A 72,089-nucleotide genomic window follows, 5' to 3' on the forward strand; every position below is an offset into this window, starting at 1 on the left:
CCATATTACACTCCACTATAAGGCGTGCCTCATAATAAGATCGTGATTTTGGCACGCAAAACCCGATTAATTTTTTCGCACATCTACCTTGGCATGCAGGGCCATCTACCGGCGTCGCCGCGAGCTCCGCGCGTGTAGTTTGTTTGAATATGTACTCAGACAACGCTGGCTGGTTATACATGACGAGGGTTTGATTCCGCCCAGCACCGGAGAAATCGTACGTGGTTTATTGTTTTCATTGAAGAATGGCACATACGTAGTGACTCAAGTTGACGTCAAAGATGTTCGTTCAATAGCGTCACGTAAACGGTGGCACTTGCCCACTCACCCAATGTGACGCGAAAGAGGTGCATTTAAGTGTGGATCATAACCTGGGTCATATACTCGGTTGACTTACGTTGGTCCAACGGTGCCCTATTCACTAAAACATACTTGAGCAACCCAGGTAACCTCCCTGCCTTATCTATCTATCTATCTATCTATCTATCTATCTATCTATCTATCTATCTATCTATCTATCTATCTATCTATCTATCTATCTATCTATCTATCTATCTATCTATCTATCTATCTATCTATCTATCTATCTATCTATCTATCTACCTACCTATCTATCTATCTATCTATCTATCTATCTATCTATCTATCTATCTATCTATCTATCTATCTATCTATCTATCTATCTGAGCAACCCAGGGACCCAGGTTGGCATGTAAGAGGTTTGGCTCGCACAGACAAACTGTAAGACGTACCGCAAACTGGTCCAAGTTCCCAAAGAATGATAATCGCATTAAAAGAAGCAGCTTTAAGGAGAAGATTTGGGAAATGCAATCCTTTCGCCGCACAGTGTAGATTATTTTTCAAGCACGTGCAGCTGTTCGTTCTATACGTCATCAATGATTCTATACAAAACTGCGATCTGCGTTTGAAAGAAGTTTATCACAGGGCTATTCGCTTCAATATAGGCAACAAAATTATAAATTTTGAAATTCACTTTCTAAACACATAAGCCTTCACATAAGCAATGTGAAGGCCGATCCAAGATCGTCCTTCACACACTGTTAGGATCGGCCTGCAGGGGTACTGCTCGCAAAACCATCTCAACCCTCTGCAGGTGCTTCGATCGACCCGCGGTGGTGGTGCCCTTCAGAGAACCGGCAAGGACGACAGCGCTAACCGACCATGAACTTCCTTCGGAGAACTGGACTACGGCAGCGTTAATCCACCATGCGCCTCGTTCGGAGAATCGGCGACGGCAGCAGGGCTGGCTACGTTTGGCGCCCCGTGTATTGTTGGTTGATTTGCCGGGTCTTCATGGTCTCTCTGCAGCAAGAAGAGCTGCCCTGACAAAAGGGTGCTTTGCGGTACGTGGGCCCCAGGATTCGTCGCAGTCTGCTGACACTCGTGGCGACTACAGGAGAAAGGCAGCTCTGGAATTTAGAGGTGCCGGCTGGGGTCAGGCGTGACCACCTGGCTACGGGGACGCGCTCAACTCGGGTTCTGGGAATCCAAAGTGCGTACGTGTGTGTGTGAGCCCTTCTCCTCCAAGTCGGGTCGACTACGCCCCAACGACTATGGACAGTCCGATTGGACAGCCGTTTCCCTCACTTGGGGATTTAGGGAGAACGGAGTGTTTATAAGTGGCTGTTTGTCGGCTGCTAAGTGTGCTCGTCAGCGTGCTCGTCATCGTGCTCTGTGCTCGTCAGCGTTCTCGTCAGTGTGCTCTGTGCTCGTGAGCTGTGTGCTCGTGCTCAACAAGCAGTGAGTTTGGAGCTTCGTGCTCGTATGCTGTATGCTTCGTCTTGCGTGCTCCATTTGGGAGTCAAGCTAGACTGTCGAATGTATCGCTTGTTCTAATGTAAACATCTGTAAATAAATCCTGCTCGCCTAGTCCTGTCCTCCCAAGTTCCTCCCTACGACCTACAACCCTTACAAATGGTGGCAGCGGCGAGATCGTCCTACAATCCTCACAACAGTAAGCAGTCGTGCGATGGTGTACCGACTCAAATTTTTGTGTCTCATCCTGCATAATAAGGTTCATGTGGATTCTAACACCTATATTTCCTATAACACTTCGAAAGGAACCCGTCACAAGCATCACCTTATACTCCAAGATTATTCCTGCACTAACAATACATTTAGGTTTTCGTTCTTCCCACGCGCTGTTCGCGATCGGAATGCTTTAGCCCAGGCTGTAGTCGCACAGCGCACTGTTGACAAATTTGTTGAATTTGTTGGCCCAACAGTACTGTCACCCGCGACTTAATGATGTTATCAACATTGTCTTTATCATTGTATTAATTACCAAATGTTTTTTTGGAAATCTGTGATGTGAAATGATGGATGATGCTATCAATTGTATATCCCATATGCTTATCCTTCTTTTCTTCGTTTTTGTCTCTTTGCAAAACATCATATGTAATTGAAATAAGCTCTTGGTGCGTTATGTTTTTGCTATACTTATTGCTGTTAATATAGGTCCATGAACCTCTACACTTACTAAGTACCCTTTTGTATTCTTATGTAAATGCCTGTACTGCAATGTCTACAAACCCTTCTAACCCACTCCTGTAGAAATCCCCGATGGGATTGACAGTATCACAAAATAAAAATAAATAAAATAAAAAATCTCTGTGAGTGGGTATGCGCCAGACTCAATGGCATCATCATCATCATCATCTATTACACGCCTGGAAGTGGTAAGCATAAAAGATGGCAACGAAGTTTGAGTGCTCTGTTTCTCGGCCAACACTGTTAAGCTGCCGAAACTAAGTTATCCGAGGTATCCATATTTGAAATTTGAAACCTATATCGTTTACTCGCGTATCTAGAGACTTGTTGAAAGCAGGGTTCCGTCGCATTCCCTCCGCTCGACATCGAGGAGGAGGAGGAAGTGATTATTTGAAAATAACCGTGATAAGCGTCTCCTTCCACGATGGATACCTCAACCACGCAGCGCGAGAATGGAAGTGGAGATAAGAAAGCGACAGAAGACCAAAAGCCTCGATCGGTAAGTTTTCCCGCCTTTCAGCTTATTTCTCTTAAATCCACAAAGTGAAGCTTATTGATGTACTAATAACAACAGCACAGGTAACCGTAACCTGGAAAACCGTATACACTAATACTTATAGATAAAATAATCTATGTTTATATTTTCGAGCACTCGTACCGCCCCATCCCCCAGAGCGGTTTGCACCATTTTTTACCACCCAATAACCAACCAACCATCCTGTCGATGTTCATCCCTTGTTCGATAATATAACGAGCGTTTCGGCATTGCTTATATAGTTAGTATAAAAACGAGAGCTCGCACATATATAATCTATGTCTGAGTTAACGAACAAACGCGTACAAGCACACGAGAATTATAAGAAAAGGCTAAATCGAATGCTCCCGCTGTCCATGCAGTTCGCCCGGGCAATAACTATTTCAACTACTCGCTTCCTAAAGGAGGCTCCCATATTTGCACGTAAACACCATGACCACGAATATAATGAAATATAATCCCATCGGCGACAACTTATCTTTTCGTCTACTTACATTTCACTTGTATTCCTTATTTTCTACATTTCATTTTCAATTACAGCTAATTTGCCCGAAGCTTTCATTGGCCTCATAGTCGGTTGGCTTTATGGGGTCATAATTAACAAAAACGAGGCCCTCAGTTCCCCTTCTTCTCCCGTTTCTTCATAGCGGCGGTCTCGAATTTGGCAGCGTTGATGTCATTAGGTAGCATGCGAGGTTTTATATTAGCCACGTGCCTACTCACTTAAGATCACGTGTTACGTGGCACCAGCGGGACAAGAAAGTATGTTCCACATCCGCCCACCATGGTCATGAGTAGTGCTGGTTAACAGTCCTAGGGTTAGATATAGTAAAAAAAAAAAAAAACTCAGTGCCCTTTCACTTCGTGAAGAAGGATGACCAGCGAACCTGTGTATGTGGGTACCTTAATGGCGAACTGCACCACCGCCGCGGTAGGCTCGGCATTGCACTATCTCCGGGATCGGCCCACATGTGGGGAGTTTTTTTTTTTTTTTTGCTTGCCACGCCAACGACATGATAATTTCTTTTGACGGCAGAAGTATACAGCTTCGCTGTAAAACATAAATATCCAAGTTGGTGGACCGATTGATAGCCGTCACGATAGCACAACTGGTACTGCAGCGCGCGCGTAATGCGGAGGTTGTGGGTTCGGATCCCACCGGCGACAAGTTATGTTTTCGTCCACTTTCATTTCCCTTTTCTTCATTATTTTCCCATTTTAAGTTTAACGACAGCTAATTACCCCGATGCTTTGCTTCATTGTCTGTCGATTTTCTGTGATTATCATTAATAAAATCGAGCCCTCTCGGTTCACCTCTTCTCTCGTTCGTCTATATATATATATATATATATATATATATATATATATATATATATACATAGGAAGCCAGCAGGCATAGACGCCAAGGAAAACACAGGTGAAATTACTTGTAGGTTCTAGTTGAATTAGAGAAATTATAAATTAACGGAATTGGAAATGGATGATTAAACAACTTGCCGCAGGTGAGGAACGATGAGGTCAGGTGAGGAACGTGGGGTTGTTCCCTATCTGAAGTTGCAAACCCTGGCTAAAAGTGTGTAATCAAAGCATCAATTTGTACTTAAACGTTCTAACTACTTTTATTAGTTATTCTACTTTTTTTATTTTCATTTGCTGTAACTATTTCCTGTAAACTTTAGTGCATTCGGTCCTGAGAGCAAGAATGAATAAATAAATAAAAAATAAATAAATAAATGAATAGGAGGGCTTTCACCACACTGCTGATGTTCAGTAATACCTCAGAGAAATACAAATGTTATAACAGATAGAAACAATGCAGAGTATATGCTTAGCAATCAGCTTTACGTGTTGTTGAACCACTGCTGAACTATTCAATGAAATTTGACTCGCTCTATACTGAAAATTAATTTCGATGACCCGTAGTGAACACTGTGAACTTTACGAAAAAAAAAAATGATCGGTACCCGCTTCGCAATCTAGTATAGGTGTTGATTTTCGTATGCGTTCCGTGGCACTGAATTTCGTGGATATTTTTTATCCCGCTTTGGGTTTCGCATGTTCGTATGAGAAGTCGAATTTCAACCCGCACTGATTTCAGATGACATGTTTGCTCGTGAGGAGATATAGCCCGTAACAAAGACAAACTGGGACGCCGGTTAGGTTGGGATGCAAGCAAACGACGCCCTACCGGACGCTACCAGTGTGACACACGCAATGTCAAAGCCGACTTGCCCGCATTTAAGTTTTCCCTGCATGATACGGATTTGAAGTTTTCTGCTGCAGCACTATTACTGCAACGAAGGAAAGCCCGTTCAAATGTTTCACTCAGATATGTGAGTTAAATAGCAGTCTTATACGTCGTAGAAACTAGACCGCTCGGACGGCTCTGTTGCTAAAGTCTACAGTCACGAATTAAAATAAATTGTTTTTGAGGCATTAAACATTTACTACATTTTTTTTTTGAAACACAGCATGAACGTCGTCGAAAAGAAATGCAACCTTAGCATGAATATTTAAGTCACTTCAGGCTGTCTTCATATCTACAAGATGAAGTGATTACGGTTATTGATCTTTTAGAGGTGACGCAGCATATTGTGAAGATATTTCAGATATTTGTTACAGGTAGATGTGCCGGTTATTATGGAGTTGAGGGCTTCGTGATGCAAGAAAGAACACGAATTAACTGCAGTGGCACAGAACAGCTCGTCGAATTCTTCGTCATATCCAGTAGAGCAGCTCTTAGATTACCTTTGTCTGGCAGTATATCCAGTACTACCAATACTCATGGCGTTCTTTCTGGCTAACAGAACGATACGTTTACATTCAGCGCCACGTTCAACGTTTTTTTTTTTTTTTTTTGTCGTCCGTGCACTCATGGGGACATTCTAAAATAAGCCTCGATTTTCCATACGGATATTCCTCGAATGAAAAGATAAGTAGAATAAACGTACATATCTTCCGAGCTGGGATATATCAGCAACCAGCATTATCCTGATTCAAGGATAGACGCAGAGTATCGCACAAAGCTGCTACTCGTGTTAATGCGTCGTGATTGTCGCACCCGCCGTGGTGGCTTAGTGCCTATGGTGTTGGGCTGCTAAGCACGAAGTCGCGGGATCGAATCCCGGCCACGGCGGCCGCATTTTGATGTGGGCGAAATGTAAGAACACTCGTGTACATGTATTTAGGTGCACGTTAAAGAACCCCAGGTGGCGTAAATTTCCAGAGTCCCTGCCCACGGCGTGCCTCGTAATCAGAAAGTGGTTTTCGTATGTAAAATCCCATGATTTTTTTAGTATTTTCGCTAGGACTTGGAGAGAGCTTCCTTTTATTTGGGATGATAATTCTGTATGATGACGAGGTAAAAAGTATCTAGCAGAGGCACAATTACGCGCACTATTTTCACAATCATTTTTCCAAATGCATTGATTCATGGCGAACTGCTGGAGTCGTCGGCAGGCAGCCGATAATCCGATTCCGAAACGAGGCTACAGAGTCTGCCTGTCAGTCGGCCAGCTTCTCGAGAAATATGACTGAGAAGGTATGACTTCTCGAGGTATGACTGAGAAGTGAAAGTGACGATGTACGCTCATAGGGGGCTGATCATTGTAGCTTCGTAGACGTGAATCATCGTGACGTAGTGCACAGGAGACGCGGATACCGACTGCGGGGCACAACTTGTTCTTTAAATACGTGCACTGCCAAGTTATAACGCTATGCACGTATTTGTACAAGGCCGACTAATGTACCATTGTAATGGTGGCCGACTAATGTACCATTGTAATGTAATGGCCGGCTGATATCAGTAGGTATCGGAGGAAGCTGTTTCGTATTGCAGGCAGTTGTAGACATCGACCATGTAAGCTGGTCATTATCGGAATGTTATAGCCCCTATTGGCTATAACATCGCATAAGAGCAGATGCTGGACAATCACGATGTGGGGTATATTACTAACGAAGGCGGCCTGTTCATGGCGATTGGCACATACGAGCGAGCGAGCGAGTGAGAGAGAGAGAGAGAGGGAGGGAACATTTATTTGCAATGAGATTGGGCGAAATGCTTTGTTAATTCAGCCCCGAGGGCCGAATTCGCAAGGCAACCTGTAAGTCAAAAAAAGTTCACTAGCTACAAGCATGAAGAATAGCGCGCCAGGGGCCGCATTCAATAAGCTTTTAATTCGCAAGTCCTCTTTGCCATCGACCGGTCACTTTCGCAAATGATATGTCCTCTATTTTGTGGTAGTGTGGTCTTCACCTTTGCTTCCTGCGTGTGTTTCTGGCGCCACCCAAAGTGTGAATATCACTGCGTCACAACTTGCCCAGCTTTCAGTTCTTCAACGGTGTGATCGCTGCACAAAGGAATGTAGTAATCGGCGTCAGCACGTGTATTCGCACGGGGACAGAGGTACGCACCGAACCAGTCTTTTCAGAGAAGTCAGTGGAGTTGGCTGAGCCAAAATTTTATTGGGCTATTGGTTTACCTTTCTTTTTCCGCAAAGGGCAGTCTACACATATTCGTTTTCTTTTTCATCGTGTAAATTGTTCTCAGCACATGCATTAGCATGCGGAGAACAGACTTGGAGTATTAGCGCAAGCTCTTGGGCCAGTTGGTGCATGATGAATTTGAAAAAGGGGGTACCAGCGAAACACAAAGAGGACGCACGCACAAGGAAAAGGCGTTAGGCACGGACGGACGCTGGGCTTTCAACTGTACTTTACTGGAATTCACGTTGCCGCACATAACCTCCGACGTATGCACATCTTCAACTCCTCCCAATACATGTGCATAGATAACACTTCGACAGTACATTGCCGCGGGAAAACCGCCGACCCACGCGCAACTTCTACTACTTTCGTGATCAATGTCAGTTTTTTTTAATCATCTTTTACGTACCCGACAGGTAAGCACGTTCCTTGTTGGGTAAACGCGAAGATTTATCACTGGCACAGTTTTCTTTCTCATTTCCAATGTGAAACGCTTCTAAGATTTCGCGTTCGTATCTGGTCTTACGATTCCCTAAAATAGTCACACGACCAAACAATGACGCACTTTTTTTCCTCTTCTTGCAGCTGCGGTAATGAACTACCAAATTGCTTCCCTGGCTCCCGCTTAAGGATGCGTTACGTTCTTTCAGGCGCTTATTAACACACCTACCTGTCTGGCCCATGTATACTTTACCACAAACCAACGGAATGCGGTAATGAAACCCAGTCATGCACTCGATGTAGGGTGTCACGTGTTTAAATCCTACAAAGGAAACCAACAAAGGAAACCCCCGTAAGTTTCCTACAAAGGAAACCCGTATGAGTTTGCTTTGTAGCAATTGCTACAAATGGGTGGATGTCTGATTTTTTCTTTATTAATTACTTCTCTCCAGCTTGCGGGTTTCCGCAGGACTATTACGTCAAACTCTTGCCTTTGCTTCGTGTTGTTCACAAATGCGACTTCGCCCTGCCATCTGCTAGCCACCTGGTTAGCTCAGATGGTAGAGCGGCTGCCCCGGACAGGCGGTGGTCCCGGTTTCGAGTCCCGGACCAGGACGAATTTTTCTTCAACTGCGAGGCTTTCCTTTCGAGGATTCCATATGAGTTTCCTTTGTAGCAAGTGCTACGAACAGGTGGATGTCTGATTGTCCCTTTATAAATTGGTATTACTACTAGTTACTTTCTTCGCTATGACGTCGGCGACTTCTGGCCTGCTAGACCCTTCAAATTCCGCAATCCTGCTTCAGCAATATCCCTAATGACTGAGAGAGGCAAACCTACTGCAAGCAACATCTCAACCTGCTGTTTCAGGCTATACACTACGCGGTGGCAGCAGCTCTTCTGCACTGCGTCCAGATGTCCACACTACGTCCACATGTGCGGCAATGTGAATTCCAATAAAGTAGAGTTGAAAGTGCAGCGTCCGTCCGTGTCTAACACATTGGTACGTTGGCTTTTGGAAAAAAAAGGTGAGCCTACAGCCCATGATTTCTTCGGCTCACCTACGCCCAGCAGGTGCATTAGCATGAGGAGTGACGTATGCACGGAACCAATGGTTTCTAGAGGAACGAACTGACCTGGCTGTTCTGAAATTTTAGTAGGCTGTAGCTTCTCTTAGTTTTCTTCAATAAAGCAAATCTGCGCATATCCGTTTTTTTTTTCATTACGTGAATAGGTATCAGCAACACTGGAGTGACCTATGAGCCAATGCAACGCTTTCCAGATAAATGAGTGGACATGGCTGCGCCACATTTTTATTGGACTATAGGTTTACCTTTTTTGACCACGGGCGCTATACTGCGCATACCTTTCACTTCATCGCCTGAATCGGAGTCACACGTGCATTGCCTTTAGAAGTGGCGTATCCGCCGAACCAGCGCTATTCGGAGAACTGAGTGGAACTGGCTGCAGCGAAATTAAGTTAAGCGCTATGCTTACCATTTTTTTTCATGAAAACCAATGTACGCACATCCATGTTTTTCGTCGCGTCAAGCGGTATCAGTACGTGCTTTAGCATGGAGGGCTACGTATTCGTTGAATATATTCGCTACATATTCGCTTTCTTAAGTGACTTCACCTGCCTGCGCCGAAACGTTAATGGGATGTAGGCTTACCTTTTTTCCACAAGTTTCAGTTTACGCCCATCTCTATTTTTCATTTCGTGAATAAGTGCCAGCGCATCCATTACTATGGCGAATGCCATATGCACAGAAAGAACGCTTTCCAGGGAAATGAGGGGATTTGGCGGCGCCGAACCCATATTGGGATTTCGACTTACCTTGTTTTCCATAAAAACCAAGCTACACACATCGGTCCTGTCGTTGTCAGCACCTGCATAAGCATAGGGAGTGACGTACGCACAGTACGAACGCATTCCATAGAAATGAGTTGAATTGGCTGGGCCAAAAATTTTTGCCTCTTTTACACAAGTTCCAACTTGCTCTTGCCCATTTATTTCACCGCTGGAATCGGTGTCAGCACGTGTATTAGCGCTGATATTGACGTACGCCCGGAACCACCGCTTTCCAGATGTGTGCAGCTGGCAGCCCCAAAATTTATATAGCCTATACGCTCACCTTTTCTTTTTTCCGAAAGCCAATTTCGTCACATCTGTGTTCTGACCGCGTAAATCTGTGTTAACCTGTGCATTAACATGGTGAGTGGCATGTCCACAGAACCAACTCTTGAGAGAAAATTAGTTGACGAGGATGAGTGGACATGGTGATGGGCTATAGGCTTACCCTTTGTTCCCTCAAAAGCCAGTCTACGCAGATCCGTTTCTTCACTGCATGATTCGGTGTCAGCCCGTGTATTAGCATGGAGAGTGACGAACCAGCATTCAACCAGTACTTTTTAAAAAAGGTAGTGGACCTGGCTATGAGAAAATTTAATGGGCTATGGCACTACATTTTTCCAGCAAAACCCATTCCCGAAATTAATTTTCGCCAATTTTCGCAATCCATTTATTCATCGCGTAAGTAGGCGGAAACATTTCCAATAGGAAGGAGATTGATATGGGTGCCACGATCCGACGTTTTCCAGATAAGTTAGTGGACATGGCTGTTTCTACATTTTACAGGGCTATAGCCTTACCTTTTCTTCGGAAGTTGCAATTGGCGATATCCACTTATTCATGGCGTGATCAGGCGGAAATACTTCCAATAGAATGGAGATTGATGTATGTGCCACGAACCAGCGTTTTCCAGAGAAGTTAGTGGGCATGGCTGTTTCGACAATTTACTGGGCTATAGGCTTACCTTTTCTTTGGAAGTGCCAATTTTCGAAATCCATTTATTCATGACGGGATTAGGCGGAAATACTTCCAATTGAATGGAGATCGAGATATGTGCCACAAAGCAACGTTTTCCAGAGAAGTCAGAGGACATGGATGTTTCGACAATTTATTGAGCTATAGGCTTACCTTTTCTTCGGAAGTGGCAATTTTCGAAATGCATTTATTCAAGGCGTGATTAGGCGGAAATACTTCCAATTGAATGGAGATTGATGTATGTGCCACGAACCAGCGTTTTCCAGAGAAGTTAGTGGGCATGGCTGTTTCGACAATTTACTGGGCTATAGGCTTACCTTTTCTTCGGAAGTGCCAATTTTCGAAATCCATTTATTCATGGCGTGATTAGGCGGAAATACTTCCAATAGAATGGAGATTGATGTGCGTGCCACGAACCAGCGTTTTCCAGAGAAGTTAGTGGGCATGGCTGTTTCGACAATTTACTGGGCTATAGGCTTACCTTTTCTTCGGAAGTGCCAATTTTCGAAATCCATTTATCCATGGCAGGATTAGGCGGAAATACTTCCAATAGAATGGAGATCGAGATATGTGCCACGAAGCAACGTTTTCCAGAGAAGTTAGTGAGCATGGCTGTTTCGACAATTTACTGGGCTATAGGCTTACCTTTTCTTCGGAAGTGGCAATTTTCGGAATCCATTTATTTATGGCGTGATTAGGCGGAAATACTTCCAATAGGATGGAGATCGAGATATGTGCAAGGAACCAACGTTTTCCAGAGAAGTTAGTGGGCATGGCTGTTTCGACAATTTACTGGACTATAGGCTTACCTTCTTTCGGAAGTGGCAATTTTCCAAATGCATTTATTCATGGCGTGATTTGGCGGAAATACTTCCAATAGAATGGAGATCGAGATATGTGCCACGAAGCAACGTTTTCCAGAGAAGTTAGTGGGCATGGCTGTTTCGACAATTTACTGGGCCATAGGCTTGCCTTTGCTTCGGAAGTGGCAATTTTCGAAATGCATTTATTCAAGGCGTGATTTGGCGGAAATACTTCCAATAGAATGAAGATTGATGTATGTGCAACGAACCAGCGTTTTCCAGAAAAATCAGTGGACATAGCTGTTTCGATAATTTACTGGGCTATAGGCTTACATTTTCTTCGGAAGTGCCAATTTTCGAAATCCATTTATTCATGGTGTGATTAGGCGGAAATACTTCCAATAGAATGGAGTTGATGTATGTGCCACGAACCAGCGTTTTCCAGAGAAGTTAGTGGGCATGGCTGTTTCGATAGTTTACTGGGCTATCGGTTTACCTTTTCTTCGGAAGTGCCAATTTTCGAAATCCATTTATTCATGGCGTGATTAGGCGAAAATACTTCCAATGGAGATTGATGTATGTGCCAGGAACCAGCGTTTTCCAGAGAAGTTAGTGGGCATGGCTTTTTCGACAATTTACTGGGCTATAGGCTTGCCTTTGCTTCGGATGTTGCAATTTCCGAAATGCATTTATTCAAGGCGTGATTTGGCGGAAATACTTCCAATAGAATGAAGATTGATGTATGTGCCACGAACCAGCGTTTCCCAGAGAAATCAGTGGACATAGCTATTTCGATAATTTACTGGGCTATAGGCTTACCTTTTCTTCGGAAGTGCCAATTTTCGAAATCCATTTATTGATGGAGTGATTAGGCGGAAATGCTTCCAATAGAATGGAGATTGATGTATTTGCCAGGAACCAGCGTTTTCCAGAGAAGTTAGTGGACACGGCTGTTTCGAAAATTTACTGGGCTATAGGCTTGCCTTTGCTTCGGAAGTGCCAATTTTCGAAATCCATTTATTCATGGCGTGATTAGGCGGAAATACTTCAAATAGAATGGAGTGTGTGTATATGCCAAGAATCAGCCTTTTCCAGAGAAGTTAGTGGGCATGGCTATTTCGACAATTTACTGGGCTATAGGCTTACCTTTTCTTCGGAAGTGGCAATTGTCGAAATCCATTTATTCATGGCATGATTAGGCGGAAATACTTCAAATAGAATGGAGATTGATGTATGTGCCACGAACCAGCGTTTTCCAGAGAAATCAGTGGACATAGCTGTTTCGATAATTTACTGGGCTATAGGCTTACCTTTTCTTCGGAAGTGCCACTTTTCGAAATCCATTTATTCATGCGTGATTAGGCGGAAATCCTTCCAATAGAATGGAGATTGATGTATATGCCACGAACCAGCGTTTTCCAGAGAAGTTGGTGGGCATGGCTATTTCGACAATTTACTGGGCTATAGGCTTACCTTTTCTTCGGAAGTGCCAATTTTCGAAATCTATTTATTCATGGCGTGATTAGGCGAAAATACTTCCAATGGAGATTGATGTATGTGCCAGGAACCAGCGTTTTCCAGAGTAGTTAGTGGGCATGGCTGTTTCGACAATTTACTGGGCTATAGGCTTGCCTTTGCTTCGGATGTGGCAATTTCCGAAATGCATTTATTCAAGGCGTGATTTGGCGGAAATACTTCCAATAGAATGAAGATTGATGTATGTGCCACGAACCAGCGTTTCCCAGAGAAATCAGTGGACATAGCTATTTCGATAATTTACTGGGCTATAGGCTTACCTTTTCTTCGGAATTGGCAATTTTCGGAATCCATTTATTCATGGCGGGATTAGGCGGAAATACTTCCAATTGAATGGAGATCGAGATATGTGCCACAAAGCAACGTTTTCCAGAGAAGTCAGAGGACATGGATGTTTCGACAATTTATTGAGCTTTAGGCTTACCTTTTCTTCGGAAGTGGCAATTTTCGAAATGCATTTATTCAAGGCGTGATTTGGCGGAAATACTTCCAATAGAATGAAGATTGATGTATGTGCCACGAACCAGCGTTTTCCAGAAAAATCAGTGGACATAGCTGTTTCGATAATTTACTGGGCTATAGGCTTACATTTTTTCGGAAGTGCCAATTTTCGAAATCCATTTATTCATGGCGTGATTAGGCGGAAATACTTCCAATAGAATGGAGTTGATGTATGTGCCACGAACCAGCGTTTTCCAGAGAAGTTAGTGGGCATGGCTGTTTCGATAGTTTACTGGGCTATCGGCTTACCTTTTCTTCGGAAGTGCCAATTTTCGAAATCCATTTATTCATGGCGTGATTAGGCGAAAATACTTCCAATGGAGATTGATGTATGTGCCAGGAACCAGCGTTTTCCAGAGAAGTTAGTGGGCATGGCTGTTTCGACAATTTACTGGGCTATAGGCTTGCCTTTGCTTCGGATGTTGCAATTTCCGAAATGCATTTATTCAAGGCGTGATTTGGCGGAAATACTTCCAATAGAATGAAGATTGATGTATGTGCCACGAACCAGCGTTTCCCAGAGAAATCAGTGGACATAGCTATTTCGATAATTTACTGGGCTATAGGCTTACCTTTTCTTCGGAAGTGCCAATTTTCTAAATCCATTTATTGATGGCGTGATTAGGCGGAAATGCTTCCAATAGAATGGAGATTGATGTATTTGCCAGGAACCAGCGTTTTCCAGAGAAGTTAGTGGACACGGCTGTTTCGAAAATTTACTGGGCTATGGGCTTGCCTTTGCTTCGGAAGTGCCAATTTTCGAAATCCATTTATTCATGGCGTGATTAGGCGGAAACACTTCAAATAGAATGGAGTGTATGTATATGCCAAGAATCAGCCTTTTCCAGAGAAGTTAGTGGGCATGGCTATTTCGACAATTTACTGGGCTATAGGCTTACCTTTTCTTCGGAAGTGGCAATTGTCGAAATCCGTTTATTCATGGCATGATTAGGCGGAAATACTTCAAATAGAATGGAGATTGATGTATGTGCCACGAACCAGCGTTTTCCAGAGAAATCAGTGGACATAGCTGTTTCGATAATTTACTGGGCTATAGGCTTACCTTTTCTTCGGAAGTGCCACTTTTCGAAATCCATTTATTCATGCGTGATTAGGCGGAAATACTTCCAATAGAATGGAGATTGATGTATATGCCACGAACCAGCGTTTTCCAGAGAAGTTGGTGGGCATGGCTATTTCGACAATTTACTGGGCTATAGGCTTACCTTTTCTTCGGAAGTGCCAATTTTCGAAATTTATTTATTCATGGCGTGATTAGGCGAAAATACTTCCAATGAAGATTGATGTATGTGCCAGGAACCAGCGTTTTCCAGAGTAGTTAGTGGGCATGGCTGTTTCGACAATTTACTGGGCTATAGGCTTGCCTTTGCTTCGGATGTGGCAATTTCCGAAATGCATTTATTCAAGGGCGTGATTTGGCGGAAATACTTCCAATAGAATGAAGATTGATGTATGTGCCACGAACCAGCGTTTCCCAGAGAAATCAGTGGACATAGCTATTTCGATAATTTACTGGGCTATAGGCTTACCTTTTCTTCGGAAGTGGCAATTTTCGGAATCCATTTATTCATGGCGGGATTAGGCGGAAATACTTCCAATTGAATGGAGATCGAGATATGTGCCACAAAGCAACGTTTTCCAGAGAAGTCAGAGGACATGGATGTTTCGACAATTTATTGAGCTATAGGCTTACCTTTTCTTCGGAAGTGGCAATTTTCGAAATGCATTTAATCATGGCGTGATTAGGCGAAAATACTTCCAATGGAGATTGATGTATGTGCCAGGAACCAGCGTTTTCCAGAGTAGTTAGTGGGCATGGCTGTTTCGACAATTTACTGGGCTATAGGCTTGCCTTTGCTTCGGATGTGGCAATTTCCGAAATGCATTTATTCAAGGCGTGATTTGGCGGAAATACTTCCAATAGAATGAAGATTGATGTATGTGCCACGAACCAGCGTTTCCCAGAGAAATCAGTGGACATGGCTATTTCGACAATTTACTGGGCTATAGGCTTACCTTCTTTCGGAAGTGGCAATTTTCCAAATGCATTTATTCATGGCGTTATTTGGCGGAAATACTTCCAATTGAATGGAGATCGAGATATGTGCCACGAAGCAACGTTTTCCAGAGAAGTTAGTGGGCATGGCTGTTTCGACAATTTACTGGGCCATAGGCTTGCCTTTGCTTCGGAAGTGGCAATTTTCGAAATGCATTTATTCAAGGCGTGATTTGGCGGAAATACTTCCAATAGAATGAAGATTGATGTATGTGCCACGAACCAGCGTTTTCCAGAAAAATCAGTGGACATAGCTGTTTCGATAATTTACTGGGCTATAGGCTTACATTTTCTTCGGAAGTGCCAATTTTCGAAATCCATTTATTCATGGCGTGATTAGGCGGAAATACTTCCAATAGAATGGAGTTGATGTATGTGCCACGAACCAGCGTTTTCCAGAGAAGTTAGTGGGCATGGCTGTTTCGATAATTTACTGGGCTATCGGCTTACCTTTTCTTCGGAAGTGCCAATTTTCGAAATCCATTTATTCATGGCGTGATTAGGCGAAAATACTTCCAATGGAGATTGATGTATGTGCCAGGAACCAGCGTTTTCTAGAGAAGTTAGTGGGCATGGCTGTTTCGACAATTTACTGGGCTATAGGCTTGCCTTTGCTTCGGATGTTGCAATTTCCGAAATGCATTTATTCAAGGCGTGATTTGGCGGAAATACTTCCAATAGAATGAAGATTGATGTATGTGCCACGAACCAGCGTTTTCCAGAGAAATCAGTGGACATAGCTGTTTCGATAATTTACTGGGCTATAGGCTTACATTTTCTTCGGAAGTGCCAATTTTCGAAATCCATTTATTCATGGCGTGATTAGGCGGAAATACTTCCAATAGAATGGAGTTGATGTATGTGCCACGAACCAGCGTTTTCCAGAGAAGTTAGTGGGCATGGCTGTTTCGATAATTTACTGGGCTATAGGCTTACCTTTTCTTCGGAAGTGCCAATTTTCGAAATCGATTTATTCATGGCGTGATTAGGCGGAAATACTTCCAATAGAATGGAGATTGATGTACGTGCCACGAACCAGCGTTTTCCAGAGAAGTTAGTGGGCATGGCTGTTTCGATAATTTACTGGGCTATCGGCTTACCTTTTCTTCGGAAGTGCCAATTTTCGAAATCCATTTATCCATGGCAGGATTAGGCGGAAATACTTCCAATAGAATGGAGATCGAGATATGTGCCACGAAGCAACGTTTTCCAGAGAAGTTAGTGAGCATGGCTGTTTCGACAATTTACTGGGCTATAGGCTTACCTTTTCTTCGGAAGTGGCAATTTTCGGAATCCATTTATTTATGGCGTGATTAGGCGGAAATACTTCCAATAGGATGGAGATCGAGATGTGTGCAAGGAACCAACGTTTTCCAGAGAAGTTAGTGGGCATGGCTGTTTCGACAATTTACTGGACTATAGGCTTACCTTCTTTCGGAAGTGGCAATTTTCCAAATGCATTTATTCATGGCGTGATTTGGCGGAAATACTTCCAATAGAATGGAGATCGAGATATGTGCCACGAAGCAACGTTTTCCAGAGAAGTTAGTGGGCATGGCTGTTTCGACAATTTACTGGGCCATAGGCTTGCCTTTGCTTCGGAAGTGGCAATTTTCGAAATGCATTTATTCAAGGCGTGATTTGGCGGAAATACTTCCAATAGAATGAAGATTGATGTATGTGCCACGAACCAGCGTTTTCCAGAAAAATCAGTGGACATAGCTGTTTCGATAATTTACTGGGCTATAGGCTTACATTTTCTTCGGAAGTGCCAATTTTCGGAATCCATTTATTCATGGCGTGATTAGGCGGAAATACTTCCAATAGAATGGAGTTGATGTATGTGCCACGAACCAGCGTTTTCCAGAGAAATCAGTGGACATAGCTGTTTCGATAATTTACTGGGCTATAGGCTTACATTTTTTCGGAAGTGCCAATTTTCGAAATCCATTTATCCATGGCAGGATTAGGCGGAAATACTTCCAATAGAATGGAGATCGAGATATGTGCCACGAAGCAACGTTTTCCAGAGAAGTTAGTGAGCATGGCTGTTTCGACAATTTACTGGGCTATAGGCTTGCCTTTGCTTCGGAAGTGCCAATTTTCGAAATCCATTTATTCATGGCGTGATTAGGCGGAAATACTTCAAATAGAATGGAGTGTATGTATATGCCAAGAATCAGCCTTTTCCAGAGAAGTTAGTGGGCATGGCTATTTCGACAATTTACTGGGCTATAGGCTTGCCTTTGCTTCGGATGTTGCAATTTCCGAAATGCATTTATTCAAGGCGTGATTTGGCGGAAATACTTCCAATAGAATGAAGATTGATGTATGTGCCACGAACCAGCGTTTCCCAGAGAAATCAGTGGACATAGCTATTTCGATAATTTACTGGGCTATAGGCTTACCTTTTCTTCGGAAGTGCCAATTTTCGAAATCCATTTATTGATGGAGTGATTAGGCGGAAATGCTTCCAATAGAATGGAGATTGATGTATTTGCCAGGAACCAGCGTTTTCCAGAGAAGTTAGTGGACACGGCTGTTTCGAAAATTTACTGGGCTATAGGCTTGCCTTTGCTTCGGAAGTGCCAATTTTCGAAATCCATTTATTCATGGCGTGATTAGGCGGAAATACTTCAAATAGAATGGAGTGTATGTATATGCCAAGAATCAGCCTTTTCCAGAGAAGTTAGTGGGCATGGCTATTTCGACAATTTACTGGGCTATAGGCTTACCTTTTCTTCGGAAGTGGCAATTGTCGAAATCCATTTATTCATGGCATGATTAGGCGGAAATACTTCAAATAGAATGGAGATTGATGTATGCGCCACGAACCAGCGTTTTCCAGAGAAATCAGTGGACATAGCTGTTTCGATAATTTACTGGGCTATAGGCTTACCTTTTCTTCGGAAGTGCCACTTTTCGAAATCCATTTATTCATGCGTGATTAGGCGGAAATACTTCCAATAGAATGGAGATTGATGTATATGCCACGAACCAGCGTTTTCCAGAGAAGTTGGTGGGCATGGCTATTTCGACAATTTACTGGGCTATAGGCTTACCTTTTTTTCGGAAGTGCCAATTTTCGAAATCTATTTATTCATGGCGTGATTAGGCGAAAATACTTCCAATGGAGATTGATGTATGTGCCAGGAACCAGCGTTTTCCAGAGAAGTTAGTGGGCATGGCTGTTTCGACAATTTACTGGGCTATAGGCTTGCCTTTGCTTCGGATGTTGCAATTTCCGAAATGCATTTATTCAAGGCGTGATTTGGCGGAAATACTTCCAATAGAATGAAGATTGATGTATGTGCCACGAACCAGCGTTTCCCAGAGAAATCAGTGGACATAGCTATTTCGATAATTTACTGGGCTATAGGCTTACCTTTTCTTCGGAAGTGCCAATTTTCTAAATCCATTTATTGATGGCGTGATTAGGCGGAAATGCTTCCAATAGAATGGAGATTGATGTATTTGCCAGGAACCAGCGTTTTCCAGAGAAGTTAGTGGACACGGCTGTTTCGAAAATTTACTGGGCTATGGGCTTGCCTTTGCTTCGGAAGTGCCAATTTTCGAAATCCATTTATTCATGGCGTGATTAGGCGGAAACACTTCAAATAGAATGGAGTGTATGTATATGCCAAGAATCAGCCTTTTCCAGAGAAGTTAGTGGGCATGGCTATTTCGACAATTTACTGGGCTATAGGCTTACCTTTTCTTCGGAAGTGGCAATTGTCGAAATCCGTTTATTCATGGCATGATTAGGCGGAAATACTTCAAATAGAATGGAGATTGATGTATGTGCCACGAACCAGCGTTTTCCAGAGAAATCAGTGGACATAGCTGTTTCGATAATTTACTGGGCTATAGGCTTACCTTTTCTTCGGAAGTGCCACTTTTCGAAATCCATTTATTCATGCGTGATTAGGCGGAAATACTTCCAATAGAATGGAGATTGATGTATATGCCACGAACCAGCGTTTTCCAGAGAAGTTGGTGGGCATGGCTATTTCGACAATTTACTGGGCTATAGGCTTACCTTTTCTTCGGAAGTGCCAATTTTCGAAATCTATTTATTCATGGCGTGATTAGGCGAAAATACTTCCAATGAAGATTGATGTATGTGCCAGGAACCAGCGTTTTCCAGAGTAGTTAGTGGGCATGGCTGTTTCGACAATTTACTGGGCTATAGGCTTGCCTTTGCTACGGATGTGGCAATTTCCGAAATGCATTTATTCAAGGGCGTGATTTGGCGGAAATACTTCCAATAGAATGAAGATTGATGTATGTGCCACGAACCAGCGTTTCCCAGAGAAATCAGTGGACATAGCTATTTCGATAATTTACTGGGCTATAGGCTTACCTTTTCTTCGGAAGTGGCAATTTTCGGAATCCATTTATTCATGGCGGGATTAGGCGGAAATACTTCCAATTGAATGGAGATCGAGATATGTGCCACAAAGCAACGTTTTCCAGAGAAGTCAGAGGACATGGATGTTTCGACAATTTATTGAGCTATAGGCTTACCTTTTCTTCGGAAGTGGCAATTTTCGAAATGCATTTAATCATGGCGTGATTAGGCGAAAATACTTCCAATGGAGATTGATGTATGTGCCAGGAACCAGCGTTTTCCAGAGTAGTTAGTGGGCATGGCTGTTTCGACAATTTACTGGGCTATAGGCTTGCCTTTGCTTCGGATGTGGCAATTTCCGAAATGCATTTATTCAAGGCGTGATTTGGCGGAAATACTTCCAATAGAATGAAGATTGATGTATGTGCCACGAACCAGCGTTTCCCAGAGAAATCAGTGGACATGGCTATTTCGACAATTTACTGGGCTATAGGCTTACCTTCTTTCGGAAGTGGCAATTTTCCAAATGCATTTATTCATGGCGTTATTTGGCGGAAATACTTCCAATTGAATGGAGATCGAGATATGTGCCACGAAGCAACGTTTTCCAGAGAAGTTAGTGGGCATGGCTGTTTCGACAATTTACTGGGCCATAGGCTTGCCTTTGCTTCGGAAGTGGCAATTTTCGAAATGCATTTATTCAAGGCGTGATTTGGCGGAAATACTTCCAATAGAATGAAGATTGATGTATGTGCCACGAACCAGCGTTTTCCAGAAAAATCAGTGGACATAGCTGTTTCGATAATTTACTGGGCTATAGGCTTACATTTTCTTCGGAAGTGCCAATTTTCGAAATCCATTTATTCATGGCGTGATTAGGCGGAAATACTTCCAATAGAATGGAGTTGATGTATGTGCCACGAACCAGCGTTTTCCAGAGAAGTTAGTGGGCATGGCTGTTTCGATAATTTACTGGGCTATCGGCTTACCTTTTCTTCGGAAGTGCCAATTTTCGAAATCCATTTATTCATGGCGTGATTAGGCGAAAATACTTCCAATGGAGATTGATGTATGTGCCAGGAACCAGCGTTTTCCAGAGAAGTTAGTGGGCATGGCTGTTTCGACAATTTACTGGGCTATAGGCTTGCCTTTGCTTCGGATGTTGCAATTTCCGAAATGCATTTATTCAAGGCGTGATTTGGCGGAAATACTTCCAATAGAATGAAGATTGATGTATGTGCCACGAACCAGCGTTTTCCAGAGAAATCAGTGGACATAGCTGTTTCGATAATTTACTGGGCTATAGGCTTACATTTTCTTCGGAAGTGCCAATTTTCGAAATCCATTTATTCATGGCGTGATTAGGCGGAAATACTTCCAATAGAATGGAGTTGATGTATGTGCCACGAACCAGCGTTTTCCAGAGAAGTTAGTGGGCATGGCTGTTTCGATAATTTACTGGGCTATAGGCTTACCTTTTCTTCGGAAGTGCCAATTTTCGAAATCGATTTATTCATGGCGTGATTAGGCGGAAATACTTCCAATAGAATGGAGATTGATGTACGTGCCACGAACCAGCGTTTTCCAGAGAAGTTAGTGGGCATGGCTGTTTCGATAATTTACTGGGCTATCGGCTTACCTTTTCTTCGGAAGTGCCAATTTTCGAAATCCATTTATCCATGGCAGGATTAGGCGGAAATACTTCCAATAGAATGGAGATCGAGATATGTGCCACGAAGCAACGTTTTCCAGAGAAGTTAGTGAGCATGGCTGTTTCGACAATTTACTGGGCTATAGGCTTACCTTTTCTTCGGAAGTGGCAATTTTCGGAATCCATTTATTTATGGCGTGATTAGGCGGAAATACTTCCAATAGGATGGAGATCGAGATGTGTGCAAGGAACCAACGTTTTCCAGAGAAGTTAGTGGGCATGGCTGTTTCGACAATTTACTGGACTATAGGCTTACCTTCTTTCGGAAGTGGCAATTTTCCAAATGCATTTATTCATGGCGTGATTTGGCGGAAATACTTCCAATAGAATGGAGATCGAGATATGTGCCACGAAGCAACGTTTTCCAGAGAAGTTAGTGGGCATGGCTGTTTCGACAATTTACTGGGCCATAGGCTTGCCTTTGCTTCGGAAGTGGCAATTTTCGAAATGCATTTATTCAAGGCGTGATTTGGCGGAAATACTTCCAATAGAATGAAGATTGATGTATGTGCCACGAACCAGCGTTTTCCAGAAAAATCAGTGGACATAGCTGTTTCGATAATTTACTGGGCTATAGGCTTACATTTTCTTCGGAAGTGCCAATTTTCGGAATCCATTTATTCATGGCGTGATTAGGCGGAAATACTTCCAATAGAATGGAGTTGATGTATGTGCCACGAACCAGCGTTTTCCAGAGAAGTTAGTGGGCATGGCTGTTTCGATAATTTACTGGGCTATAGGCTTGCCTTTGCTTCGGATGTTGCAATTTCCGAAATGCATTTATTCAAGGCGTGATGTGGCGGAAATACTTCCAATAGAATGAAGATTGATGTATGTGCCACGAACCAGCGTTTCCCAGAGAAATCAGTGGACATAGCTATTTCGATAATTTACTGGGCTATAGGCTTACCTTTTCTTCGGAAGTGCCAATTTTCGAAATCCATTTATTCATGGCGTGATTAGGCGAAAATACTTCCAATGGAGATTGATGTATGTGCCAGGAACCAGCGTTTTCCGGAGAAGTTAGTGGGCATGGCTGTTTCGACAATTTACTGGGCTATAGGCTTGCCTTTGCTTCGGATGTTGCAATTTCCGAAATGCATTTATTCAAGGCGTGATGTGGCGGAAATACTTCCAATAGAATGAAGATTGATGTATGTGCCACGAACCAGCGTTTCCCAGAGAAATCAGTGGACATAGCTATTTCGATAATTTACTGGGCTATAGGCTTACCTTTTCTTCGGAAGTGCCAATTTTCGAAATCCATTTATTGATGGCGTGATTAGGCGGAAATGCTTCCAATAGAATGGAGATTGATGTATTTGCCAGGAACCAGCGTTTTCCAGAGAAGTTAGTGGACACGGCTGTTTCGAAAATTTACTGGGCTATAGGCTTGCCTTTGCTTCGGAAGTGGCAATTTTCGAAATGCATTTATTCAAGGCGTGATTTGGCGGAAATACTTCCAATAGAATGAAGATTGATGTATGTGCCACGAACCAGCGTTTTCCAGAGAAATCAGTGGACATAGCTGTTTCGATAATTTACTGGGCTATAGGCTTACATTTTCTTCGGAAGTGCCAATTTTCGAAATCCATTTATTCATGGCGTGATTAGGCGGAAATACTTCCAATAGAATGGAGTTGATGTATGTGCCACGAACCAGCGTTTTCCAGAGAAGTTAGTGGGCATGGCTGTTTCGATAATTTACTGGGCTATAGGCTTACCTTTTCTTCGGAAGTGCCAATTTTCGAAATCCATTTATTCATGGCGTGATTAGGCGGAAATACTTCCAATAGAATGGAGATTGATGTACGTGCCACGAACCAGCGTTTTCCAGAGAAGTTAGTGGGCATGGCTGTTTCGACAATTTACTGGGCTATAGGCTTACCTTTTCTTCGGAAGTGCCAATTTTCGAAATCCATTTATCCATGGCAGGATTAGGCGGAAATACTTCCAATAGAATGGAGATTGATGTATATGCCACGAACCAGCGTTTTCCAGAGAAGTTGGTGGGCATGGCTATTTCGACAATTTACTGGGCTATAGGCTTACCTTTTCTTCGGAAGTGCCAATTTTCGAAATCTATTTATTCATGGCGTGATTAGGCGAAAATACTTCCAATGGAGATTGATGTATGTGCCAGGAACCAGCGTTTTCCAGAGAAGTTAGTGGGCATGGCTGTTTCGACAATTTACTGGGCTATAGGCTTGCCTTTGCTTCGGATGTTGCAATTTCCGAAATGTATTTATTCAAGGCGTGATTTGGCGGAAATACTTCCAATAGAATGAAGATTGATGTATGTGCCACGAACCAGCGTTTCCCAGAGAAATCAGTGGACATAGCTATTTCGATAATTTACTGGCTTACCTTTTCTTCGGAAGTGCCAATTTTCGAAATCCATTTATTGATGGCGTGATTAGGCGGAAATGCTTCCAATAGAATGGAGATTGATGTATTTGCCAGGAACCAGCGTTTTCCAGAGAAGTTAGTGGACACGGCTGTTTCGAAAATTTACTGGGCTATAGGCTTGCCTTTGCTTCGGAAGTGGCAATTTTCGAAATGCATTTATTCAAGGCGTGATTTGGCGGAAATACTTCCAATAGAATGAAGATTGATGTATGTGCCACGAACCAGCGTTTTCCAGAGAAATCAGTGGACATAGCTGTTTCGATAATTTACTGGGCTATAGGCTTACATTTTCTTCGGAAGTGCCAATTTTCGAAATCCATTTATTCATGGCGTGATTAGGCGGAAATACTTCCAATAGAATGGAGTTGATGTATGTGCCACGAACCAGCGTTTTCCAGAGAAGTTAGTGGGCATGGCTGTTTCGATAATTTACTGGGCTATAGGCTTACCTATTCTTCGGAAGTGCCAATTTTCGAAATCCATTTATTCATGGCGTGATTAGGCGGAAATACTTCCAATAGAATGGAGATTGATGTACGTGCCACGAACCAGCGTTTTCCAGAGAAGTTAGTGGGCATGGCTGTTTCGACAATTTACTGGGCTATAGGCTTACCTTTTCTTCGGAAGTGCCAATTTTCGAAATCCATTTATCCATGGCAGGATTAGGCGAAAATACTTCCAATGGAGATTGATGTATGTGCCAGGAACCAGCGTTTTCCAAAGAAGTTAGTGGGCACGGCTGTTTCGAAAATTTACTGGGCTATAGGCTTGCCTTTGCTTCGGAAGTGGCAATTTTCGAAATGCATTTATTCAAGGCGTGATTTGGCGGAAATACTTCCAATAGAATGAAGATTGATGTATGTGCCACGAACCAGCGTTTTCCAGAGAAATCAGTGGACATAGCTGTTTCGATAATTTACTGGGCTATAGGCTTACATTTTCTTCGGAAGTGCCAATTTTCGAAATCCATTTATTCATGGCGTGATTAGGCGGAAATACTTCCAATAGAATGGAGTTGATGTATGTGCCACGAACCAGCGTTTTCCAGAGAAGTTAGTGGGCATGGCTGTTTCGATAATTTACTGGGCTATAGGCTTACCTTTTCTTCGGAAGTGCCAATTTTCGAAATCCATTTATTCATGGCGTGATTAGGCGGAAATACTTCCAATAGAATGGAGATTGATGTACGTGCCACGAACCAGCGTTTTCCAGAGAAGTTAGTGGGCATGGCTGTTTCGACAATTTACTGGGCTATAGGCTTACCTTTTCTTCGGAAGTGCCAATTTTCGAAATCCATTTATCCATGGCAGGATTAGGCGAAAATACTTCCAATGGAGATTGATGTATGTGCCAGGAACCAGCGTTTTCCAAAGAAGTTAGTGGGCATGGCTGTTTCGACAATTTACTGGGCTATAGGCTTGCCTTTGCTTCGGAAGTGGCAATTTCCGAAATGCATTTATTCAAGGCGTGATTTGGCGGAAATACTTCCAATAGAATGAAGATTGATGTATGTGCCACGAACCAGCGTTTCCCAGAGAAATCAGTGGACATAGCTATTTCTATAATTTACTGGGCTATAGGCTTACCTTTTCTTCGGAAGTGCCAATTTTCGAAATCCATTTATTGATGGCGTGATTAGGCGGAAATACTTCCAATAGAATGGAGATTGATGTATAAGCCACGAACTAGCGTTTTCCAGAGAAGTTAGTGTGCATGGCTATTTCGACAATTTACTGGGCTATAGGCTTACCTTTTCTTTGGAAGTGGCAATTTTCGGAATCCATTTATTCATGGCGTGATTAGGCGGAAATACTTCCAATAGAGATTGATGTATGTGCCAGGAACCAGCGTTTTCCAGAGAAGTTAGTGGACATGGCTGTTTCGACAATTTACTGGCCTATAGGCTTGCCTTTGCTTCGGAAGTGGCAATTTTCGAAATGCATTTATTCCAGGCGTGATTTCGCGGAAATACTTCCAATAGAATGAAGATTAATGTATGTGCCACGAACCAGCGTTTTCCAGAGAAATCAGTGGACATAGCTGTTTCGATAATTTACTGGGCTATAGGCTTACCTTGTCTTCGGAAGTGCCAATTTTCGAAATCCATTTATTCATGGCGTGATTAGGCGGAAATACTTCCAATAGAATGGAGATTGATGTATATGCCACGAACCAGCGTTTTCCAGAGAAGTTAGTGGGCATGGCTATTTCGACAATTTACTGGGCTATAAGCTTACCTTTTCTTCGGAAGTGGCAATTGTCGAAATCCATTTATTCATGGCGTGATTAGGCGGAAATACTTCCAATAGAATGGAGATTGATGTATGTGCCACGAACCAGCGTTTTCCAGAGAAATCAGTGGACATAGCTGTTACGACAATTTACTGGGCCATAGGCTTACCTTTTCTTCGGAAGTGGCAATTTTCGGAATCCATTTATTCATGGCGTGATTAGGCGGAAATACTTCCAATAGAATGGAGATTGATGTATGTGCCACGAACCAACGTTTTCCAGAGTAGTTAGTGGGCATGGCAATTTCGACAGTTTACTGGTCTATAGGCTTACCTTTTTCTCCGGAAGTGGCAATTTTCGAAATCCATTTACTGATGGCGTGATTAGGCGGAAATATTTCCAATAGAATGGAGATTGATGTATGTACTACGAACCAGTGTTTTCCAGAGAAGTCAGAGGACATGGTTGTTTCGACAATTTACTGGGCTATAGGCTTGCCTTTCATTCGGAATTGACCATTTTCGAAATGCATTTATTCATGGCGTGATTAGGCGGAAATACTTACAATAGAATGGAAATTGATGTATGTGCCATGAACCAGCGTTTTGCAGAGAAGCTAGTGGGCATGGCTGTTTCGACAATTTACAGGGCTATAGGCTTACCTTTCCTTTGGAAGTGCCAATTTTCGAAATGCATGTATTCATGTCGTGATTAGGCGGACATACTTCCAATAGGATGGAGATCGAGATATGTGCCAGGAACCAACGTTTTCCAGAGAAGTTTGTGGGCATGGCTGTTTCGACAATTTACTGGACTATAGGCTTACCTTCTTTCGGAAATGGCAATTTTTCAAATGCATTTATTCATGGCGTGATTAGGCAGAAATGCTTCCAATAGAATGGAGATTGATGTATGTGCGACGAACCTTGCGTTTTCCAGAGAATTAGGTGTACATGGCTGTTTCGATAATTCACTGGGCTATAGGCTGATATTTTCTTCGGAAAATCCCTATTTTCGAAATCCGAAGGATGGAAATATATGTATATACCACAAACCAGCGTTTTCCGTGCAAGTTAGTGGACATGGCTGTTTCGGCATTTTACTGAGGTATATACAAGATTACCTTTTGTTCCGAAAATGCCAACTTTCGATATCCATTTATTCATGGCGTGTTTAGGCGGAAACACTTCCAGTAGGATGAAGATTGATGTATGTGCCACGAACCAGCGTTCTCCAGAAAAATCTGTTGACATGGCTGTTGCGACATTTTACTGGGTTATAGGTTTACCTTTTTTTTCAGAAATTCCAATTTTTGCATTCATTTATTCATCGCATAAGCAAGCGCCAGCAGGCGCACTAGCATGAAGAGGCATATATGCTCCTTACCAGCGTTTACCAGAGAACTGGGCCGGCCTGGCTGCGCCGATGTTGTAGAAGGCTACAGGCTTAGCTTTTTGTTTTCTGTGAATGACAGTCTGCGCATATCAGTCTATTAAACGCACTAATCGGGAACACGGGCATTATCATGGGGATTGGTGAATGTGCGGAATGAATGCTTTCCATGGTGGGGTGTGGAGCTCGCTTCACCGACATCATAGTAGGCTGTTGGCTTACGTGCTTTTTTTTCGAGAAGGAGGCGAGGGGAGGCAGGGAAATCGGGGCACATTCATTTATTCATCACCGAAATCGCAGTCAGCACCTGCATTGGCAGGGGGAAGTGACACGCCGTGTACGCGCCGAACCACCGGCACCGCACATGATGCTTGACACTTCGACCGAAATCTCTTGGTGAGGCCCTTCCTGCGGGGGAAAGGTCGCAGGGTGATAAAGACTCTTTGACGGCCAGAAACGCCATTGTCCTATTCAAAGTAATCAGGTCGTGCTATCGTCCGCGCTTCTATCTCTCAATGCCAATAATTGGGTCGCTGTGCGCGGGACAAGTCGTGAAAGACTAGTGCCTCAAGCGGCTACACACTTAGCCTTCAAGAGCACGCCGCGCTTCAGTGGAGGCCAAATGGTGAGATTTTTTTGGACAGCTTTTCCTTGCTGTTTTTAAAAATACGTTTCTTCTTAGGCGGGGCAGCGATGGAATGCGCTATATTGCACGGTTTTCTGCTTTGTTAAATAAACGCCAGAAAGCAGGGGTCAGATGACCTTTTAGTATAGCAAATCACGTTCGGAAAAGCAGGCGAAAATCGGTAACAAAACATATCAGTTGTACATAGCATGTCGTGTTGAAGTGAAAAGAAGAAGATATGGCACTTGCAGTACGAAAATTTAAGTAATAGAACTTCTATGTGATGTATTGTCTGGTTTTTAGAGGTTAAAAAATATGGGTGTTACTATATGAAATCTCACTTGGCTATAATTCTTTTCTTTCTTTTTTTTCTGCGATGATCTGCCGTTGTATTTATTTAAAGCTGAGGAAATAAAGCAAGTATGCCTTAGTTCTGGTGTTCGCGCACAGCCTAAGAGACCCACATATATTTAAAAGAACAGATCACCTCTTTTTAAAAACCGTAAACATGTGTATTTTGTCATAGGATGCGTGCTACTAAGCGGGTGAAAACTAAATCACGGGAGCGTAGTGCTCTCTCTCTCTCTCTCTCTCTCTCACACACACACACACACACACACACACACACACACACACACGCACACACACACACACACACACACACACACACACACACACACACACACACACACACACACACACACACACACACGTGTGCGTGTGTGCGTGCACGCGCACGCGCACACGCACGCACGCACGCACGCGCGCAAGAAGAGTTTAATTGAGCCCTTCATTGCAGCCTGTACGAGTTGAGGACCAAGCCGATGTTAACAATCCTTTACTTTAAATGATAGGATTTTACGTGCCAAAGCCACGGTCTGATTTTGTGGCTCTCCGTAGAGGGGGACTCCGGAATAATTTTGACCACCTGGGGTCCCTCAACGTGCTCCTACATTTAAGTGCACGAGTGTTTTGCATTTCGTCCTCATCGAAATGCGGCCGCCGTGGCCGGGATTTGATGTCGCAACCTCACGCTTAGCAGCGCAACATCATGGCCACTAAATAACTACGGCGAGTCCGATGATACCTAGCTACGAAATAGCAACATAGTGCCCTGACTAATTGCATAAAAGTTTAAGTATGCTTTATTTTTTTTCTTTTACTTTACTCTCCGTTAGCTTCCTTGTTGCATGTTGTTCGCTCTTTGCTGTCCTTAGGAGTAGGCCACGCTGTGAATAATTCATCTCATTGAATCGACAATTTTTTGCGGGTGTCATCATACTCATTGATCAACTGTTTAATATTAATGCACGCGCGCTAAACGAGACATATCGTGCATGAGGCTCTACGTCGTCGGAGCTGTCTTCTTGTTTCATTGCCATATTGAGGTTATCTTCCATTCCTTTATTAGAGGTGAAATATGGTAAAGTTTGGCTACAAAAGACCTTGGCTATGTCAATATCTTGGCTAGGACAAACACCAAAAATACAGATATGTGATGAAGTAACTACACATTCATAACGTTTAACGAAATAACAGAACACTAAAGAAGCAATCCCATAGACAAAGAAAGAAAGGTAGAGAAAAGGAAAAGAATGTCGTGTAGGAGAACAACACAAGCATCCTTCTAAGATTAGCGCATATTCTATCAAAAAGCTGGAGCAGTCACAAACACGAAACAGAGAAGGATAACGGGTTTTTACTCGTCTGTTTTGTGCTTTTGTCCCTTGCAACATTTTGCGACAATACACGCAAGTCACAATGCAAGACCAACTTCTTCCGCAATTACTCCTAAGGCATTACCTTTGCACAGTATATGCAAAAGCTTGGCTGGATGATTTACAGTGAAGATCTCGTTTCATGTTCCAGCTTACTCCTTCCGCGCATCCGGTGTTGAATCATACCAGGGCCACCACGTTGGAGCCACTATGCTTCGACAATTACGACGTGCCTTCGACCTCAGACATGGATGCCTTTCTTGGCGAAACCACCACCTGCACGCCTTCACCGAGGTGCCGGCCCGCGCAAGTTGTGGTCATGGGTGTTGCGAGGTGGTTTGGCCGCACCGTAGCCCAGCGCATCGTAAGGCACTCGAGGAGCAGCCACTGCGGAGGTCAGCAGCTCCTGACGCTTGACCTGGTCATGCTTCTGCTGACCGAGAGATACGCGCTGGAACATTGCTCGATCGAGATCTACGTCAGCCATTTTCCCAGCTTCTCGAAGCTCTTCATGGACGACCTCGAAACGCAGTGCCGGGATTTGGGGAAGGCACTGCAGAGTTTCGACGTCAAGTACGCCGCGGTATGGCACAGGGAGTCGTTGAACGACTTCCGCGCGCGAGTGTCGGAGACAGGGGTGAAATTGGAAAGCATGAGCGGCGCGGACTGGAGGTTTTTGAGGACACTGGAAAGTGAGTGGGTGATTGCGTGAGGCGCCGGAGGGGGGTCCACACATTGTGGCATCTGAGCCTTTATTCACGGATCGCACGATTTGTTTCCGGCGCTGCCTAGATATTGACACGGTGCTGGGTGAACCGAGCTTCAACAGTTGTCATCCAAGTAGGGATGCAAACTAAGATTGAAGAGACGTCATCACTCCGGCCCGTCTCGCGATGCGGGTGAAGATGGGGAGGGGAACGTAAAAACTAATCACCTCATTCGATGCCTGCCAAGTTGCCATGGAAATCTCCAGTTGCATCTTGAGGCTTGGCTCCGTTTGGCTCGTCATGGAACTGTGCTGTACAAACGAGCCATCAGTTTCGACCTGCGGCGTACACTTTTTCTCCGGAATAAACGCTAGACGGCTTTTCAACCAAAGTAAGTTTGTGTTTGATTCTCAAATTCCGATGAGTTAGTACTATGAATTCGAATTTACTCGCAGGAAAGAGCAACAAAGGTAGTGCTGCTGGTGACCAGGAAAAAAACACCTTTTAGGACAGCTTGCGGGGACCTGGCCACCACAACACTCAGTCGTTACAAAGGGCATTTTCGTTAGCGGGGTTATTGCTTCTGAGAAACTGAAGCCCCTTTAACTTTAACGTTGCGCAAACCTTTACAGATGTTAACACTGTGAGGATTTTTCGCAGCGTTACTTGCTTACCGTAACCTTTACCGCCCGATGCCGTGGCGCAGTCAGGCTAGTGCTTTCGTAACTGACCCATATTCACGCACAAAAAAAGTTCATATGCTAAACTTGCTCGTGAGAGCAGATGCCAGCGAATGCCATGTTGAGTTTATTATTAGCAAAAGCGCTTCTCCAATGGCGAAAAGCACACACAAAGGAAAAAAAATAAACTATTTTAATTGTCATTTTGTGAACAAATATAGCGATATTAGCAGTAATGCATGCTGAGGTTTGATTTTGCAGCTCCCGTTATGTGCATTTTTTAATCCGAGTAAGTTACTGTTAAGATTTTTCTGAGAAGAGGGGGGGGGGAGAGGGGTGACAGACCACACGCTTCGGTCTGCTCTGCTAGACTGAATAATGAAGCATGAAATGTTACTCATCATAACACCAATACGCAAAAAGGCGAATTGTAAAAAAAAAGGGTGCCCCTGATAAATTCTCCTATTCAAATGCTCTCAGATGAAGCCTGGCTGTACAGGAGGCATCCACATCACCCCTTCTTCCCCCGCCCATGCAAGCTCCGCGATAGTCTTCCTAAATATCTGCCCTTAAATACCTTGGAGTCGAAGTATTTCGTCTCACAAAGCATAAGCAAGATTTTTCTTTCTTTTTTAAATAGCAAGTTTAACGTAAATGGAAGTTGCTGCGATATCTGAGGCGGAATGGATCTTGGACACTGACTGGCTTCAGTTCTGTCATTGTAAATTTGTTTGAAAGTAATGCTTAAAATTTGACTATTTGTTGGGGTTTCATTTTATTGGAAGTTTGCCAACTATAGCCCAGTGCTCAAAGAGCACAACTACGGATCCGAGCTCACTAACGCCGCAGAGCACTTGGAAGCGCACTGCTGCAGATGCAAACGTAAGCCCATTATCGCTGGCAGTTCAATCCTAGGAACGTCATGGATAAAAGCAAAGTGAAAAATTGTGAAAGAGTCCGCCATGCTATCTGGAACTGTTGGCGTGTGTCAGCGCCCCTTCTGTGACTTGGACAAGGCAAGAAGTGAATTCTCTGAGCAGAAGACAGTCAATAATTTTATATAGTTTCTCTTTTCTTTTGCAATACGTTTTCAAGTAAACGCCAGTTGTTGGTGCTTCACTTGTTCAGTCTCGTTCCTCTGTGTTCGTTGAAGTTATGGGGTTTAATGTGCCAAAACCATGAACTGATTAAGAGACACTGTATAGGGGAGTTCTTTGGTTTCATTTTGATCCCCTGGGGCTCTTTAAGGTTCACCTAAAGCTAAGTCCACGATCGTTTTTGTATTTCTGTATCATCAAAATGCAGCGCCCGTGATCAGGTTCGACCCCGCTACCTGGAATCGGCAGCGCAACGTCCTAGCCAGTAAGCTACTGCGCCGAGCCTTCTATGTGCGTCCTTGTTTGAGTTGTTTCCTTGCGCCAGCGCGATAAGATGGTGTCTGAAACTAAATAATTAAAATTCTAATTTCATAACTTTCGTTTGTTGGCTGCATGTACTATACTGGCGGAACAAAACGCGACAGGGCACCTTTAAGTGGAACACTCCATGTTTGCAATTACTCGAGAGTGCCCTGTCATTTCGCCAAGTATCTGGCCTGCATTCACAGAAAGCCCTTACGCGTTAATTACGTTTAAGAACAAACTCCAGCCAATTCTGATGCTGGACATATTATTAGTGAAGGCGGCCATAAACAATGGCAAAGAGCACCTACGAACAAAAATCTTTGTGTATTCAACCCCTGATAACTAAAGGTGCTTGGGACTTTGGTCTAAATGTATCGCGCCAAAACCACGCTGACGTTGCACGAACTGAATATATGCTAAAAACGAAAGAATGAGCATTAGTGATTCCTAAACTGACGCGTTTCATTCCGTGTGTATAGTACACCGTCCTCTGCCATTCTTTCTGCAATAAAGTCGGCCTACTCAAGCACTCCGCCGCAGTTTATTTGTAAAAAGAGAGGGGAAAAAACGGTCTGATATTTTTTAATAAAACTGGCTCTGAGTATTCCTAAACGCATGTGCAACCAGCCCTCTTGGGTGAATGTGGGCGTTACGCCGCCACCGAGAAGGGTTGAACTTTCTCGGAACAGGCGGATATTGACGGAATGATAAAACAAGTGTTCCGCCTTGGTTAAACCGGAAACGCTGGCGTAGTCCCCGAATAAGAGCGGATCGCTACCGGAAGCAGGAAGTTCGCAGCTTGAGAGCCTGGGAGCACGACTGAACGTTCCGACAACTGTTTCCTCGAGCTGTCCTCTTTCGCAGAGGCCTGTCCGCGACGTGCCGTCGAGTACGCGATCCCCGTGAAACCGGACTCTCGTCTGACCTTCACCAGAAAGACAGCCAACGTTGTTAAAGTAAATTGTATGAAAAAAAAAAAAGAAAGCTGCTTACGAAGCGAAGCACGATGACTTCGACGCCCATTTCTTTTTTCTTCTTTTTTTGAAATTGCCTCAAGCCTTCACAGAAGAAGGAATTAGACTTTCCGCGTTCTTTATTTTGCAACCGCAAAGTAATGAATAGAAGAAGCTAGTTCTGGCACGTGGAACTAGTGAAAGAACGCCACGAAGCTACGAGGGTTTTCCTTCGAGGTTTTTATTAAAGAGGGTTTGGTTGTCAACTCTGCCAAAAGGGAATGCGTCGTGCACAGAAGAAGCTAGTTCTGGCACGTGAAACTAGTGTAAGAACGCCACGAAGTTAGAAGGGTTTTGCTTCGACGTTTTTACTAAAGAGCGTTTCTTTGTCAGCTCTGCCAAAAGGGAACGTGGCGTGCACAAGCCAAGCCGCTGTAGTAAACCACGTGTATTCCTGAAATCAGCCAGAGTAGCTCTAGACGAGATCACCGTTTTATATCTCGCCGCTAATGCACGTTGCCTGCGCGCCAGGCATATCCGAGGGCCCGGGCCGGGCCCTAAACAATTTAGCTCACACGGTACAAAGGTCCCGACATCGAGGTGCATGCCAGCTCTGTTTTGGGCAACCGCCGTTCACCCCAGGAAGGGATCGCATTTCGAACAGATAATCTTGGCGACTGGCTGACGCTCGCCGGATTCGGAGACGTCACGGCGGCGCGTGCCAACGGTGAAGATGTATTGTGAAAGACGAGGTACAAAACTGGAAAAGCAACGACGCGAGTTGGCAAAGACAAAAAAGGAAAAAAAAATGAAGTCGGATTAGAAGAGACAAAAACAATGGGAGAGGGCGTGAAAACACGACACACAAGGAAAAAGGATTAAGCGAGAGCCGTAACGGGAACGGAAAGAGAAGTCAAGGAGGAGAGGAGTAGGGAAGGGATGGGGTGAGGGGGGGGCGGCAGTGCGGTATACGCTGGAAAAGCGCTCTCACGAGGCAAGCATGCACGAGCGTATAGTTGGGCCACGTCGGAGCTGACGTGCGGGGCTTTGAAGTAGAGGGCTCGCGCCGTCGGGTGGCGTGTGCGAAGAGGGGGGGGGGAGGAGGGGGCGTGAGAGAGGACGGCCGCAATAGCGCGGCGTTTCCTGCGCTGATAACGCCGTCGGCCCGCACGAGCTCGGCGCCCGTATACGATGGTCTCAAAGTGCGCTCCGCCGACCCCCACAGCCCCTGGCCGGCGTTCTACGCTATCGTGGCGCCTCTATTAAAGGACGACAGCTCCCCGAACGCGGCGTGTGCATCTTCTCTCTCTGCTACGTGGCTCGGCTCCTTTCGGTCGGCGCTAGAGCGGCCGGAACACCTGTAAGCAGCGCACACCGTCCGGCGCTCGTCGGGTGACTGTGACAACGCCGGCCTTCAACAGCGCTCCGGTCTCTCCCGCAAGGCAGGCCCACCGCTGCCGCCTCACACAGCGAGGACTACAAAGCGAGCCTTCGCTCTCCGCATCGGCCGGCTCGGAGCCGCGAACCCTTCCTCTCGAGAAGCATTGTTCTCGGGAGTGCAAGCGGCGAAACCCCTTGGAGAAGAAAGTGCACGTGACACCTGCGACGCTGTCAGTTCCTTACCTTCGCACAGCGACGGCGCAGTACACGAGTGCGAAGCTGCTTCGCAGGAAGGAAATAATGGAGTGCTACGAAGACCCCGAGAACCCTGGCCAGGTTTACGTTCGCCTCCTGCGTCAGGACCTGCTCGAGGAGCTAGTATTGTCTAAGAAGCGCGGAAGATTGGTCGTGATCCTGGTCGACGAGGAATTCCTCGTGTACCGGCCGACCAACGGCACCAAGATGACCTCTCCGCCTAACGTCGACCTGCTGGTCAAGGACATCTGCAAGGCACTCGGCCGAGACCGCTGGAACGCAGCGGGCAGCAGCCACGCGATGAAAGATTCGTCGGTGCACATCTTCACGGACATGGACCTCTACGAACTCTCGGACTTGCTGGCAAAGGAACTGGACGTTAGAGTGTTCTGTCATTTGTTTCATCGGATAAGGTGATTCCGCAGATTCCCTTCAGCGCAACGTTTCGTTGCGACCAGCGGTGCATATGACGTCACGATGGGACCAACATTTCTGCGGACGTCTGCCACCGCAAAACAGAACTACACAGCAGCCCGAACTTGCAGCGAGCAGCAGTCGAAGGCCTCACAGAGTCCCACAGCTGTGCGCACGGCTACGCAGTGCAATTGTCGCAAGGTTGAGAGAAACTTTAATTTGTTCGTCGCATCTGTTGTCAGAATGCTTTTCCGGGCAGCTGTACTTTGTTGTATTCTCAGCAACGGCATCGGTCAATGTGTCAAGGGCGGCCGCCACGTGTTCAACTCACGGAATTTTTTTTTATCGCCTTACTGGGTGGCATGATTGTATATGTGTATGCGTGCATGATTGTGTGCTTCGTGTCCGAGACTGACCGTGACGCCGTGTTGATCATGCCGAAAGATCGTGATTTTGAGGGTGGTGGTGCGTGAAAAGAACCTTCGAGGGGTGTAACTGCATCGCCGCCTTGCTGGGCGTGCCTTGCGCTAAGGTGCAGTCGAGTGTGGAAATACGCCCCGTGTCAACACGTGTGAGACCATTGCAGCGGCCTTCCTGCTAGACGCGAGACAACGTGTCTAGCAGGACAACGTGCCTAGCAAAAACCACTACGCGTGCAGTTATTTTTTCTTCTTCTTTCGTTTCTTCTCTATCGCGTTTTTCTTTCGGCAGCCACCAATGGTTGCAAATGATGAGGTCGAGAGAAAAATGAGATGCCTTGCCTGTTTTCATCCATTGTTTCCTTCAATTTTTTTTTGTGTGTGTGTGTGTGGCCTATGCAATGGCTTTGGCACAGGGCACAGTGTAGTTAGTTGTCGAACGCATGGAGGAAGTCTAGCCCTGCACTGGAATTCCTTGCTGGTAATTTTTTTTCATTTCGTCTTATTTACCCTTTCTCTTGATTGTCCACGTCACATTCTTTTGAGAAGGAGATCTAAATATTGCGTAATTTACACCTTAAACGATGTTTCTGGAGCGAGAGTGACCATGCCAAATGAAAAATTGATTATGCTGGAACAAACACCGTTCATCACGGGCATCCCATCTATGTCAATCAGTGCATTATTTAGTCTTCTGCATGCATGCCGAGGCTCTAAGGTTTTCGGGAACATTTCGGAGCTTTCGAAGAAATCGGAGGGCCAGTCTCAAAGGAAAGCAGTCAGAAAAAAGCAGCTTTTGACAACACGAGCCTGGTGCAATATTCGAGCTGAAGAAACCCGATTAACTTATCGCTCGTTGATGGCACAACACATGTGAGGGCCTGTTATGGTAACAGTGATCTCAATGTAAAATTTTGCTGTTCTCTGTATTTATTCGCATTCGCTCTGCATTCTGGTTATGGGCAGTCATACAAAAGAATCAAACCCTCAATGACTAATATCGGGGTGCTCTCTCGTAAAAAAAAAAAAATATATTTTAGGATTCCGAGATGTTTTAGTTGCTGCCCTGCACTGCTTTTGTACTTTAATTCATTACACTTTGACTTCTTCCTCTCTTATTTTCTTCCGGATTTTAAGATTTTGGTGCACTTGCCATCGCTGGTTGCGGAACTGGAGTTTTAAAGAGTCATGCTTTTGTTTCAATAATAATAATAATAATATTTGGGGTTTTACGTGCCAAAACCACTTTCTGATTATGAGGCACGCCGTAGTGGAGGACTCCGGAAATTTTGACCACCTGGGGTTCTTTAACGTGCACCTAAATCTAAGCACACGGGTGTTTTCGCATTTCGCCCCCATCGAAATGCGGGGCCGGGATTCGATCCCGCGACCTCGTGCTCAGCAGCCCAACACCATAGCCACTGAGCAACCACGGCGGGTGTTTTGTTTCAGAGAACTAGGTCTTCACAAACAAAATAGTAATAATAATAGTCATAAATTGTTGCTTTAGTGCTGCGCATGCACACACAAGCACAACGATGTTTTAGTCTATTTATTTTGTTAAGCACTGACTTTACCATGGATTTCGTACAAAGCAAATAAATGATCTTATACCTCCTTGAGTTCGCGTCGTTCCCTCTGTCTGCGAGCAGAATGTTGTTATCAGTCGCACGGGGCTGTTGCATCCGCAAAGTGGACATTGCCCGGTTATCTGCACACGTTTCCTGTCGTCACCGAATCGGCTAAAAAGAATGTATCCGATATCGTGCATTGCAGGACACACATTGTTTATAAGGTTTATTATTTGGGTGAGAAATTGCTTTAGCGTGAGCGTTGGGATTGTGTTGCACTGAGAATAACTGAAGATAAGATGGAGGGAGATCCAAGGAAGCCCAGAATCGTGCAACAACGTAAGCCGAACTAACGACGAAGATGAAGAACGCGAGGCAGAATACATCAAGTCACACTTCTGTGGTTCAGCATCAAGTACAGCGCGTATCGGTTGATTTTACGTTATATGTATGACGTCAGCATCATTTTAATAATCTTTTTACTCTTTTAAAATGTCGCTTTAGTTCGTAATAAAAAAATATTTATATATGGCCGAGTAGATATATTGCACATAGTACTATATTGTCGCGTGTGAGATGAAATTTTGGTGCCGTTAGCTCAGGTAAAGAATTTTGGCAAGACAGTTGCACTCTTCGTGACACATAAGGTGACTCGTACTGTTTTCAGGGAAAACACGGGGAAGGCGGGAGACGAAAATTCAAGACGACGAGCAAGACGAGAACAAGGTGAAAAAAAATATGGGGTGTTACGTGCCAAAACCACTTTCTGATTATGAGGCACGCCGTAGTGGAGGGCTCCGGAAATTTCGACCACCTGGGGTTCTTTAACGTGCGCTTAAATCTAAGTACACGAGTGTTCTCGCATTTCGCCCCCATCGAAATGCGGCCGCCGTGGCCGGGATTAGATCCCGCGACCTCGTGCTCAGCACAAGGTGAAAGCAGCAGTCAACGTTTCGACAAGTGGACTTGTCTTCTTCAAGGCGACATATGCTTTCCTCGCCACTGCTTTTACCTTGTTCTCGTTCTGCTCATCGTCTCGTACTGTTTTAGTAAGGCACGTAAAAGAGGTGGTGTAGAGGCGATCGTGCATGTGGAATCAGACAGCGCAGAGCGCTGGAGGTCGTTAGACTCGTCTCGCAACGCCAGCGTGAAGCCAGTGTCGGGTATGCGCACGCGTCTCGCTGATGGTTGCAGACACCGATGAAAACGTTGCTCGCCGCTCCTACCCCCCCCCCCCCCCCTTCTGTCCCCGGAATGCATACATACGCGCGTTTTGCGGGACGATGCGTGGCGCCAGGATGTATAGCTCTGCAAAAAATAGTAATAATAATGAAAAAAAAACGATCTCGCTTGCCGGCGCCGCTTCTGATGTAGAGTGGCGACGGCATTCGCTGATACTTCGTGGGTTACTTCCTCTTCCACCTGAAAAAAAAAAGAAACCCCACTAACGAGAGCTTGAGGCAGCGTGATGACTGCTAGTCTTCTTCACTTGGTGTCTTTAAAAATAATAGTAACATGGCACAAGCATATACTGGGACTAAGAACAAAGGAAGGTGCAGTAGCGAATAGAATGAATGAATGAATGAATGAATGAATGAATGAATGAATGAATGAATGAATGTGCCATGAAATTAAAGAATATGCAATGGTGCGCATTGTGCAGAGAATTTCGGAAGACGAGCAAAACACGAAACGTTCGCCCACAGCGAGTAAAAATAAAGCTAGTACATGTGTTGGTTGATTGATTAATTGATTTATTCGTGGAATTTAACGTCCCAAAGAAACGCTGGGGCTATGGGAGAGGCTGTATTTGGGGGCTGCGTATTAATTTTGACCACCTGGGATTCTTTAGCGTGCGCCTAACTCGTCCAGGCCGCGGCAGCCCTGTTCCGACGAAAGCGGAATGCAAAAAGAAAAAGGAAAACACTCGTGTACCGCGCATTGACCTCCGAGGATGAGTTAAGCCTTACGCTTGCTGACAAATATCTCCTAGTCGGATGGAGGCGGACTGCCGTGCATCTAGTTTACCATGGCTGGGCCAATTCCTACCTGGATGCGGACTTTGGTGTTGACGAGATGCGTAGGGCTCTGCATGGACTCAATGGTAGATCCGCACCGTGCCGGATGGCATCTCCAACTGGACGTTGCGAAAGCTGGATGATAAATCATTCGCATGCCTCATAGAGGAAATAATGAAATTTAGGGGAATGGAACCGTCCCATTGCCTTCGAAGGCTGCTCTCGCAGTTCTCACCCCCAAACCTGTCAAAACCTCTAATGTTGACAACTTGAGGCCTACCCACTTACATCCTGTGTGGGTAAGGTAGTGGAGCACGCGGTCCTCAATCTACTCTCCCGGTTATTGGGTAATAACGCCATTTAACCCCATAGTATGATAGGATTCAGAGCGGGCTTATCCACCCAAGACACTATGAAACTGATAAAGTGTCAAATCATAGACTACGACTAGCTCTAGCGACAATCAGGCCGTTTTGGAACTATATTGAGAAGGCCTTCGATAACGTTCTAGATTCGCATATTCCAGACTCGATATCTCGGCTCAATCTGGGCGAGGAAAGCTGCCGTCCGCGTGGCCGATCTCAAATCACAACTTCTGGAACTTCCCGATAGGGGCACGCCACAGGGGGCGGTGATTTCCTCCTCTTTGTTCAATATAGCCATGGTCGGCCTCAGCAGAAAGCTTGTCGAGATTAAAGTCATCAAACACACCATGTATGCTAATGATAACGCTATATGGTACACAGGAGGCAATGATGGCCATCTTGAGGGAGCCTTGCTGTAGGCCGTAGACACTATCAAAACCTATCTCAAACCCACCGGCCTCAGATGCTCCCCCTTGAAGTCGGAACTCCTACTGTATAGTCCGAAAAAAGCTGGTCCAAGGGCCAAGGGTTGGACATCGTTAGAAGACAGAGACATTAACCTATATACTATAAACGGTTGCCGCATGTTCAGAGTCGATTCCCTGAAGGTTTTGGGCATGATCCTTGAGTGAGAGGGTACAAATGGCAAGACTATAGGCAAGCTAATTGCTAAAACTGAAAGTGCCGTTCGTTTAGTTCGGAGGGTATCAACTTGGTATTATGGACTCAAGGAGGATAACCTCATCCAACTAATGCATGCTTTCGTTCTGTGCCACGTTACATACGTGGCAGCCATGCATCGATGGAAACGGACAGAGCGGGATAAATTGAATCCAGAGCTTTGGAAGATTACTAAGCGGGTTCTCGGATTACCCGTATACACTTGTACAAATCGCTTAACGCAGCTTGGCATTCACAACGCGCTGGAAGAGATTGCAGATGCCTAGGAGCGTGCACAGCTAACTCGCCTCACTACAACTAAGGCAGGGAGATCCATCTTGCAGGAACTCGAATGATCACCCCGATAAAGTAGCGGAGGAGTTCTCTGACGTTCCTACGTCGATTCGTGAGAACATTGTGGTCGTGCCAATACCTAGGAACATGCTACCCGATCATAATCGTGGTAGAAGGAGGGTAAGGGCGGCTAACCTACAGTGATCAGCGACAGGTCAGCCTTGTGGATGCCGCCTCTTGTAAGTGACGTCGGGCGTTCACCATAGTCACTGTCGATGGCCGGCAAGGAATCACCGATGCTGCCTCTGTTCGGACTAGGCGCTCGGAAATTGCTGAACACATGGTTATTGCACTATAGCCCTGTTGGATAGCCCACGGGATGTTATCAATAGCGATTCGAGGTCTGCCGTTAGAGCTTTTGAAAAAGGCATCGTTTCCAAACAGGCCCTCAGACTTATTCATTTATTGGTTCCCCGCACATCAGGGTCAGCTAGAGGGTGCTCCTTCCAAGCTGAACGAGTCGGCTCACGGGACTGCGCGTGAATTTGCCCCCCACGCTACCCCCGACTACTCGGAAGACGACTCCCCAGAGGACAGGGACACACCCTCGACCTACAACGAGGTTACTGAACACTACCACCTCAGCCGTAGAACCTACTTCGTTCCTCATCCGTGGCTCAAAGATCTCAAGCATTAGCGCACTGTCTACTACAGACGAATATGTATCCCGATCCGTCGCTCTCACATATAATCTATCCGGATACTTACACCGATGGTACTTACCGCAAATGCGGATAAATAGCCACGTTAGAACACATGCTCTGGCGGTGTGCCCGGTCACGCTCTATCATCGATAACAGCTCGGCCAGAAGGGAGCCGGTTCTCCGCAGCCCTCTTCTGGCTGACCAACTCTGGGCCGTCCAGCAGGCCCGCGATGCTGCCAAGAGGCTTGGCCTTCCAGTTCCCACGTGGAAGCCGAGCGCTTCGTGATGACTCGCGATCTGGAGGACCTCAATAAAATTTAGCATACCATACCATACCATACCATGCCGCCCATTTGGTACACGTTAAAGAACCACGGATGAGCAAATTAATCCGGAGCGCCACTAGTACGTCGTGGCTCATGATCTAATCGAGGTTGTGGCGCTTAGAAAATCCATAATTTAATTTTTTTCAACGTGCACCTAAACATATGTGCACGAGAATTTTTGCATTCGACCCCCATAGAAATGCGGCAGCTGCGGTTGGTGTCGAATCCGAGACCTCGAGCTCAGCTGCGCAACGCCGTAGCCACATGAGCTATACTGCGGCGGGTACGGAATGGTCTTGATAGGTTACGATCAACGAAACAAAGGGTGCAACAAAATCATCCTAACGCTGTGTAGGACAATTTGGCACACACGCCCCACTTCGTCATGTGCGCGAAAAACACTTCTCAGCGGAAAAAAAAAGGAAAACACGCATTTACCCGGTTTCTTTGGCGCTGCCTTATATATAAAGGTTTCAACATTTCATGCGAGCATTGTTTTGAGGAGTGGGTATACCAACTGCCGACAAACGCTCGACAGCTGGAAATATTGTTTCTATTGTTGGAACGTGCTTCCTGAATATGACTCACATTTGCTAGCGAGAAGAAAGCTTTCAAGGTGCCCGATGAGTTTATTCCCCGTTGCTGCATTTTGATTTACACTTTTTGCTCGAAATAAGCATTTCTCTTTCTTTCTTTCTTTCTTTCTTTCTTTCTTTCTTTCTTTCTTTCTTTCTTTCTTTCTTTCTTTCTTTTTCTTGTATTTCGAGATGATAGACAGTCAGCAATTCTCGCCCTTTGTAGTGAATACACGTGAAAAAAATTAAAGTGCTGGTGCCGGTGGTGTTTCACGCTAGGGTGAGAAGTGCGCACCGGCTTTTTCTGTGTGGCCGCCCCTGTGCCAGTTGCACCAAGCGTGCTTCGGTCCATATTACGAGGAAAGTGGTTTACAAGTGATTTTTCGTCGAGACCGTATAGAACATCAGTGGGACGAACGAGCCCTAATTTCTTTTTTTTTTAAGTAAACGCGGTCTGTTCTACAGAAGTGAAATCAGTTGCAAACTACTTCTAGGCACGTCATTTACTCGTACCACACAGAAAATGTCAATAGTTTTGTTCCACGAGGGAAGCAGTCAGAAATAATTTTGTGTTGCCACCTAATTGCCCCCCGCCCCCCAATGGGGACATATTCCGTCTACTTTTTTAAAACATACTGTAGCTTCAATGGGGAAGGTACGACCCATTTTTATTAAATAAACGAGTTGGCGTGTAGAAGCGAAACTAGTTGTAAACTATTTTTAAGCAGCTCATTTACCCGTACGACACAATAAATTTCAATGAATTTGTAAGTAATATACGCCGTCCTACAAAGAGTTAGGAAAAATGTATTGATGATTTTGTTTAATTTAGCAAGCGCATACCTTAACACACCAAAAAAGAAAAAAAAGGAAACGAAATGGAGAAAGAAAAAAGAAGAAATAAAAGTCAGACAGAGGACAAGCGCTAACTCGCAACTGTTTTGAGACGGCGATGCGATCAATGATGGCAAAACAGAAGCAGGACAGTCGTGAATCACCGCTTGTCCTGCGTTATCCTTGTTTTGTCCCTTCTTAAGGTGTATGCTTGTTAAAACCTGAATGCGAAATTGCCTTTGTTACGCGGAGCAACATTTACGACTATCCTGCAGCTTCGAGCGCCATGACGTCACCTTCGCAAAGGTATCACTGTGTATACAGACCGTTGCGCATATGCGCTCCGCCGCGAAGCAGCGCGCAACCGACAAGTGAAGGGATATGCAGAGAGAGAGAGAGAGAGAGAGAGAATAAACTTTATTGCAACGCCTCTCGCCTGGAATTGTACGAGAAGCTTGCGAAAGAGTCGCCGGCACTCACGTCGTTGCAGTCGAGTTGCACTGAAGTAAAGAGAGAGAGAAACAAAGAAAGAAGAAAAATAAAGCAAATTCCGCTACGTGCCACCACAACGTCTGCAGGGCATTGTGGCCTCGCAAGAAGAAATGCGGTCGCTACGAAGGCTGTCGCCCAAGGAACCCATGCGTTTGTTAGGCGTACTTTGGTACAGCAAGGTTATTTGTAGACTTTGTTGGAATGACCTAATTCTTTATTCCGTTACCTAGGACACAAATGAACGCTTAAACCTTCCCTCTTTGTTTTTTCATTGTTTTTTTTTTTGCTTTTTTTTGTCTCAATGTATCGAGTTTCTGAAGTTTGAAGAAAATTCAGTGTCGGCGTTTTTATTGATGGATTTAGTTTAGAGAGAGGTGTAGAAAAAAAAGTAAGAGGGATTGTAGCAGATTAATCTAGTAATACAGCTCAAAATAGTTTTCTTCAACCCCGCAGTGAAGGACTGAAAATTGAATTCGATAATTTAATGGGGGCGGGGGAGGGGCAGGTGGGAGGCACCTTTATGTAATCCCAAATGGTATACTACAAGAGCGTTTTTTTGCAGTTCCACCTCCATCAGGATGCGGCTGCCGTGTCGGGAATCAAACCCGATACCTCCTGCTGTTCATTAACTGAATGAACGCCACATGCATTCATGCATCGCGGCGGGAGTTGAGCTTACGGCGCACATAAGTACGATAGGTTGAGAAAGATGCACAGGAATTGATCTGGCACTGAAGATACATGATGTTGGGCCTTGTTGCGTCGTACTAGAGGAAGCTGTTACACAGGGCCAACATCGACGCGACCTATTTAAATGTGTGAAAAACGCAGAAACGTGTTTATAAGACAACCGCTGGAACAATTTCAGCGACAATTGTTGGGAACGGGGGAGAAAGTGAAGTTATGTCGTGAATGTAGAAGCACAATTTTGATTTAGGACATGAAAATTTCTGTACGAGAATTCCCGGAAATTTGTGAGTTAAAGAAAAAATGACGCACGAAGTTTACAAATCCGCACTTAATTTGCTGAGAACAAATGCAGCAGTTCTGTAAAGTGCGTTCGTTAGAGCGTATAAAGCGGACAAACTTGGTGATGAATGCGCGTGAAATCGTTAGTGTGTTTGTGTGGGTTTTGCAAAAGTGCGACTCACAAATTAGTGATATATTACAGAGCGGTGTCCACATGAGTTTTCTCCGCCGTATGTGCATTATTGCTATAGCAATTAGATGGAGATTCCAGGCGCTTTTATGCCGTCGGCGTCGCCGTGATGTTCCGTAGGACTGAAAGCGCGTGAGGGTGAGCCGGCGAACGCGCTTCAATCTCGCGTGCGCGAGCGAGGAACGCGGCCCGGATGCGTGCCCTCTCCTGTGGCGCGCGAGGCAAGGGGGTCAGGCGAGGGAGGAAGAGCGTTCTTCTCCGACGGCTGCTAGGGTTCCTGGATGTCCTCCTCGCCCGCCGCTCCGTGCAGAGTGGAGGCAACCGCGGCGTCTTCTATATTAGCCTCGAGCTCCACCACTGGAAAAGTGGCGCCACCGTCGGCGTGACGTGCTATTAGGGATCACGTAGACATAGCGGCCGCATCGGCTGCTTCGGGAGCGCCGAAGCGAGATGAAAACGAAAGTTTAAATTCCCTCGTACGCTGCGGTCCTCATTTAGTGGCGAGATTTTCCCGCTTCGAGTCTCCTTTACAACGCTTGAAAGCACTACAATAGGTAGTGGCTGCCTTTGAAGGCGCGCAACATGGTAGACTACAGCTCGGTGCCACAGTGCCGGACGTGCGCAACGGAGCGCGGTGTCAGCCTTATTCACACGTAGCCGCAGGACAAGAAGCTGCGTGAAGCTTGGCTCGCGAAATGTAAAACTGGCAAACAGTCATCAGCTACAACTTGGGTATGCAGCAAGCGCAGACGCGAGGAAGATTTCTGCTACGGCGCCGGGTCTGCGATGTTCGTAAAACGCTCACCGAGACGCTCGCCCGACTAATGTCATGACGGTTTGGTCTATGAACTCGTCGATGCTGTAGATACTGGCAAGTTCACTGGAGTGGAAAGGGAGCGGTAAGAAGCACATTTAAAAGAAAATGTCATATGGTCATGTTTGTGTTATGAATTAATGCATTGGATTACAAAGAAGAAGCAGCGGGAAATCGCACGCTGAGAACACCGATAAACATAGTGCGACGCAACTCGATAAATAATATTGAAACGTCCAAAAATTAAAAAAAAAGATTGAATCGTCGCGAAGGCACACCACAGTCCCCATAGGCGTCGAAGTCTCTACAATGAAATTATCTTGAACAGCTCTGATAGCGCCCACGCAACAATGGTTGCTTGTATACTGTAAAATTATCATATTCTGCGGCCTAAAGCTCATGGCACGGTGCGAAAACGCGCACGCGGCGAAAGCGAAACAGTGCGTGGACAAGCATGCAGATGCGCAATCGGTCGCTGCGAATCTGTGCGATCGCTGCATTGAGGCTTCATTCTATTACGCTCCACTTAGTTATACAAACGCTATAAGAAGATATTTCACATAGTTTGCTCTCAGCGTTTACCTTCCTTTCACGCAAGAAGCCGGTTCGGGAGACTCCATCGCAGCGACCGCGCGCAGTGGCGTTCAGTATACGTATTCGGTAAAGAGATAGCGTCTATAAACGATTCTGTGCTTTCAGTTTGCGCAAGATTATTATTTAGAAAGTACAAAAAACTTCTCTCGTTTCGAAGGTACTTACAGAAATGTCCGGGAGAGCTCGCGCGTGGTGTTTTCAGTGAGCGCTGACAGGAAAACCTATGAGGAGCGCGCGGCGTGATCCCTCATACTACGCAAGGGAGGCGCTTCCGACAGATGGCGACTCCGTAACTCCTCGCCGCCAATACGGCGCTGGCCACGCGAATCGCGGACGCCGTAGTAGTAGTTGGTTCTTTATTCTATGGTAGGCGCCTTTGGCGGGCGCCGTAGGGACGCATTGCGGGAGCTCGTGTGTCTTGAAAGCGATCTGCGACGTGGCCAAAGTGCGCGCCCGCGCGGGCCTCATCTTCAAAGCGATCTGCGATGTTTGCAGAGTGCGCGTTGTGCCGGTAGCTTCGTATGCGCTGTACTTTCGACGTTTTCTTTGCGTTGAAGCGACATATGCATGGAGGTCAATGGGCTCGCGGCTGCAGCCGCGTTTCCTAACTCCAGTGTTTTCACAGACAGTTTCCGCTGTCATCGAGCGAGATGTATTCGTGTTTGCCTTTGCACCGAGCTGGTTAAATTAGTTAAATCACGTTGATGGGCTAGTTGGTTTGAATCCAAGATAGAATGTGTAAGCGCGACTGAACATGGACGTGGAAACAAGCAGACAGACAAAGGCGGCGCTGTGTCCGTGTGTAGGTTTCTTTCTATGTCCTCGTTCAGTCACGCTTACTATTCTATCATTGTTAATTTAGTTGGTAAGCGAATATTTACAAGTTTATACGGTCGATAAGACTACTATCTTTACTTCGTGCAGCTATCTACTGATTTTCTATCGCAATCGGTGCTTCGCCTTTCGGGCGGAACTGCGAATTTTTATTTGGTACAGTTTACATAATTGTGTTATCGGGTTTCATTGCTGCGTTCTAGAGTTGCAAACTTCATAGTTCTAGTTCCTAATTTTTTTTTGTTTCCAGCAAGTTTCGTAAAACGTTTAACAGCCTTATTCAAAAATGCGCTTTAACCTAATCATATTTTTTATGAAATTCGGTGCAGTGGTTGATAAGAAAAAGCAATTTCTCCGTATCTAAGCATTCATATATGAAACCATCTTGATGCAAGCTTGCGCTTGCTTTGTCGGTCATAAAAAAAATGATGGCGATGTGTGCGCCTTGTTTGAATTACGCCTCTGTGTAATTGTGCGACGTGTAATTGTGTCTTCGATAATTTAGCTGGCACTTCTCCTCCAGGTGACACGGTATTTTCTTTATGCATAACAGCGTCTAGAAAATATGCACCGGCTCATGTATATAGATAGCTTAGTGTGCTGTGAGTAGCAGACCATTATGGGCATTTCGTTTTCCTTTCCGTGCTGCATGTTTGAAGCAGATAAATTATAATGGCCACGGGTTTGACTTACAGCTTCGGCGCCGCATTTAGATGGGGGCACCTTAAAGAACTCCGTAGTCAAAGCTAACTCAGAGTGCTCCACCTATGGCGCCCCTCATGCATAAGTCGTGACCCACTGTGTTGCTTCGGGACAATTTAACATCGTGTACTGACGCAGCGAAGCTTTTTAGTCCCCGAAACAACAGCTTTAATGGCTATACGGCAGCAGCGCAGGGAAGACGAGGACCCAGGTGCGCAAAAAAACAGACGCCACGAGCGCGGTTGTTCAAGCTTAAATAGACATAAAACATGCGCTAGGAAATCAAGATCACATATGAATTCTAAGTTCGGATCCCGTTTGTGTCCTTTGATCCGCATGATTTCGAAGCGTCAGCGTCGATGCCCTTGTCTTATTTTAGGAAGTACGTGCTTTACTTCGAGCTCGATTGTTTCTTCGTCGGCAGACGGGATTCCGCCGCGAACTGGACTATATATACGTGCTTCTTCATTACAAATTCCAGGTATCACTCCGCTATGATCTCTGCAATATTGCCGTCTCTTTAGGCGCAACATGTGTTACAGACATAATATGGGCAAAAGCTGCGAGCCATACGCGGGGTCTATACGTGGTGCAATATCAAAATACGCGCGCGCGTGCGCGCACGAGCACACGCGCACGTGATCCCGCGCACATAAACGCGCATGAACGCACACAAAGACACAGGCACATAAACGCACAGAAAGACGCATGCACGTAATCGCGCATACACACACAAGGAAAACACAGATGCCCACGTGTGACGCACGCCTGCGTCGGATTGCCACAGATGGGTTGCGCCTTGCGTAAAAAAAAAAAAAATGACAAAAGGGCTGACGGCGCGATGCCTGCGCTAACATGAGACGCTGAGCCGATGCCGTACGCCGCGATCACTGGCGATGCGCCTGATGGACGATAATTAATTCCGGTAGTCGGCGATGCAAACGGCAAAAAAAAAAAGAAAAAGAAACGCAACTGGAGGTCGTGCCATGCGCGCCGCGCGCTCGATCAGGGCAGGTTCAGACGAAGTGAGCGCACCAAACGCCGGGGGATGAGGTATCTGAAATCGAGACCCGTCCGTATATAAATCGTTGCGTTAATTTCACTGCCCTTCACGGAATACTGGGTTACTGATGACGTGTAGAGCAGTATAGCAACGTTCGTGGCGAGGTCTTGTGACGCTCTACCGAAGCACAACGTGTCTTTTTGTTACTCCCATATTTTAATTTATTCAGTCATAAAGATCAGTGTAGATCACGGGAATATCAAACATAATGCATAGCTTAGATAATGGGGTTGGTCCGTAGCTGTCAGGAAATGGAGCTGGCAGGCAGCGTATTCGCAAGGACAGCCAATTAATCACGTGGGCTGCTGAAATGAAAATTCAGCGCTGGACAGTGGTTTCATAATACGTAGAACAGCTGGAAGATGTCTGGGCGAAGCATGGTCGCTATTCTGGACATTCCGTAATTTTCTTTGAGGCGTGACATATTGATACGCCTCACGGGAGCATCACGAAGCCGTGACAAACGTGAGCAAGCTCACAATTCGCTTTCGTAATCTGACGCAGCCTTCACGTTTTTTTCACAATCGACTACAATTCAAGCGCGTAATCTAAGGCTCTTGATCAAGTGAAGTCGTCTACGTCCTCAGTTCTAAAAGATAAAAGAAAGAAAAAAATAGCTCCCGGCTTAAGGCGTAGCGTAAGGTTCGTTAATCCAAAAAGTTGTAATTTCGCCGACACCGCGAAGCAGGTAACTGATAGCTGGCGCAGCAATAATGCAAAATCAGTCGTGAGCTATTGCGTTTCTTATCGGTTAGAGTAAATAGCACTAGATGCGCGGGAGCGATCTAGTAGAAAAAAAAAATTATTTAGTGGCACACCCGGGTGGTCGAGAAGCGAGATACACGATCCGTTTTTCTTCGTCGTTTCTATCTCGCCCTTATATTTAAGAAAATTCTGGAGATTTGCGTCCCAAAACCTAGATCATGCGGTTTTACGTGCCAAAACCGCGATATTATCGAGGCACGCCGTAGCGGTAGACTCCAGAATAATTTGGACCATCAGGGGTTCTTTAACGTGCACCTAAATCCAAGTACGCGGATGTTTTCGCATTTCGCCCCCATCTAAATGCGGCCGCCGTGGCCGGGATTCGATCCCGCGACCTCGTGGTTAGTAGTGATACGATGTCGACCGGGTGAAGTGGGTTTTCACCGCAAGAAGCAGGAAACGATGACGAAGCCGGGCATCGTGATGATGAAAAAAAAAGTAAGAACTAATGTATTCACTTTATTGCTACGTGGTTGCAACTCTTATGCGAGTCTCGAACGGTTCTGATTACCACGGGGCACAAGGTGGCTTTAAATGATCCCTTGCGGTCTTGCGGTCGTCGACGTCTTCTTGGGGAGCCTGTGGAAGTATTAGTGCTTTCGTCAGGTTCTGCCGTCGACGAGCTCCTGCCCTACAGGTTTTCTTCCCTTCGCCCTTTTCTTTGTGTCTGTTCAGGGAATAAAGGTGTGACGCTTTTCGGGGAAGAGGGCAATCATGTCGACATGGGACGCCCGCTTGAACGCTTCTCACACTTGGCAGGTCGATGTCCAGGCTCATTGTAAAAGCCTTTTCTGGGACGAGGCAAATCATCTTGCCATGGGAACGTACGCCTGAATGTCTCTCCCACTTGACAGGTCGATCATAACAGCTGTGCCAAAACCTCGACACGATTAAGAGGCGCACCTGAATGGGCGAACTCCGGATTAATTTAGACCACCAGGGATTCTTTAATGTGCACCCAAGCCATCGCCATCTCATAAAACGCTCGTAACTATAAGCTTGCCGAGAAGTGGCCAGACTTCACCGATCGCGATAGGCGCGCTCTGCGAATTGCGCGGGCGTTAAATAACCCCACGTGGTCAAAATGATACCGGAGTCCCCCACTAAGGCATGCCTCACAAGAATATAGTGGATTTGACACGCAAAATGTCACAATTATATTCGTAACTTTATTAGCGACACACGCGCTAAGGCACCCGCCTGCACGACGCAAGTGCCACAGCGCGGCCTCCCAGATGACCGTGGAACGAACACCTTGTCGTGCCGGTGAAATGGCCAACTTCTAGCCCTCGCGTATGTATCTATTCACGAATCGAAATAACGCGCTTGTTACGGCTCCTACGAGGATTAACTAACCTCCATTACAATACGTGGGCCGCAATAAAAATTGTGAAAATTAACAACAGGTTAGCAATGTTCCACAGTTGCTAATACACAGATGAAAAACTCCTCTTAAAAGAAACGATTACTTAAAATACACCTGCCAACACCTATCCGAAAGCGATGCGCAAGCTGCCCAAGGGAACTTCACGTACGAAAACAATGATCAAAATGCCAAGCACTTGCCTTTTGGCTGCAACGGCATGTAGGTGGCCGCCCATTAGAATTTCTTGCGTTGCTCGTCGCGCCACAAGCAGGAAGCGCAAACTTTGTATGCCACCCATTGGTCGTGTCAGATCGCGTCACAATTAACGTCACGCAGTGATCGTAACAATGATCGTCACACGATCAGCGCCAGTTCCTCCCCTGGCTGTGGACGGCGTAAATATTAAATCACAAAGCTAACGAAAGTGGCGGTGACGTCGCGTTCGCCGTATCTTCGCCTTATCTTCCTAAGCCGGTGGCTCAGCCTGCATGGCTTCGAGTATGTGGTTACACGAAGCGACGGCGTCTGCGTGTTATTCATGCAGCGTCTCAGCGAAGGCGGGCTTTCTTTGAACGCCGAAAAAAAAAACACCGCGCAGCATGTATACGTTGCCACACACACACACACACACACAAAAAAGAAATGAAATGGGTCGGTCGTTTCTGAATCCCCTCTACAACGTAACGAAACGCACTTGGCCCTGAAATGAATATTGAACATTTTGTATAATTGATCTCAACTAATTACGCGGAAAATAAAGAATACTCTAAGGAACATGACGGCAAACCCTTTGTCGTTGGTTTCATTCAGCTGCGGTTAACCACTTTCTTAAAATCATTGTTCAAGTTACATGAAACACCCGGTATATAGGAAGTACTGCATCTGAATATGTGGTTATGATATCCTGCCTGTCTATAATTCACTGCAAATAGGATCGTTTCTTCGTACGACATGCTGCTGTTTAATACGCGTACTAATATTTTGACCTCGAAAAGCACGTCACATACGCACACACATGGTTCAAGAGCCAATCGCACCAATAATGCTTTTGCTTTACGTTGATGTCAACCGGAGCAGAGTCAGATTTTTTCTTTCTATTTTGTTTCTTTTTTTCTTCTTAAGTTACGTACCACTCTATTACCCGTAACCCGACATCTTCACGCTTGTTTTCCGGATTTCCGTTACTTGGAAGGAAGAAAAAAAAAAGACTGACGGTAGAAACCATCCTCGAAGGTTATCTAAGTCAAAGCGGTGCGTTAATTCCTCCCTAGCACGTAGCGCCAAGCCCGAATGAACTCACCGACTCTTGGGGAAACGCTCACTCGGGGAGCGCCACATATGCGCGCTCGGCGACGCGCTGATGACGTATACCATCGGAACCGGAGACGGTTCCAGACGTGGGGCGCCGCACTAAATTCCCTCTTCGACAAAAAGTGCTTTGGGAAGTGCGCGTCTTCGTCCCGCAAGTGGTGATCCTCCTATCGGTGCAACTTGGTCTCGGGGGGCCTGATAGCTTGGCGTGACACTGCTCTGCGCGGAGCTTTCATAGAAGCCCACACGTGAAGGCAATGGCGGCTCGTTGTAACCGTCACCATCTACGCGTATCGGGGAACAACTAACAGCAAGCAAAAAAAGAAAGAAAGTGACGTCACAAGCGGAAATGACGGTGACGTCAAGATCTTGTGCTGCTTGGCGCCAATGTTTGAATTTCTTTAGTGTCCGGAATTTCGACCGCTTCAACAGCAGTACTATTAGTTTGAGGCTGAGGCGAGCTTGCTACTAGCCTCAGCTGGAACGCCAACGCGTCAATAAACTATAGGAGTGGCGTATGTCCTAATGTGAACATAATTAGGTTGCTTCAATAGGTTCCTTTGGAAGGTGAGCGAATAAGATGGAAATAAATGAAATAGTCACAGATATTTCGAAAGCAACTTCACTTTTATTCGTCTAGAATAATTGCAACCTATACAACTGGCCAAACCAAACATGTTTAAATGGATGAAAGGTACTATGGCCAGCACACAGTTGTAAGATATAGGAATATATGTGAAACTTTTTCACAAGATTATTCGCAATTCCGTGTGACACCATGTATTCATATCCAACAGTCATCAGACACGGCATCTACCAACGTTATCATATGGTATACATCCGACTTACTAATTTTGCTGCCCGTCGGACACTCAGAGCCTGTATTCGTTGACTCTAACGAACACAGCACAACGTTTCTTCGCATTTATCGTCACGACGAGACACAGCGCATCGGATGCCGCAGCTTGAACTTGCACGATAACAAGAAGCCTGCACTCACGCCTTTCGCCAATGAATGCCGTGCGCTAGGTAGCGCGCGGCATTCGTTGTAGCGCGCACGGCATAAAAGATAACGGACTACTTACTCGTACGACAGTATTCTGATTTAGAATTATTTTTCACATAGGTTTTCTAGTTTCAGTGTTTGTCCCCCCTCTCTTTCTCACACTCACACGCACGCGCGCGCACACACACACACACACACAATTCTTAAAGCTTTACATAGATTAAGATATAACGGTACAACCGTAAAGTAAACAAACGCCGTCATATAATATGGAACATGCCATGTCCAAAGCAATAAGAAGAATAAGCAATAATGTTGACAAAATGCAAGCCTGTAGCGACTGCTTGGCAACCGCGGAATCGATGTCATCCAACAGCTGAAACGAGGACAGAAGAAAGGCGATAAGGATCATGCAAGTCAAAGAATATGTTTGTTATACTGGTTTTCTAGCTACATCAAATAATGTGCACCTATTGGCCGGATTCATCGGGGTGTCCGGCTTACAATTGAACACCGCTGCAAAATGTGGGAAGTTTCTAGCCGGCACATTGCACTCGTCTCCCTTCTTGGGCGGTGTCTTGGCGCACTGTACGTAGCAGAAGGTGAGAAAAAATACCTGCTCGTCGTTGTAGTCTTCCATGTATGGGATCCTGAAGTCCACCAGATTGCGAAAGTCGGTGGACACGGCGTCTTTAAAGGCGGCGTAAGACAATTCGAGAGCGGTAACGGCCGGAATCAGGGCCACGGGCTCTCCATCGGTGGGGCCCGTGGTGGTGCCAAGCTTGCAGCTAGTCTTCTCAACGTACCCGGCCGCGGATTGCGACGAGGAGGGACCCGTCATCCATTTAACCTCGCTGCCGTTGTGCGCAACACCAATTCCCTTTGCGTCAAGCACCTTCATTATCTCCCGTGCTGCGACCGAGCCCCAGGCGGCGTACAGAATCGCTAAGGAAGCCTCCATGTAGAACAACGGCGGGTACAGGCTGGCCACTGCGATCTGCAACCTGTTCGGAAGGTACAGGTACCTGCTGAGCCCGTAGCGGGGAAAGAAGCGCACGCTGTAAGTATCTGCGAAGCGCGAGTCGTTTCGCAGCCTGCGGCGTATCACCGAAGTGCTGACCAAGTTCGCCACGAAATCCTTAGTGATCGCGTCGGTGAACGAGGCGTACAGGTGCTGCTCGCTCTTTTCGCGAAAGAACTCGGGCGACGGCAGCACAATGCGGGTCATGTGGTCCATCTTGAGCCAGGCCTCCTCCTTGACGGTCTGGTCGACCCAGGTGAGGTTTTTGACCAGCTGCTTCGACTTTTCTTTGATCCGCTTCAAAAAGCTGTTGACGTGCCCGGGTACAGTGCCGAACTTTTCGCTCAGTATCTTGTGCACGCTTAATACGCCCAGCTTGCTGTCGACGTAATGCGCGCAGCCCTCCGTCATCCGCCGCTTGACGTCACTACGGAACCGCAGCTCTGGTTCGCCCACGACAGCCCATAGGTGAGTGTGTATGAAAACCCAGGACAAGCCGATCATAAGTGTGCGCTTGTGGCGCGAATGATCCGACAGCAGCTTCTCGAGGCCGGTGAGTATACCGACGTCATCGACTATGACCGTGGAGTTTGCCGTCCAGGTGAACTGCTCGTCGTGTTTGGCAAGCATATCGAGCCACATGCCGGAGGGTACCGACGGTGTCTTGCTCTCAAGAACGCTGGCTGTGAACCACTCCTGATTGAGATCGCGGAGGTGTGAGCGAGACTTGATGTCGAGGATCGTTTCCTCGATTTTGCGAAGTTCTTGGACGCTGATGCCCACGTCGGCAGACTGATTGAGGACGTTGAGGTGTTGTTGCACAACTTTTTCGTACTCTGTGTCAGTCCAGGGTTCCGAGATGAGCTTCATCCAGCCAGTGTTTTGGCGGCTGCGGCTTATGAGAAGGACGGATCTACCATGACTTTGGATTGCGCTCACGTCGAAGAAGAAGTTCATGTCCCACCTGGTGTGAGAAAAGTGGTATGCATACAGATAGTGTTATTTGGGTTTTCTAGGGTACCTTATTAATGCGATATATCAATAAAAGCGGAATTCACCCTCTTCGGGGGTATCACTGTCTGCCCTAACTACTTGGGCCTATACCGAAGGCACTGCAGTCCAACACGGTGTCTCAAAAGCTATCTGTAACGAGGGAAGAATGCGAGAAACTGGTTTCTGATGCGTGCGCCAAACGTTTCAAAGAGCGCCTTTGGCACAGAAGTGTGCGTCTGATCATGGCCTAATAGTATGACTATTGGGCAGCTGTGCTGGAAGACAGAGGTTTGATCTTACCATCGATCACGCATTTCTTTATAGCATTATAGGCGTATGCGAGCGCGTCTGCGGACGTGTCGCAGTGTGCATGAAATCGCAAGTTTGTAAGAGATACGAGGTGCAGATATGTCACTTGGCTAAATGAGACCGTGCAAGGTCAGCCGTGACCCACGCGGGCTCAGCTGTGGAGGCATCTCAAAAAAGTGACATTTTCGCCCGAAAAGCGAAGCATCCATTGCGATAGCAAATTAGTAGACAGCTATACGAAGTAATGGTAGTAGTCTTATCGGCCGTATAAAGTTGTAAACGTTCGCTTACTAAATAAATTAACAAGCATGGTGTCATGCGCAAGAAAGCAAACACGAGCACACTTCCCTCGATGAACGCGCACACTCGTTGTCAAAACGCCGGATTAAGAAAACGCGGCAGCAGCGGGGAGCCAATTCACCTTCGTGCTGCGTCCCACATGAACGTGAACTAAGCCGCGAAAAAGCGTACACGAAGCTATCGGCACTCCGGGCACTGTGTCGCCGTCGCAGATCGCTTTCAATTTAGGTCTGCGCGGCCGTGTGCGTCCGCGCCATATGCAGGCGCCGCTGGCGTAGAACGACCCCCCCCCCCTTTCCCTCCCACCCTCGATGTCTAGCGCGCGACGGAAGACGGCGCGCTTCTTCCCGCTTTCTTCCCTTGCACGCGCGAGACGGAGCCACCACCGTCGGCCTAAACGATTTCACTCGCACATACAGCTTACGACGCGCTGTAACGATGCTATCTCCCCTGGACTTTATATGTGATATCACGGCGACGGCATAAATGCGACTGGAGGGTAGATACCTGTATAATTGCTATCGCAATAAAAAATTAAATCCCGAGGTTTTACGAGCCAAAACCATGATCTGATCATGGGACACGCCGTAGTGAGGGACTCCGGTTTAATTTCGACCACCTGGGGTTCCTTAACGAGACGCCATAGTCATCACAATCTAAGTGTACATCACAATCTAAGTGACGGCGCAGTGCCGTCACTCCTAGTTCTCGCGTACGCAAGCCGCTTGCGTCCCCTAACCTAAAACTCTCCATTGTGTATGTGTCACTGGGTACGCGGAGACTTAACGGCGACGTATCTTTGTATGTTTTCGTGTACCACTGCCAAGCCTCTGTAGCATGCGTCGGCCTAGTGAAGCCTTCCCATTGGCTTTTTGCCGGCGCACCCAACATCCGAAAGATGCTAAATAAATATATTGTATTGTATTGTATTGTATTATATTGTATTGCATTGTATTGTATTGTATTGTATTGTATTGTATTGTAATGTATTGTATTGACGCCGCCTGGTGATGCAGCGTGTCCAGAGGGAAGCGCGAGAGAAGAGCTGGGCTGCAGCACAGGCCTCATACGTGACGCATCCCAGTGATTAGTAATACTTGGATAGTCAACGTAGGTGAGTTCCGCTCGAATGTCTTGGTCCTCCCACACGACTCGAGTATCGCTTATTTTTTAGTATAAGTATCGGTTATGCACAACCTTCGCGCTCGACACGTCTTATTCAATATTCAAATATTTTACTCTCTTCTAAGCATCTCTACAAAACGTTCTTGGCCGAAAGTTTGAGAGCTACGTTCTATCACTTATATTTCGTGACAAATGCGCTATCTCAGACAAAAGTGATTCACTAAAGTGATTCACAGTTCGTTGTTTTAGTACTATAAATTGATTTTTTTTTCGTAATGAACATTTTCGACAGGAGTGAATTAGTGTTGAACATAAACCTTGACTTGTTCCAAGACGGTTTCAAAAATTCGAAGTAAAATTTTGGGATAAGGCGGTAAAGTATGACCACCAAGGTGGGTCACTTATTCAGGAAATTTTTGAGAAAGAATGCGAAAGGCTTCAGTGAAATAGTTTTGTATTTAAACTGCTTGTTTTACATCCAACAAATGTCATCATAATTGGTGGATGGCACGCAAAGTGACTTCTTTCTTTCCAAATACTTAGACAGGTAGGTTCTATGTATATTTATATAGGCTCTTAAGGCAAACCTTACTCTAACTTCTGAGTGAAGTGATCATAGTAAGCAGATAACACAGTGCATGTAATCAAGCAGGGCTGACCGTCCTATAAAAACGGTATACTGCAAAGCTACTCGTGGGACTGGAAGCGCTTGAAAGTGCTATATGCGTGTTTTCACGGTTTCGTTAAAGAGCTAAGAGTACACCATTCGCTAAGCTTACATTCAGGGAAAACGGGGAGAATGTTAAGACGGAACCTGGGCTCGTGGCTCCTATCTAAATACACTAGAATGGAGAGACCGTTTCTTTTTTCTTTTTTTTTTCACTAACCACAGCACCAAATTACGATGCACCTTTTTTTTTTTTGCATTGGAAATAGAATGGTAATCTTATTTATATCGATTGTGTTATGCATAACTTCGCACGCACAATTTATGGTAATATCTAGTGACTGCTGTAAGCGAATTTTCGATTTAGGCCATCAATTTTTTACGAAATAGTGTGGAAAATTATGACGCTTAAAAAAACGAAAGTCGTAAGTTTACAGCTCCGTAACTCAGCAAAGAAAACAATATGACGATTCCGTAAACTACATCTAATAGTACATGTAGAGCGGACAAAATTTATATATTATACGTCGCTATCAAGTACAACATTAATATGTAAGTAGGACTTTTGCAAAACCATCGTAAACGTTGTAACAAATTCACTTAAGATACAAATAATTCTATGAAATTTTTCCGCTTTAGATTTTCTAACGGAAGAAATTTACATAACTGCGATATCTGTTTTTGGTGCAATGTTACGGATTTGTGCTTCGTGCTTCTATTCTTTTTTTCTTGCATAGATCAGTTTTCTGCAATATTTTTTTTTAAATCCACACCCTAAATCAAAATTAGGCTCCCAACAGACGACTAGAATGTAACTCCCTTTCTCTAATGCCACAAATCTTATTCAAGTTAATAGGGTCCAGCGTCCAGCCCAGCGATTCAAGTCTATTCAAGTACCAGCGGTTGTTTCATAAAAATTGTGTCTGCGTTTTACGTGTATTTGAATAGCCGACGCCGGTGTTGGCCCGAGGCGACGCTTCCTCTTAACGGTGATGTGAAGGCAAATTTTGTAGTGCGCCATTTTATTAGCGGCTAAATTAAATTTTTCGAGACCGTCGTTTTTCTGTCTGTTTAGAGGCGTAATACGAAACGCTTGCAACGTTTTTCCGCTGCCCTGAAAGAAAGAACCATAGGTGGCAGCAATATTTAGAGTTATATGGCGGCCGTGTTATGGGGGACGCGTAGGAAAGCTAAGTTTGCTGGTGAATACTTTGCTGGGAAAATATTTACTGAATAGTCGTTCTCTCCCTACTTTTCTATATTCATGCGTTGTATATACAGGAAGCCTATAGTTGGTTTTCCAGGTCTTCTCGGTGTCACGTTATTTATACTCTATTATTGAAGCGGGAAGCAAGTTTTGTGTGATGTACGATAAAATCCTAGGCTGTTATAACTTAATTAAAGCCTTTTTAGAAAATTACTTATACAATTATTTCAGAGCTTACAAGCATACTTTCCTAATTGAGTCGGCACTTTGAAGATTGTCGATAAATACCTCAACGTGGCACAAAAGCGTGCAGATTTCGGCTCATTGGTGTGCATTATTTATTGATGGACAGCGCAGCAAAAGCCCAGGGAAATTGACGTCCTGAGGAAATAGGGCCACCTCATGTGTGACGTGGAGATGAAGTTAAAACGGCGTGATTTGGTTACGGGATTCGCGAAAAATTCCTTAAGCTAATGCACTCGGAAGCGTTTACGGCCGTTATCCGCAATATTTTTTGAGTCCAAGCCAGTGGTTCCACCGAATGTGAGTTCGGTAAAAATACTGGCAACGTTATCGGCGATGTGTGGCGAAATTTTAACCTGTCTCAATTAACAATGCTGTTTGAAAGTGATTACTGAACCCTCGTTTTCCCCACATTCTATGCGTTATACTAAGTTCGTAGGAAGCATATCCGGTCCCATTGATGAAATAAACGAGGCACTTTGTTTATATTTGGCGAAAAATAAAGGGCAGATTATAAATTATATGTTCACAAAGCTCGAAGAGTATGGCTCAAATTCTCTATTTGGACTAAATTACATATGCAAGCGCTCCACACCGTTATACGCCTGTGTCACGAAAAGCGCAAAATTTAGCCAGCCATCCTGTGGAAAAACTATAACCGCTAATGAAAACAAATTTAGTTCAAAGGAGTCGGGCATTACGGCCAATGTGCATGCGAAGTTATATACATGTGACTAAAGTGCGGCTTTTTCTCGAAATTCCTTAAGCAAGTGCTCGAGAGGGTTCTATACGCGGGCAGTTAGGTTCTAAAAGGGCGAGTCACTTGCAGGGAGCGTTTTAAGATATGTGGTTTAATTACAGGCTGTTATTCTGATATAAGTAATGCAGCTTTACTAGAAAAAAAACAGATTCGTTGCAAATTGGTCTGCGATTCTGCAATGCTTAAACAAACGTTTTCCTCAGCAGAAAAAAAGTGTTCAAATTGTGCCCTTTTGAACTGAACTGAACATACTTTTAAAAAATTTCCTCTGACAGCGCCGTTCCGCCTAAGGTGCGTGTCAGCAATAGGCAGAAATTAACTTTATAAATAACTGCAATATCCAGGTGGCTAATTGAAGAGATTGTCTAATGACATTTTTGATTGTTCAGTTTAAATACCGTCTTATAATTGCGACATCGATGATACACAGTCGGGCTGTCATGTTTGCTTGAGGAAAAAGAATCCTGAGCTTCCCAGCACTTCTGAGATACATACGGCCTTATAAGATTGCTTGCCGCAAGATACATTGGCTTTGCAGGTAAGCTTTGCAGAATACGCGTAGGGTATACTTCGGGACGATGTTAAGAGGAACAGCCAACGGACGTGTTTGCAGATTTGGGGCACGCATATCGCTAAAGTGCGCTAGCCTTAATATGTCTGCTAGACAGAAATTTCTAATTTGGTGCATGCGTGCTAATGTGAGCAAATAAAATGTTATGTAGGGAATTCTTCAAACTACTCGCCGGGACATTGCAATTTGTCATGTAAATAATGTCCACCTCATCAGATGACATGAGCAGACCGAAGGCTCTACGCAATTTAGTTGAAACAAATTTAAGAAATCACCTGCAGCATTTAGCGCTCCACGTTCTAAACTAAAAAAAAGAAAAAGCTGTTTTGACTTTCAGAAAAGACACCTGCTATATTGAGCGCGCGCCACAATGTGCCTCAGTGCCAAAGAAAATTTCTAGAACGCCAATAATGAAATTGCCCGAGAAATCAAGTCTTTAAGAGCCAAAGTGTTCACGCGCTTACTCAAATGCGAGTGCGAAATCATCGTTTTATGACCCGTGATATCTTAGATAAATAAATTTAGGCGTCTCTTGCAAACTACTTGTAGAACGTTCCGCTTTGCTATTAAGTAATATAACAGACTTCCTTTTATACTGTGCATATTTCTTTTTTATTAGAAGGCTATGAGCGTAGCGAACGCGGCATTTTCTTGCAGGCGAGTGCTAAGCGGGACATACATACTTTGCCAGTGGTGAAGAACGCTTACGTTCGTAGCGCTGTGAACGTAAGCGTCATAGGGATAACTAAGAAACATTTATTAATTAGCGTTTTGTTATAACCTTGGGAGACATGTTTGGAGGCATGGAGCAACATGTGAATTCACCCCCGTTCTTTAAAAACCTTTTAAAGTCACGCATAGCCTCAGATATCTACAACAGAATTTCAACGCCCCCACATCCATTCAATAGCAAGGTCAGCGCGCCGGGAGCTCAGCACCGCTATGACGTCACACGGAAACGCCGTGTGACGAAAAGCGCGCCGATATTTTAACTGCTGCTTGTAGCGGCAGATACCACTATGACACTTTGTCCTGGCAAGCATCTGCCTTGACGTCATATATCAGTATTTGACGCGACATGACAACATCCAAACTTCGCCATGCGCTTCGTAAAGGGGGCGTTCCGGCGCTTCCGGCTCTATCGGTTTCGATATTTGCTTGATGAATCGTTGAAATTCGCTGATGAATGTGTCAAATTACGTGTGCGTGATTTTCTAAGACTTCTGAAAAAAAAAGGGGGGAGGGGATTGCATTAAAATACGACTGCCTTCGAATCCGCAATTTCAACGGCCCCCAATTTTCTAATAAACAAAGTTGATCAACAAACTTCTCATTCTTTAGAAAGTAAAACTATTACCGTAACAGTATATTCGCCTCGTCTTACAACTCAGCTGCAAAAACGCCACGTTCGCTAATCTTATAGCTGTCTCATTAAAAAAGAAATGGCATAGTCCATAAAAGAGGGAGGGAGACACTGTGCATACTGTCTGCAGACGAAAACCACAAACAAGTTTATACAGGCTATCTTTCTACATCTTTCTTTCGGTCATTTCGCTTACGTGTAGGTGTCATTATGTTTATACAGTCATCCTGCATTAGTACAAAACATTGTTCTTACTCCCTTATAGAGCAGAACCTATAGATATTCGTCAAGAACTAAAATGCATAGGTATGAATAAGCCATTTGTAAACAGGCCTCAGAAAAATTGCTTTATGATTTTTCTTTAGACTTCATAAATAATATGTTCTGCGGAAAATGCAGCCTAACTGAGTCTCAGGAAAAGACGAACAGAAGTAAACTATATTACGGGTTCCTCTAGAACTCATTACACGCCCTTGCCTTATAAATTGAAACCATCGACGGGTTGACCACGCTGGTCTGTCACACATACGTAGTATAAATGATTCGCACCTCATCGCCAGGTCCAGCATCAGGTCGAGTGGGTGCAGCTTTTCCGTGGGTTGCTCTTCCGGCCACATCAATCCCAACGAAGCCTTGAACTGGAGGAACTCCCGCAGGTTCGTATCCCTCTCCTTGGAAGCGTTGACACAGCTATCGTAGAACGTCTCGGCCGCGGTGACGCGCTTGCCTTTTTCCTCCAGCTCCTCGATCAGACTGCGTCGGCAACAGGGTGATTGACTCGTGGGGTTCAAAGGGATACCATGCAGTCGGTGACAACCCTAATAATATCAGGTTACATGTATGCTGTCCACCTCAAACACAATTTGCATAGATGCGCCAGCCAATTCGGTTTGCCCATTCCTGTGCCACGAAGCGTTGTTGCGTGTTTAAACCGGGTGTTTTCTCCGTACGGATCTCTCTGTGTCACTGGTTTTAGGGTAAAACCTGAAGGTCTTGGCAAATTTTCTTGGTAATCCTTATGAGAGTGCGTTTTTTTTTTAAATTCTGCACTTTTACGCGCCAAAACCACGATACGATCATCAGGCACGCCGTAGTGGGGGAGTCTGGAATAACTTTGACCACCTGGGCGTTCTTTAACGTGCACCCAACGCACGACACACTGGCGCTTTTTGCATTTGAACCCCATCGAAATACGACCGTCGCGACCGGGGTTTGATCCCGCGGTCTCAGGCTTAGCAACTCAACACCAAAGCCACAACGCCAACACGGCGGGTCAAATATTAGAGTGCTCTGCCAAGGGCAATATTTTAACTTGAACCAATGAGCTTCTATCTTCCAATTAGCCTTGCAATTACGTTAGAAGAGCATAGTCATTAAGCTGCGAGTGGACTCCGTGAAGCTAGCTCGGCTCTCTTTCAGAGGTGAAGGGCAGGTCCACTGCCTTTTTGTGGCTGGAGCTAGCACTGTTATCAACGACTATAATGAGAAACACTTTTTCACCTGTATTAGTAAACTACTCTTTTGCAATACCAATAACGGAACTCTTAACACGAGAAGATGACGATTGATGATTGCTGGATGTTACTGCCGCAAGGGCCAGATGTGTCCAAAGAGCGTCAATGCAACGGTAATTAGCTGTCAATAGTGCATGAACTGTGAGTATCGAAGGGCAAATGTAACACGGTTCTATAGAGGCCTAAAAACACGCAAAGTGCGCCAAATATAGGCACAATAAAACTATGACAATGACACCAGAGGGGTGAGAGGTGCCATGATCATAAAGTATATGCAACGAGGAAATGATATGCAAATGATATGGGTGTCAGCAGCACTATGTGCCTCTGCAGGACCCTTGAGCGCAAGTGCCAGGATGCTCGTGCCATGCAAAAGCGTATCATCGTAGAAATAGCCTCCAGTGAGAGTATGTGCTACGAATCTCTTGGCTTTATAACTTTCAGCGTCATGAAAGAGGTTCAAAATGACTTTACTGTGAAAAAAAAGGTTCTTTGCCAAGAATCATTGTCGAGTGTAGTGTGATTTGCTGTCAGTAGGCTAAAGAAAGGTGTTCTTTTTTTTATCTTTCAGCGTCTGCTTGCAGACACTCTAATAAGGCGTGGACCACGGGGAGCATCTTGGCGCATTTGCCACAGATAGGAGGTTCGTCAGCAGGTAAGAGAGTGTGTCATATGTGTGGCCTATTCTAAGTCGGGAGAAAATGACCTCAGTTCACCGTATTTTTGTTATTGGAGGCCAATGTCCCCAATGCGGCTTAAATAAATGCAGATTATTTGATGTTTCAATGTTACAGGTTCGTTGCCAACAATTCTTAGTTTCTTCTTTATTTTTCCTTCGCAAGAATGACTTAAGGTCCATGGCAGGAACGGCAACGGAAGTGTTGCTAGATTGCGTTGCTATCGCTGTGGCAATTTCACCTGCAACCACGCTGCCGTCAAAGCCTCTATGTCCAAGCAGCCAACATATTATAACGTGTTGCTTATATGAATAAGTGGCACGTAGCAACGAATAAAGATAATTGATTACAGGGTTATTGTGTTTATGCGAGGATATTAAATGTTTCACGACGCTTATGAGGAGCCCGTGTATACAATTGCCATCTGTAGGTTTGATTTACTGGCTTACTTTACAGCCGATAATATTGCGTAGGCCCCTACCACGAACTTAACACGAGAAGAGGCTCCGTCATCCGAAAAATGTGCAACACGGAAAGACGGGTGGCGACGCCGTCGTGAAGTTCCCGCACCAGAATCGCCGTGACGTCAAGAAATTTAGCGGCGTCTGTTAGGGGCCTTGCTAGTTGTTTATCGACACATATGAACAATTTCGTATTCCAAAGGAACCAATAATTCAGCATGGCACGTTTCGGAAACCTTTACCGAACCAACAAATACGGGAAAATACCTCGAAATGCACGACGTCACACTGACGTAACCGGCTGGGTTTCAGCACGAAATTAAAAAAAAATGGAACTTTCACCTTCATTTTCTCTTCTAACAATAGGCCTAATGTCGCTTAACTAAACGAATAGAGAGTTCTCCAAGAATACTTTATCACTATAAATTGATTTAAAGCTTCTCATGAGTGTCCCTTCAAAGGACAACTGCAATGCAATTTCACTTTGGATGCATAGGGGATAGATGGGTAGTCTGTATTTTGTTGAAGCATCCTTGGCAAAGCTGCAAAGCTGGTATAATTATATCATGGTTTCACTGACCCTCTTTAAACGACACTTACATACCCATTGCGACGATATTTTGGGAGGAGTAAAAAGCCGAGTTTCAGATAATTTAGACATACAGTAGCCTCTGTGCAAAATTTTACTCTGGAAATACCAGCGTAAAGCACAGACCCTATTCAAACCGAAACGGAAAAGGCTGCCGTAATCACTAGCCGGAGGTGACGTACGTCTTAAACTGTAGAGGACCAGCTCCCGGGTCGTGTGCTGCCCTAGTTCGTATCGTCCCCGTGTATCAGCGAACAGTTCCCGCACGTTTGCGAGCCATACAGTTAATATACTGCCAGCTGCTTCGTTCGCTGTGGCCACGCCGTTGCGAGCCCGCGATGTCCTTTTAATGCGAAGCCTTCTTCTGCGAGTCGAGCCGGTTTTCTGTATCTGAGTGCCTGCGTTCGATGAGCCAAGCCTCGATGCGTACCGCCTCCGCTTGGAGACAAGCACCTTGCATGAGGGGTCCAAGGTGCCCTTGGCGCCTTAATGGCCCGACAGATGGCCAGTGTGTGTTGTGAGGCGTCGATGATAATGGAATGATCATGATATATAGTGATAGAATAGAGCACGCTGTTCGCGATTCAAGAAATAATTATAATTTGAAAGCGGCAGAGAAAGTCTCAAAAATGTAAGTTACGCGAACTAACGGTGAAGCCTTGGTACGTCGGAGGTAGTATATGAGATTATAGTAAGTATGTCGGCTCTTAAGTAGCGCATACCTATTGCTTAAAATTGCAGTTTCTATATAATTAGGTCATTGCTCTTTATTCTATGCGTATTAGGAAATAAAGAAGGTCCGTGCTAACGAGCGGCGATCGTGTCCTTCAATGCATATGGCGGCGGGATTTGTATAGAGAGGGCTCCTTCCCCAGTACAGTTCACCTGTAAACAAATGCGAGTACCGGGACAGGGGATGCCCGGGCCCATTTTGATAACCGGGGGGTAACGGGCGGCGCGGCTTTGCTTTTGAGCCCACGACCTCCCCACAGTCGAGGCGACGCTCAACCACGAGACCACGGACGTAAGTGTGCGCGCAACGTGTGCGTGTGCAAACGTATACACGGTCCAGCTAGAGAGAGAATGCCAAAAGGAGTTACGCACGTTTTCATGCTTTCAGCCATCAGGGAATCTATGACCGATTCGTGGGTGTCTTGCCACTTCCCGCACGTGTAGCTGTAGAAGTCGACGCACGGGTCCACGTTGTGGTCGATGGCCCTGCTGACGGCCATGCCGTGCAGTTTGCAGCCCCTGCCGTCGCAAATGGCCACCCTCCTCGCCTTCGTGGCCTGCGGCCTGAAGTAGTAGATGATCCCGGCCGCAGCGGCGACTAAGGCCACCGCCACCAATGCGACCCCCACGAGAATCCTGTTGCGATTCTTCAGCTCCGCATTGGCGGACTCGATGATCTGCATCGCCAAAGCACGTGTATTTCTTGTGGAGCCTGCCCGCTGTCGTAGGCAGCCGGTATCTGGCTAAGAAAAATGCTCGCGAATGGCGCAGCTTCGTGAATTCCATCGCAATATGGATAAACTAAAAGTCGAACAGTAGGTCTTGACAATCTTGAAGTTCTCCTGAAGAAGGAAGTGAGCTCCTGGTTTGCACTTGACGCAACGTAACTGATAAGAATGATAGGTGTAACGTTAAGGAATAAGAAAAGAGCAGATTGGGTGAGGGAACAAACGCGAGTTAATGACATCTTAGTTGAAATCAAGAAAAAGAAATGGGGGGGGGGGGGGGGCATGGGCAGGACATGTAATGAGGAGGGAAGATAACCGATGGTCATTAAGGGTTACGTACTGGATTCCAAGGGAAGGGAAGCGTAGCAGGGGGCGGCAGAAAGTTAGGTGGGTGGATGAGATTAACAAGTTTGCAGGGACAACATGGCCACAATTAGTACATGACCGGGGTAGTTGGAGAAGTATGGGAGAGGCCTTTGCCCTGCAGTGGTCGTAACCAGGCTGATGATGATTAGGATGATGGTGATGATGATAATGACGATGATGAACTGATAAGCTTATTACAGCTGCAATTTATTGAGAGCCGTAGCCATAAGTACTTATGGTTAGTTACTTCGGAAAACATTACATTTTAAATGTAATATTTAATGTGCAATGAACTTTCTTGCGGACTATTTGTCATAAAGCAGTTTCATTGCAATTAATAAAAAAATTTGTCCGACCACGAGAAATCTTCATGTAATGCTTGGTTCAACGTCAACTGGTCAAACGTGGTTTAACTTTTCCACTACAAAACACAGTCTGCTCAGAATTTAATATTAAAAGGAGCATTTGCAGGACGTGTTTAATAAAAAAAGTCGCAGTTTCGCCTCAAAGGCACAGGATTAATTGCGATAGCAAATTATTAGACAATTATATGAAGTAAGGTTAGCAGTTTTATCAGCAGCATAAACCGCTGTCAACATTCACTTACCGATTAAATTAACAAGGACGCGTTGTCACGCGCGCACAGGCAAACACGAACACATCTCGCTCGATGACCGCGGACGCTTGCCGTCAGAACGCTGGCGCGAGGAAGAGTGGCCGCAGCGGTGAGCGAATTCCCCTTCAGGCTGCCTCTTGTGGACTAGGCGCACGAGAACGCGACCTACGCGAAGCCATCGACTACTCCGGGTCACGCAGCCTTCGAACCAACCGCAGATTACCTCCAAGGTGAGGGGCGCCCGCGGCCGCGCTCTGCCGGCGTAGCCGGAGTAGAAGAGGAATAGAAGAGTACTATAAAAACCCCTTAAACTTCGTAAAGTTGTGCCACGCTTTGAAGAATGCCGCCTCCTCCTCGCGCGCTCTGGCCGACGCCGCGTCGCTATTGGCCTAATAGTATCACGTGGGCCCTCGCGCCGTGCATCAGCGCCATTTTTGCTCGAGAAGCGTCTGAGGAGTGGCGAGGAGCACACGTCGGCGCCGTTGCTACGCTCGAGCGGTGTAGGTGGCGCCACGGCCGAGGAGGGAGCGTGAAAGAGAGAAACGAGGATGAGTGAAGGCGGAGGAGGAGAGTGTCGCTACTTTACGAAGTTTAAGGGGTTTTAGAGTACTGCCCTGCCCCCTTTCCCCTCCGCCCGCCTAGTGCGCGGGCATTTCCCCGCTTCTCCCTTGCGCGCGTAAGACGGCGCACGCCTTCCCAACCCTTTCAGCCTTGCGCACACGAGAAGACGCCGCCGCATCAAGCCACCATCCTTCTCGCAACTGAGAGCTGGGCGAGTGGGTGTGGTTCCATCCTAATGAAAAAGTGTGCGAAAAAGACGTAGACGAGAAAGACAGAAATGACAAAGACACGGGGGCGGCTCGTGTTTGTCGTTTCTCTGTTTGTTATATACGTCTTTTTCGCGCACTTTTTTGTTAAAATGGCTCCTTCTCGGCTCACCCTCGCAAGATTTTCTTCGCACCTACACCAATGCGGCGCGCGGCCGCGATCTTCTCGCATTCGGACTCTATACGTAACAGCACGGCGACAGCGACGACGACGACGGTAATTCGCCTGGAGTGTCGCTTAACTGCTATCGCAATAATATAAGAAGGATACTCAGCCGCACAACGCCACAGCCGTAGGCACTCGGTCACCACGACTTGTGGCTTCATGAGTACTTTACTTCAGTAGCTTTCACAGTGGCGTGCCACCCCCGCCGTGGTTGCTCAGTGGCTATGGTGTTGGGCTGCTGAGCACGAGGTCGCGGGATCGAATCCCGGCCACGGCGGCCGCATTTCGATGGGGGCGAAATGCGAAAACACCCGTGTGCTTAGATTTAGGTGCACGTTAAAGAACCCCAGGTGGTCAAAATTTCCGGAGTCCTCCACTACGGCGTGCCTCATAATCAGAAAGTGGTTTTGGCACGTAAAACCCCAAATATTATTAGTGGCGTGCCATGAAACTAATTCAGCTGTACATATCGTGTTGTAAGTGCGGAAGGTTGTGTTAGCGTTGTCATCATCGTTGCATGACTCAGTATGATATGGTAATCTTAGATGAGCCCAAGTTTGTAATCACTTTTCTTCTATGTATGCAGAAATTGGGAGAAATAATGAAACGTAAGTGGATAAGGCACTGGGGGATCGAAGGGGAATAGGGTGCCCAGGCACCCTGTCCCTTTAGAGCGTTTTTAGAGCGCCTTTGTTGCGTGCGAAGCACTATCAGTGCTGTTCCAGCGTCCAAATGCATGGTGCGGCTAAAAGGAGCAGCTTATCAAAAAGATACATTTCGCTAGACATTTGTTACCTCGTTGTAACTTCACCGCACAATGTCAGTGTATATAATAAATTGACTGGTATATTCGAAACAAGAGAGAGGTTTACAGGAAAATGGAGGTTTCGAGTGATTATAGGGTCCCCGAAACGGTATTGAAAAATTTTTCAGACGCGCAGAGTACAGCTACAGTAAAAGATTAGTGCCAGAATTTAAGTTAAACTTCTCGTATTGAGAAAGCTACGGGCGATTACAAATTACCCTACTCCTTAGCCATGCTTTTCCTCCTCAACTCGTCCGCCCAGTTACAGAGGCTAAGCTCCGTCTTCACTGGCTCTGCGCCGGGATGTGACTTCGTGTCATCTACTTCCGGTTGTCTTGGAGCCAGCGCGTGAAGCCGCTGTAACCTCTCCGGTATAGTACGCCTCTCCGCTAGCCGCCTGGCCGTCGATCCTCAGCGAGAGATATTGAAGCAGCGTGTGTTGCGAGCTTTCTGTCGCAGCTCCGAGTGTTTCCTGTATTCTGGTAACCGCAGGCGAGCGGTTACCTAAAGCCCCTCCATACTAAAGTTAAACTAAAGCCCCTCCATACTACGACAGCTGTGATGAAGGGGCTTTAGTGCAAACGTGAGCGCTCTGGACGGTGTAGCCACCTGGTGGCGCGGAGCTTATTGGGCCCTTACACGGTTCGGACAAATTTAATAGACGGGTAGAATACAGCTACAGTAAAACATTTGCGGCACAATTTCAGCGAAGCCTCCCATATTAAGAGAGCTACGGATGATTACAAGTTACCATCCTCCCAAGCCATGCTTTCTCTCCTAACTCGTTCGCCGATTGATCGGGGCTAAGCTCCACCTTCACTAGCTCTGCGTTATGATATGACATCGTGTCGTCTATTTTCGGTTGTCTTGAAGCCAGCGCGCGAAGCGTGTCGAACCTCTCCGCTAGCACGTTTATGCAGTAGCCGCCTGGCCGTCGGTCCCCAGCGAGGGTTATCCAAGCAGCGTGCTTTGCGAGCGTTCTGTCGTAGTGCCGAGAGTGTTCGGTATTCCGGTAACCACTAGACATTTAGCGTGTCCGCTATTCCGGCAAACCGGAGACGTTTGGGCGGATTACCAGACGGTCGGGGGCGTAAACGTGAGCGGCCAGATTGGCGGCGCCAGCTGGTGGTGCAAAGCACAACCAACTAAATACAGAGCCAATTACTATAGTCTTCTTAGCTGGGGTGTAAGTTTTCGACAGCGGCCTAATTGTGAACACAATTACGTGCTGTCGAAAATTTGCACCAGCAGCGAAGCAGAATAAAGTAGGTTACTGTAATTTTAGCTCTGTGTTTGACTGATTTAGCTCTACAACACCAGGCGGCTGCACCACTCCGGCCGCTCACGTTTACGCCCCCGACCATCCGGTAATCCGCCCAAAACGCCCCGGTTTGCCGGAATAGCGGACACGCTAGAAGTCTCTAGTTCAGGCGAGGTGGGCGTTTGACGGATGGGTGTAGGCGTAAACTAAAGCGCCTCCATACAACTACCGCTGTGATGATGGTGATTTAGCGTAGACGTACACAAGCGGCCTGATCGGCCTGCACGGTCCAGCCACCTGGTGGTGCAGAGGTTAAGCAGCCAAGCACAGAGCTAATATTGCTGTAAGCAAGAGGAAAACATTTCAAACATTTAAAGAGACAACGTGTTCACGATTACGCTCCTGCCGAAAATTTACACCAGCAGCAAAGTAGAATACACTAGGTTACTGTTGTATTAGTTCTGTGTTTAGTTGAGCTCTGCACCACCAGATGGCTGCACCATGCAGACCGTTCACGTTTGAGCCACCGCTCATACCACTAAACTCCCAGTCCACTTGCGCTTGCGTTTACCCTAATACCGAACACGCTATACTATATTGAAGTAGTAGAGTTTTAGGTTAGGGGACGCAAGCGGCTTGCGTACGCAAGAACTAGGGGCGACGGTACTGCGCATGCGCAGACCGCTACGTCTACTTGCGTCCTTCGGTTGTTGGAGGCGGCCGAAAACATCGCTGCCCCCGTGGAAAAAGGAAAATTTTCGGCACTGGCGTAATCGTGTTGCTGCCAAAAATTTACACCCGCAGCAAAGTAAAATATACTTGGTTACTGCAATATTAGCTGTTCTTGTCCGTTTGAGCTTCGCGCCACCCGATGGCTGCACAATGCAGGGCGCTCCCGTTTACGGCTCCGCCTCAACCCGCCTGCGTTTACCCGAATACCGGACACGCTAAACCTCTCTATTAACTGCTT

The 72,089-nt window shown here is 45.6% G+C and overlaps 3 protein-coding genes across 3 annotated transcripts in view; 2 read left to right on the forward strand and 1 right to left on the reverse strand.

Annotated features, from left to right (window-relative positions):
* Positions 1-28,341: 28,341 nt before the first annotated feature.
* Positions 28,342-31,368, forward strand: LOC142584406 (uncharacterized). The gene is made up of 2 exons (XM_075694550.1): positions 28,342-28,436; positions 30,306-31,368. Exons 1-2 carry the CDS (start codon positions 28,434-28,436, stop codon positions 30,864-30,866), a joined length of 564 nt encoding a protein of 187 aa, XP_075550665.1. The 5' UTR covers positions 28,342-28,433; the 3' UTR covers positions 30,867-31,368.
* Positions 31,369-35,028: 3,660 nt separating this feature from the next.
* Positions 35,029-37,987, forward strand: LOC142585505 (uncharacterized). The gene has a single exon (XM_075696299.1). The coding sequence runs from the start codon at positions 35,578-35,580 to the stop codon at positions 35,947-35,949; it is 372 nt and encodes a 123-aa protein (XP_075552414.1). The 5' UTR covers positions 35,029-35,577; the 3' UTR covers positions 35,950-37,987.
* A 16,242-nt stretch (positions 37,988-54,229) lies between these two features.
* The window catches only part of LOC142585506 (neprilysin-1-like), a 19,535-nt gene continuing 1,675 nt past the window's right edge, over positions 54,230-72,089 (reverse strand). Inside the window, exons 2-4 of the mRNA XM_075696300.1 lie at positions 66,723-67,027; positions 62,927-63,130; positions 54,230-55,803 (exon numbers count right to left, since the gene is read on the reverse strand). Coding sequence (XP_075552415.1) covers positions 54,252-55,803; positions 62,927-63,130; positions 66,723-67,027 — 2,061 coding nt within the window. The 3' untranslated portion in view covers positions 54,230-54,251. The remainder of the gene's footprint in view (positions 55,804-62,926; positions 63,131-66,722; positions 67,028-72,089) is intronic.

Source organism: Dermacentor variabilis, chromosome 6 (genome assembly GCF_050947875.1).
Source record: "Dermacentor variabilis isolate Ectoservices chromosome 6, ASM5094787v1, whole genome shotgun sequence".
Classification (NCBI taxonomy): Eukaryota; Metazoa; Arthropoda; class Arachnida; order Ixodida; family Ixodidae; genus Dermacentor; species Dermacentor variabilis.

Excerpts from the sequence above, each read along its gene's own strand:
- LOC142585505 (XM_075696299.1), top strand. The coding sequence starts at position 35,578 with ATGGAGTGCTACGAAGACCCCGAGAACCCTGGCCAGGTTTACGTTCGC.